General features: G+C 37.3%; 1 protein-coding gene across 1 annotated transcript; it reads left to right on the top strand.

The window, feature by feature from the left end:
* Nucleotides 1-52,193: 52,193 nt before the first annotated feature.
* Nucleotides 52,194-55,573, top strand: LOC145107408 (mannan endo-1,4-beta-mannosidase 2-like). Its single transcript, XM_079044278.1, has 5 exons — nt 52,194-53,153; nt 53,980-54,177; nt 54,410-54,532; nt 54,615-54,826; nt 54,999-55,573. The coding sequence occupies exons 1-5, from the start codon at nt 52,782-52,784 to the stop codon at nt 55,393-55,395; spliced, it is 1,302 nt and encodes a 433-aa protein (XP_078900404.1). The 5' UTR covers nt 52,194-52,781; the 3' UTR covers nt 55,396-55,573.
* The last annotated feature ends 16,516 nt before the right edge of the window (nt 55,574-72,089 follow it).

The following is a 72,089-nucleotide window of genomic DNA, read 5'->3' as shown; positions in this document are numbered from 1 at the left end:
ACCTTCAAAACCATGCTAAAAGAAGCCCTTCAATACTTCTTTACAAGTAATCGATTGTAATTCACGGGAAACCACACAAGCTGTTGATCATCTCTCTTGATGATTAGCGAAGCAATCTTTGCCCGGGATTTATCTGCTTTTATGTCGAAATTATATTTTCGACATCACAGATTCAAATTTTTCTTATTTTGCTTCTTATCTTTTTCCTTGGAACACTGCACTCACGAAATCCTTGAGGTTCTGAGTAATACCAACTCATGCTGAAGATTTCGCTAGTCTGGCACATGACTTCGCTTTCAAACCCAAAAGCGAAAGAGCCCAACCTCCATTCCGAAGGTTTTGGTCCTTATCTACTGGGTACTCACGAAGAGACTTTTGATGTGACGATTTGATAACTGTGCGCGTTTCTATGAAACTGTGCTAATCACTTTACCTGACATGGCGACTTTTACGGCTAATGGTGCGATTTTCAAGGGCAACGTGTCATTTAATTGATGGCAACTGTTTGAGATTCAAATTAGGGATACATATAAAAAGGGTGATTGGGTATTCATTCCAACTTTACGCTTTCCAAACATACTCAAAGACAATTTGTGCTCTCTTTTTCTCTGTTCTTCAAGCTTTCAAGCAAACCCTAGCAATGGCTGCTCATCAATCTAACACCACTGAAAACGTATCTTCTCAGCCCATCATGAAGATCCAAGGTACGAATTATCAAGTTGATGGTGATATTTCTGTTTATCCAGAGGAACTCAAGATGTTGATTGTTACTCTGAAACACTCAGTTTTTTCAACTGCTATGTTCAGTTCCTTTTGAAGTTCCGATTTATTGGCTCTCACTTGCTGGTTCCACTGCAACATACAGCAAGACAATGCAGACAGTTACATTCAATCTGGTGAATGACAAGAAATTTTGTTTGTCCAAGAAGCTTTTTCCTCAGATTCTCGATATCCCTAATTCTCCACCTTTCTATAAGGTCACTAATGAACAGGTGATTCACATGTTCAATGAGATGGGCTATCAACCCACTCTTACCAAGATTAGTGAGTTCAAGAAATCAACCCTTCCTTGTATCTGGAATTTTCTCTTTGCCATTTATCTTCGATGTCTGATTGGTCAGAGTGTCGGTTTAGATAAAGGAAGACTAGAGGTGTATGCTATGGTTGTTGGCATATATTATGACCTATCGGTGGATTATGCAACTCAGATGTGGAATGAGTTCTTGAAGAGCATTGCGAATACCAATGTTGTAGATGGGGTTTCTTGTGTTAGGTATTGGAGTTTGATTCTTCGATATGCATATAAGAAGGAAGGTATTCAGGTGTTTGTTGATGAATCAAAGGCTGAGTTTGTAAAGTATCACTACCCAAAGGCTATTGAAGATAATGTGGATGAGTTTCCATTAGTTGCTCGAATTCCGGATGCAATGCTCAAAAAGGTTGATCCGTCGAATCCTGTGTAAATGGCATATTTGCAGAACGTTAGTCCCTCTATCAAGACTGGAGTTTTACTACCACATTCTGATGAAGGTTCTTCAAAGAAATCACAAAATCCCAAGAAAGTTGTTGAAACTAGTCCTTCGAAACTTATTCAAGAGAAGAAAATGACTAAGCACCAAAGCAAATGTATGGAGAGGGAGTCAAAGTTTTGAAGAAATTGGAAAAGCCTATTGAGACTGAAACTATTGAGCCTTCAAAGGAGTTAGTTCCTTCGAAATCTGGTGTGTTAAAGAGCCTTAAAAAGAAAGCTCATCGGTCAAGAAATTCTCATGAAAGGTCATCCAGCTTTTCACCTTCAATGGTTCGAAAGCCTCAAGTAACTCGGAAAGGTGTTATCTTTCGTGAAACACCTGTACCTGGTTCTCCATCCTCTAGGAAGCGAAGAGCTGAGAATGTTGCTAAACACATTTCAAAGAAACAAAAGAAGATAAATTTGATACTTCAGGAAGACGCCATGGAAGACGAAGCAGTTCTTGAATCACCGATGGGTAAAGTTTCATCTAAGAAGAAATCTCTGTCAAATCGAATTTCGAGGAGATAGGAATTTCAAGTAGCCCTTTGAAAACTTCAACAGTGGACACATCTATTCTTCTTGGTGACTCAACCAAAATATCGACTCCTGAGCAGACTTTGGCCATACCACCCGAGGTTTCGTTAACCAAGTCATCTAATGAGGAGGTTCGAACCTCAGGCATCCCTACACACGTATCTGATACGGATGTAAATGTTGACATGGGTGAATAAGTTTCGAACAAAGAAATCCCATTTTCTACTACTCAAGGTATTTTCAAAACCTCTACCATATCTACCACTACTTCTCTACCACCACCATATTGCACAACTGTTTCTACATCCACTCATTCACCAACTTTTGATCAAGTCATGCAACAATCAATAACTTCTCTCTTTCTGTCTCAATCAACTGAACCACCCAAAACGATAAATGATGATGAAAGTGATGATGGAGGTTTTGGAGGTTCATTCGCTGACCTAGAATTTGATCATGAAGAAGAAGAAATCCCAGATCATATGCTTATGTCGGGTAAAAAATTCAAAATTCTCAACAGAAAGCTCAATTATTTATTGCAGTCACAAGCAGATGCAGGAGGTAAACACTTTGTATCTGGCATTGAAGTCGATTTCATGCTCAAAACTCAGGAGCTTCGACTTCAACACAAGCTGGATGTAATGGATAAAAACAATGAGCTCCGAGTCAAAGCTCAATCTGAGACTTTCAATGGTGAAATCAAGGAGCTGAAAATGGTTGCGAAGGAACGACATGTTCTCTTCGTTCAGGATGTCAAGACTGTAAGAGAAGATGTGAATCGAAAGCTTGAGGAATTGAATTGACATGGCAAAAGAGATTAATGAGTTGAGTACCAATTATTCTTCTCTACTTTCGAAAGTGGATATTGTTGCAGGGGCCGTAACAAAAGTGGTGGAGTGGCATCAATCTATTATTCCCAAGTTTGACGACAAAGCAATTGGTGATATTAAAAGTTTTAGGAAGCTTGATGTCATGCTTAGTGAATTGAAAGAGTTGGTTTTGAAGTCTGGGTCTTCATCTCTCTTAACTCCTGAGTTTTTAACTCAGAAGTTTCGTTTATTTGAAACTACCATTCAAAAGGAGTTGGCTCGTTATCTCAAATGATTAATCTTTTACCAACGAATGCCCCGCCTGTTGTCACAGGGGTGCAAGGGGGAGAAAGGAAGAATTTTGGTAAAGGAGAAGGCGCTTTTGGGAATAGTAAGGATGTAACACCTGTTCCAGGTATTACTTAATTTATTTAAGATCTAGGGTTTTGGTGTGTGGACTCGGCGAGTTGGGAGTCCAACTCGTCGAGTAGAGGGCAATTCAAGGACGCGGGATCTACACCCTACTCGACGAGCTGGAAGGCCGACTCGACAAGTAGGCGTTATGTGACATCCCCAAATTTCTGGGCCAGAAAAGACCGATTTTGTTTATGCTTTATATAAAAATTAGAGTACCCTTTTAATAAAAATGTTGCGGAATTTATTCCCAGAAAAAAAAATGATAAATATATTATCAAACCATTTCCGAAGAAATGTATTTTATTCATTTAAACCATTGGGATGTCATCGTCAATACAGAAACATAAGCATAAACAAAACTTACATTCATTTACACTAGTGATCTACATCTCTTTTAATCTCTCGGGGTAAAGTAGCTTCGTATCGATACCTGTAATAAAAACAAACTGAGTGGGTCAGGCTTGGGAGCCTGGTGAGCATATAGGGTTTTCAAACCACAATAAATAAATTTATTATGCTTAAACATCAAACAATCAACCTAATTACCCAACCCCATTATCTTTATTATTTATTAAGGACTTACCCTAAGAATCATCTATCACTCCTTCCTAAGGATTCATCTTAAGGAATAGGCACGAAGTCACATCGTCGCCAAATTTTATACAACATGTGCTAAGTCCATAGCTCTCATTTATCGACAGTATTATTCACGGGAATCCACCTGCAATACATGTCAATGGGTTTTTAGAGTACAACTGATGAACATATAGTTCACAACACCTACAGGTTGCAAGCATGCTAGTGTTCCACGGACCGTCTAGAATAGTCCATGGTTGTCATTCATACTCTGTTGAATGACGGGGGCCAACGTTTGGGTAAGTGCTTCTCTCATATTTTAACACTCACCCTCATATCATGATCTATATCACCGATCATCTCATTTATCCAACTCGTCTTTCATCACATACCAACTATTTCATCTACCCATGTTTTACCCAACATTTTTATAGATATAAAATACATATACAGTTTAAATTATTTAAAAAACTGTATAAATCATTCATTCAACATCCATCTCAAATAAACAAACAATATATATTCACATAGCACGTATTTTATATAAAATACTTCATATCTATGTATAAGATGAAAGTGACTATACACTCACATCATAAGACGACGATTGGACAGCACCTCGTCTCTTAAAACAATCTTTCCGATAAAACCAGGATGTTTTCCCAAAAACCGGGCCCTACGAGGGTTGAGCTTCAAACCGAAAAGATAAATTTCTCGGGGCTCTTCGGGCACTTCGGGACGTGTTTCGGTTGTTGGGAATGATCACGGGGCTTCGGGGGAAGTTGAAATTTAAGAAATATTGATTTTGGGGTGAAAATGGGCAATTTTCTAAAATATATCCGAGAGGGTTCGCACCCTCCCTTTTATAGGCGAAGCTCGGATCCGGAGGGAAGAAGGAAGAAGCCACGCGTCGGATGCGAGACCGAGACAGGTGGCAGATGCGAGGCGAGGCAGGTGGTGGACATGCGTCGGTCTCGGACTGGACCGCGCCTTCGGGTGTGAGGGGTTGCGACACGCGTCTGACTCCGGTTGGACCTCCGCTTCGGATGACTCATCAGACCTGACACGATTCGGACATGGGGTAGCTCGCATGCGAGGCGACGTGGCCGAACCTGAGCCATGCAAATTTTCTCGGATTTCGCATTTTTTCTCGATTTTTGTGTCCCAAACTTCTAAAATCCATAACTTTCGCATACTAGCTCCGTTTTTGACGTTCTTTATATGCACGCGTAGGAGGAAATATACTCTACAACTTTCGTTTAGACTTTGTCGGCTAATTTTGAATTTATTTTGAATATTATTATTTTTAACTGACCGGGACAGGAAAATTCGTTAAAAATTCATAACTTCTTCATTCGACGTCCGTTTTCGTCTGTCTTTTTACCGTTGTACTACCATTGACGAGACCTTCGATTCTCGTTTAGGTTGTGTCGGCTAAAAATCACTCGATCTTTATTTCGAGTTTTTAGCTGTCTACTGTTATTCCGAAACTTAGAAAAATCATAACTTCCTCATACGAAGTCAGATTTGGACGTTCTTTTTATGAAAATTCTCGGTTTAACAAATACTATGACTTTAATTTAGATCACAAAGGCTAAAAAGTAGTTTATCAAAAACTCACTTTTTTTACGTCATTCAGCGCCGTGCCGGTTTTTTCGCGGAACTTCGACAGGTCATAACTTCTTCGTTATAACTCGGAATTCGGTATTCTTTATATCTTCGGAATCCTTATTTCAACCACGACAACCTTCTTCATAGATATCGGCTTTATCTAAAATTTATTTTTGACGCTTATTTTTACCCTTAATTCATTAAATTATAATAATTAAGCATAAAACACATAATAATCAAATAATACATCTTATTATTTCAAAACAAGTTACAAAGGTTGACCTAGACTATTACATCATCATTAGTGTGTAGCCTAGAAACACGGGCGTTACAATTCTCTCCCACTTAGGATGATTCCGTCCCCGGAATCACACATCAACAAACAATTGTGGATAGCGACTCATCATGTCACTCTCCGTTTCCCAGGTGAGATTTGGCTCATTCGTATGTTTCCATCGCACAAGCTCTAAATCAACAATCTTGCGTCGCAACTTCTTAGTCTTACGGTCAAAGATTGCCTCTGGTTCTTCAATTAACCTCTTGCTTTCATCCAACCTTAATTCAGAAATTGGAATTATGTCGGAAACATCTCCCGTGAACTTCATCAAATAACACACATGGAAAGTGTTATGAATACCATCTAGTTCTTTTGGTAGTTCTAGCTTGTAAGCTTGGTTCCCAATCCTCTGAATAACTTTAAACGGTCCAATAAACCTTAGACTCAACTTTCCCCTTTTACCAAATCTTATAAGTCCCTTCCACGACGAGATTTTAACTAAAACCGAATCTCCAACTTCGAATGTTTTCGGTTGTCTTTTCTTGTCAGCATAGCTCTTTTGACGATCTTGAGCTGCTAACATCCTTTCCCTAATCACTTTCAACTTTTCAGCTGTCTGATGGACTATTTCAGGTCCCATAAACTGCTTTTCCCCAGCTTCCAGCCAACATGACGGCGTTCGACACTTTTCTCCATACAAAGCTTGGTAAGGTGCCATATTGATGCTTGAGTGGAAACTATTATTATAGGAAAATTCTACCAGAGGTAAATGTTCATCCCAGTTGCCTTGGAATTTCGGGGTACTTGCTCGTAGCATATCCTCCAACATTTGAATTATTCGTTCGCTCTGACCATCGGTTTGCGGATGGTAAGCTGTACTAGACACAATTTTGTACCCAATTCCTCTTGTAGACTTCTCCAAAACCTAGACGTGAAACGACTATCGCGATCTGACACAATCGTCAGGGGAACACCATGTGTTTTCACTATCTCTTTCATGTAAACCTTTGCAAGCTTTTCCATAAGCCACTTCTCATTGGCTGCTATGAAATGTGCACTTTTTGTGAATCGATCAACGACCACCCAAATCATGTCGTGACCATTCTTTGTTCTGGGCAGTTTAGTCACAAAACCCATGGTGATGTCTTCCCATTTACCGATGGGTATAGGTAAAGGTTCTAAAATTCCATACGGTTTCTGATGTTGTGCCTTAACTCTCACACATGTCACACATTCGGCCACATACTTTGCAACATCGAGCTTCATCGTCGGCCACCTATAGTAGGGTTTCAAATCCCTATACATTTTTTTGTGCTTCCGGGATGAATCGAGTACATGGTCTTGTGAACTTCTTCCACTAGAAGATCTCTTATTCCTTTGGGTTAGAACACAAACCAACCCAGCTCCAGATGCTTCACTACAGACTACGAAGTCTTCAACTTCGTTTTCGGAAACACTAACAAGACATGGCTTGTATAATGACTTCATACGTTATCTCTTCATCCTAGGTAATAGTCGTAACTATTATGTTTCCTTCGAATGAGTATCTAATTTTGGAATTCTTATATGAAGGAGGTTTTCAATCTTGCACCCGCTCCCCATCCCATGTTTCAAGTCACAATCTCGATCTTTATTGGAGACTCTTCTTTCTTTTTAACAAACTTAAGATAAGTTTTTTCCTTCGATTACCATAGTAGACTGATGGGTCATGTTCTAATGACCTCTCATCATATTATGTACTGCTTAGACTCAAGTCCTTTAGAGTCGAGTTTCTGAACATAATATATCTTCCTTCATTTTCCAATGTGATTACATTCTAACATGTAGTACTTCTAGCTACAAGCCTCTTACTTTAATAATGATTGGGATACTTTAATCTTCCCATTTGAGTGAGATACTACATCGAACTTGGTTCTCTGAACCACATGACTAACTCATCTTGGTCGGACTTGATTCGATATAACCTCTTGGGTCAGAATAACAATCATTTTTCTCAGTCATTACCGAAACGATGGTAACGACAGACTAGCACAAAACGGAATCAATTACTAGCTCCTTGGTAACCTCGTGACTTTCCCTGATCCAAGTACGAGTCCTGTGCTTCCGGTAGTATAGGCCTCTACTACCATTCACACCTACTCATACTCGTCCCAAGTATTGTCTCGTAGTTCTCCAAGTCACTATATAAGGATTTCTCATAGTCATTCAATACATCAGATAACAAAATTGGGGTTTATATTATTTCTTGAAACGATTACATAGAGGTTCAAGTTTACCCTATACTATGCCTCTAATAGGCTACACCACATGTTACTATTTACATTGCTACTTCATAACTTGTCTTCGGGTATCAAGTCTTTACTTCTAATTCCTAGCATTGTTATTTGCTTCGTTGAGGACCATGTGGATTGCCCTTGGCCTTGGTAGTGAATCTGGCCTTGCTGCCTCGCTTTTTTTGGGCAGTCTCTGGCAATATGTCCTTCTTTCCTACATCCATAACACACCCTCTTGGGAAACGTACACTCATCGGCGTAATGCCTAGTCTCTCCACACTTAAAGCAATTCACCTTCCTGCCATAAATTCCAGAGTGTTTATTTTTTCACTTCCCGCACCATTTTCCTTTACCTCCTCTTTTGCCAGACTTTGAGAACATGTTGCTCTTGTTGGACCTTGAAGACCCCTCAAATTTCCTCTTCTTGCCAACTTCAACCTTGTTGGTGGTCCTGTCATTGATCATTTCTTCAATAGACTTAGCAACCCAGATAGTTGCCTCAAGAGCAGATTCCTGACGTACTGGCACAGTAAGTTCGTCCTTACTTTGTTGAAGTAAATGTTTTGTCTCTTCCATCTGTTGATCCAACATCGTCCTCACCATTGCCTGTACCCCTGCCATAGTGATTGGCTCGGGCTGCGGGTTATCGTTTCCAAATCCACTTTGTGTGCTTGCCATTTCGATCTATACACCAAATTAGGCGAATTTAGATCTCTATTACGATAGACATTTAAATTCTCCTTATCACTCCGAAACGTTTACATGCTAGTTCTAATATCGTAGTCATACGTTTAGAATCCTGAACACATAAGGTTTCCAGATCTAGTAGGCAACAGACCATAGATCCGAACAAATAATGACATATATGGCAAACATATAGCATTTAGCACATAAAAGCATTTTAGGCATCTTTCCTAAAATATACTAGTACTCGTGTCCAAAATATGGTAGACACTCATCTCACGATCATCACTTAGCATTCTAAGTTTAAGTCTAGAAATCCTACAAATTCCTAGTTCGCTTAAACTAATGCTCTGATACCAACTGTGACATCCCCAAATTTCTCGGCCAGAAAAGACCGATTTTGTTTATGCTTTATATAAAAATCAGAGTAGCCTTTTAATAAAAATGTTGCGGAATTTGTTCCCAGAAAAAAAAATGATAAATATATTATCAAACCATTTCCGAAGAAATGTATTTTATTCATTTAAACCATTGAGATGTCATCGTCAATACAGAAACATAAGCATAAACATAACTTACATTCATTTACACTAGTGATCTACATCTCTTCTAATCTCTCGGTGTAAAGTAGCTTTGTATCGATACCTGTAATAAAAACAAACTGAATGGGTCAGGCTTGGGAGCCTAGTGAGCATATAGGGTTTTCAAACCACAATAAATAAATTTATTATGCTTAAACATCAAACAATCAACCTAATTACCCAACCCCATTATCTTTATTATTTATTAAGGACTTACCCTAAGAATCATCTATCACTCATTCCTAAGGATTCATCTTAAGGAATAGGCACGAAGTCACATCGTCGCCAAATTTTATACAACAGGCACTAAGTCCATAGCCGTCAAGGTTTATACAACATGTGCTAAGTCCATAGCTCTCATTTATCGACAGTATTATTCATGATAATCCACCTACAGGTTGCAAGCATGCTAGCGTTCCACGGACCGTCTAGAATAGTCCATGGTTGTCATTCATACTCTGTTGAATGACGGGGGCCAATGTTTGGGTAAGTGCTTCTCTCATATTTTAACACTCTACCTCATATCATGATCTGTATCACCGATCATCTCATTTATCCAACTCATATTTCATCACATATCAACTATTTCATCTACCCATGTTTTACCCAACATTTTTATAGATATAAAATACATATACAGTTTAAATTATTTAAAAAACTGTATAAATCATTCATTCAACATCCATCTCAAATAAACAAACAATATATATTCACATAGCACGTATTTTATATAAAATACTTCATATCTATGTATAAGATGAAAGTGACTATACACTCACATGATAAGACGACGATTGGACAACACCTCGTCTCTTAAAACAATCTTTCCGATAAAACCAGGATGTTTTCCCAAAAACCGGGCCCTGCGAGGGTTGAGCTTCAAACCGAAAAGATAAATTTCTCGGGGCTCTTCGGGCACTTCGGGACGTGATTTGGTTGTTGGGAATGATCACGGGGCTTCAGGGGAAGTTGAAATTTAAGAAATATTGATTTTGGGGTGAAAATGGGCAATTTTCTAAAATATATCCGGGAGGGTTCGCACCCTCCCTTTTATAGGCGAAGCTCGGATCCGGAGGGAAGAAGGAATAAGCCACGCGTCGGATGCGAGACCAAGACAGGTGGCAGATGCGAGGCGAGGCAGGTGGCGGACACGCATCGGTCTCGAACTGGACCGCGCCTTCGGATGCGAGGGGTTGCGACACGCGTCTGAATCCGGTTGGACCTCTGCTTCAGATGATTCATCAGACCTGACACGAGTCGGACACGGGGCAGCTCGCATGTGAGGCGACGTGGCCGAACCTGAGCCATGCGAATTTTCTCGGATTTCGCATTTTTTCTCGATTATTGTGTCCCAAACTTCTAAAATTCATAACTTTCGCATACTGGCTCCGTTTTTGACGTTCTTTATATGCACGCGTAGGCGGGAATATACTCTACAACTTCCGTTTAGACTTCGTCGGCTAATTTTGAATTTATTTTGAATATTATTATTTTTAACAGACCGGGACAGGAAAATCCGTTAAAAATTCATAACTTCTTCATTCGACGTCCGTTTTCCTCTATCTTTTTACCGTTGTACTACCATTGACGAGGCCTTAGATTCTCGTTTAGATTGTGTCAGCTAAAAATCACTCGATCTTTATTTCGAGTTTTTAGTTGTCTGCTGCTATTCCGAAACTTAAAAAAATCATAACTTCCTCATACGAAGTCAGATTTGGACGTTGTTTTTATGAAAATTCTCAGTTTAACAAATACTACGACTTTCATTTAGATCACCAAGGCTAAAAAGTAGTTTATCAAAAAATCACTTTTTTTACGTCATTCAGCGTCGTGCTGGTTTTGTCGCGGAACTTCGACAGGTCATAACTTCTTCGTTATAACTCGGATTTCGGTATTCTTTATATCTTCGGAATCCTTATTTCAACCACTACAACTTTCTTCATAGATATCGGCTTTATCTAAAATTTATTTTCGACGCTTATTTTTACCCTTAATTCATTAAATTATAATAATTAAGCATAAAACACATAATAATCAAATAATACATCTTATTATTTCAAAACAAGTTACAAAGGTTGACCTAGAATATTACATCATCATTAGTGTCTAGCCTAGAAACACAGGCGTTACACGTTGTAAAGATAAAACCCTAATTTTAGGGTTTGCACCCTATATAATCTCCTTAAGAGTGTTGAGGTTGACCTTCCATCATCCTCCAAACCCTAAGAACGTCTGTGCTAACCCTAATCCCCATTCTCTTTCATTTTGTGAGCTAGAGTGAATTTGAAGCTTAAGAAGAAGGAGATAGTGAGAAGATCCAGCAAACCAAGCCCTCACTCTTGAGCTTGACCATCTTGTGGACTGTTGTAAGTCTTCAAGACTCGATTTTTATCAAAGAATATGGCTAGATCTTGAGTTTACTCTTCATTTCCTATTCTTCTTTTTGATTGCATGCATGGGATTCATAAAGTTTGCAACTTTATGAATCTCCGGGGCAAAATGGTCCCAAGGTGGGCTAGATATGGCCTTTGGTCGAGCAATGACACCATGCAAGGGTTTTGAGGGCATATTTCCCTCTTTTTGGCCATTAGACCTAGAGACATGCATTGGACATGCATGTCCATAAAGCCTCCATCTTTGGAACGTTTTGAGGACTAGCAACTCTTCTTGAAAGGAGGGATTTCAGATCCCTAGAGTTTTGGACCATATGGAAAAGATTTGGAGCTTTCCAACCTTTGATAAGGGCCTTAGAGCATTTAGAACGGTTCTAGAAGGTAAAGTTGGAAACTTTATCCTTCTAGACACCTTAGGGCTTCAGATCTAAGCTCAGGAGTCCCTACATTCGGTGTATCATCACAACAAGCAAATAGGAAGAGGGACTAGGCGAGTTGCCCTAGGAACTCGACGAGTCGGATTGGGTTTCCCCGCCTTCTGGATATCAAGTGAACTCGGCGAGTTGATGAAACAACTCGGCGAGTTGGCTAGGGTTTGATCAGGTCTTCTTGACTCGGTAGGAACTCGACGAGTTGCTAGATGCACTCGACGAGTTGAGGTCAACATGGACTGTTGACTTCGACTTTGACCAAGGTTGACCAGGGTTGACTTTGAGGGTAATTCTGGATTATGACAAGTCTATCTTATGATGATTTTAGGCAGTTGAGTTGGAGCAACACGTGGGACATATCTGATTCTAGTTTGTCAGTTCAGCATTCGAGAGAGGTGAGTCTTCTCACCATACCAATGGGTCTAAGGCACCAATGCCCGCCCATTTTATGATATGTTGTACACTAGCTGTAGTAGAGATATGTGGTATGATAGTTAGTTGTACGCTAAGTTGTATGCTAGTGATTTTGTGATACTTACATGAAAGACCATGGGGGGAGGCCATGACACTTGGATGTAAGACCATGTGGGGGAGCCCATGGTTGTCCGGCAGGGAAAGACCATAGGGGAGCCCATGACACTTAGGTGTAAGACCATGTGGGGGAGCCCGTGGCATCCATATGCAGGGATATGTGGTAGAAATAGCTTTTATAGTGTATGTTATATGGTAGAGATAGCTTTATGGCTAACATGATATGTGGTATATGGTAGAGATAGCTTTATGGCTAATATGGTATGTTATGTGGTAGAGATAGCTTTTATAGCTAATATGATATGTGTTATGTGGTTTGTGTGTGGGGTATGCTCTGGGGGACTCACTAAGCATTAGCTTACAGTTTGTGGATTTGTTTTCAGGTACATCTGAGCCCAAGGGCAAGGGCAAGGCTTGATGGCGCGGCGTGCACTCTCTCACCGACATTTTATGAGACACTCTAATGTTTTTAAATAAAGTTGTAATGATTGTGGATTTGAAAACAATTGTTTTGGGATTTCATGGTTTTATGGAAAGGTGTTTGATTAATCAAAAATGAAAATTTTCTTTTGAAAATTTGGGTCGTTACAAAGGAAGAAGCGAAGGTTGTTGAAAAAGTCTTAACAACTCAAATTTCAACACCAATAATTTCGAAGGCTGATTCTGTGATAGCAACTAAAACAACTACAAGGCCGATTGTTAAAGGCATTGTAATTGGGTCTACAGGTGAAGGTAGTTCTTCAAAACCCAAGAAAACTGAAACAGATAAAGGGAAAGGAAAAGAGGTTGCTGTAGAAAAATTGAAGGAAGAAAGAAAAGCTGAAATCGAAGCAGAAACGGAAAAGCAGCGTCAAATTCAAAGTATCTTGAGGCTTCGTCAAGATGATCCTCCTACTTTGAACAAATGTGATCCAAAGAAGCTATACAGTTATGAGAATATAGAAGTAAGAGTGGCTTATAATGAAATGAATGAGTTTCAAAAGAAACCGAGAAAGAGTTATGCCATAGAGAATTCTGACATGAATAAGCTTGATTTTCCAATCAATGAGATGATGTTTCTTACAGCTCAGTATAAAACTGTTGACAAGTTTAAGAATAAAGATGATTTTATTCATATGAAGCTGAGATTCCATGCTGTGTTGGGAAAGGAACTGGATGAGGTTTGGTCACTAGTTAAGATTGTTCGGGTGTTGAGCATAACCAAGGATGTGCTATTCGAGAATATGCTGCAGAATTTTCGATACCATGTTGTGAGGGAAAATAATGTTACTTTCGACTTCTGAATTACTGATTTTCCTTTGATGAATTTGAATGACCTTATTCAAGTTGCGAACATTCTCAAAGGCATCGATGCTTCGAAACTTCAAGGAACTAGTAAAGATGTGTTACATTTGGGGTTAGGTCATATCAAACTTTTCATAGACAATTACTATGATTGTCAAGCATTGACAGATGTTGAATTAGCTTGTCAGCGGGAAAGAAATTACTGTTCCTCAGTCTGTGTTGAAGAGTCAAGCTGATTTAAAGAATTATGTAGATGGGGAGATATGTTTGAAGCCATTGGGGATCATTTTCATTGGGAAAAGCAAAAAGGGAAAGTCAATGAAGTTTTTATTTCAGTCATGTGATGTTGAAAGATACACAACTGCTCAATATACAGACTTAATTGTACGTATGAATAGTTGTAAGAAGAATAATGACAGGGATAAAGCAGAACTGAAGAAAGTAATGAATTGGTATGCGAAGATAAGAATAACATTTCATATGACTGCTCAAGTTTTGATAACCTGATTTCGACACTACTTACAAAGGGGGAGATTGTAAGTGTCGAATTGTGTTGTAAGGTGTCGAAGGTTATCTTATATTCAATAGTGATGTAATGTTATTACAAATGCATAGTTATTTCGAAGCTGTAATGTTTTAACCCTTTTGTATTTTTTGTGTGCTTTCTATTTTTCCAATAAATAGGGAAGGATACATAAGATAGATAGAACTTTTGCTACTCTTCTGTCTGAATACTCTTTGTATCTTGAAAGCATAATAGAGTTGAAACCAGATTATATATACTCTGCGTGTTATTAATTCATTTCGTTTCTGATCTCGTTTCATTACTTGATTAAATAGCTTCTACACAAATCGCGAAGTTTGGAAATTGTTTCGCTATAGTAAGACTTAAAGGAGAGGGCACTCATACTTCGCTTCAAATCTAAAGGTTTAGATTGAAGGGTTTAATAGATCTTAGTCTTGGATATATATGAATATAATGTTGAAATGATTCAACATATGAAATTTGATATATAGAAATATTATAGCAAGAGATATATAGTCTTTATGTAAGACATAATGAATCGAGTCTCATATGCTTCAGATAGAGGGAAAAGGACTAGAACTTTGTGTGACTAGAGTTAAATGACTGTCAAGAACATTCTGAGGTTATACCAAAGGATTGGTTGCTTGTAGACAGCTGGTAGTATAGTATTTGTTGGAAGGACCATAGTGACATGTTTTAGATTGAGATGGTTCTTGATCATAACTGATGGTCATATGGGAATATGAAAATATTTCCATAGTAAGAGTTGATTATTAAAATCTACATGTGAGTTGGAAACTTTAATGCAAGGAAGGTGTTCAAGGAGTGTATCTTGAATCTGAGACTTCTTCTCATGGAGTTGATTTGTAACAAAGTTCCAATGGAGCATTATGTAATACCCTTGGCTAAGTCTCTGTGACTTTGAAGCTTCGACATCATAGAAGGACAATGCATGTAAAGTTAGAATTCCGATACATTTAAGATAATAACAAGAATTTGGAATTGTCAAATGAGGATCATTGGAATAGTGTCCAGTCGATCTGTTTCGCAAAGGAAGGACCATAAAGAGACATAGTATGCATGTTTATAACATGGCATGACTGATGTTTAAATTAGTGGTTAGTTGATTACTCGAAACATTATACAATGAATAAAGTCTAATTAATATAGTGATTAAATAATAAGAGTTTTATTTATATTCAATAGTTTTGAGACCATAGTTAATTAGATTATTATTGTGTTTCACTTTGCATGTTTTACTTCCTGAATAATTAGATTATTCGAAATTCCACATTCGCTCGTACTTTGGAAGTAAGTAGCGAATTAAGACTGTCATGAATTGAATTGTAGATTGTCTATGGAGATTAGACATAGAAATAGTTTTGCTGCAATGTTCATGAGTACTTAGAAAATGAGGATTTTGAGTATTCGATAAACCCACGCTCAGAGAATTACTTCATGAATTTTATCATGAGTAATTTTAAGACGATAATATCTTATATTTTTGAAATAGAGATATATGAGTTGTTCTTTACAAGTCAGTTATGCATTGATAATATGTAAATACATCAGTAACTTGATGTTGTAAAACGTATTGTTGTGCATGATTTGATGAGTAAATAGTACAAGCATATAAGTCAAAGTTTATTCGTTCCTTTTACCCTAACGGAAAAATGATATCTTTTTGGGCCCCTCGGTGATTTGATGTCGAAATCTGAAGTGTTTGGCCAAGCCTCAACTGAATTGATGTGTTCAATTGGTAGTGTGAATTCAGTCGTCATAAATCAGAAATAGGGAAACATAACTTGGACAATGAGATTGATTATAATCCATGTCTCATGTCCTTACGATATCGTGTATAACAAAGGAATATTTGATCACTTATCTTAGGACACGTAACTGACTGGGTCAAAGTTCGACAGTAGCTTTTGGAAGCGACAATTTTCAAATCAGTTTTGAAGTTGTACTGGAAATTATAGTTTTAGACTTATCCAAGTGGGAGACTATTGGATTAGGTGTCTAAGCCCATAACTATAATTGGTATATACTTGAATTGATAATAGCACAATCCTTTTGGGTTGCCCTCACACTTGGCAATTGAATAGGATAGCTTTTAGAGAGAGAGACTGGTTTATTAATTTATTACTTGGTTAATAAATTAATTAGAAATCAAATAAATAATTTGTTAATATATTATGAGAATAATATATTAGTTGGAAAAAGTATTATTTAATTAATAATTAATCGGAAATTAATTAGAACTAATTTTGGTATTAATTGGATTAATTAAAAAGTAGGAGGACTAAAGGTGACAATGTTCAATAGTTGAGCATTGACGAATTCTAGAACTTTCCATAAGGGGGACGAATTCTAGAATCCCTTCTAGGGTTTCCTTGGGCTTTAAGGGTGCCTTGGATGCCTTAGGGAGGAAGAAAATGGATTAGAGTTATCTTGGAGATGTCTGCCTTATCCAACACCTTCCTGTCACCTATATAAACCCCCCTTGGGGTTAAATTTCGTCCATGCCTTCATTCCTAAGAGGAATTCTGAAAATTTTCACCTCTCTCTCTCTCTCTCTCTCTCTCTCTCTCTCTCTCTCTCTCTCTCGCTTCAAGATCCTTGGTTGCTAGGGTTTGGGTGTGAACCATTAGAGGCGCGACACTTGTGGCGCTTACTTCCACGAGTCTTTCAAGAAGTATTTCAAGATTGTTTTCTATAACAATCTCCAAGGTATGTTTTCTTTCTTTGTTACTAGATTTCGAAAATATGCTAGGTATCCTAGGGTTTCTTATTTGTTGTTCAAAGTTGTATGTTCAATTAGAGAAAAAAGAGATCTATTAGGGTTGCATGCACATTTAAGGGTTTAAGTTTATTGTTTTGCATAGAACCCATCAGAAACTTCCTACACTTGCCACACTCTCTACTCTTCCCCTCAGTTGTTCCTAAACTAGAGTCGACGGACTTGAACCGCTTGGCCGTCAGATAATACTGCTCTGAAGTTGTCCTCTCCTCTTTCCTCTAGGTCTCCAACTCAATTTCCTTCCTCCTAGCACTTGACTGAAACTTGGTCAAGGTCTGATACGGCGGAGTCGAAACAAACTCCCAAATCTCCTTCATGAGCATACTCAAGTATCACGACATCTGCACATGCTCTGAAGCGGCATACTCTGGGCAGAAAAGAGCTCTCTCCATAAAAATCATAGTGATCTTCGTCAGCAACTCAGACGTCTGCTTGAGCGTCAGTCATTCTCGCTCCACACGAGGAGCATGCTCTTCTCGGAACATATCTAGAAACTGATCCCAAATCACTGCGACTTTCTCTGCATGTGAAAAGCACTGGGTCACAAACTATCACCAATCCTCCGCACCCCAACGAAGAAGATATAACAAAAATTTCACATTCTGGTCCTTGGGACACGAAGACATGTAGAAACATCCCTCCACGTTAGATATACGTCTCAAAGCGATAATCGGGCCCATGTGTCCTCTGAACTTTGGAGGCTTCGTATAAATGAACTCTCGGGACTGCATCACCCGGTCTTTCTGAAATCCTGTAACGACGATGATTGTTGTGGTTGCGCCAGCAGCTGAATGCGTGATGGCGACATAGCGCCTATCAAACTCCTCGATCAACATGGTCTTAACCGACCCAAACAACTCTGGAATCGCCTCCGTGATCGCCACGACCACTTCGGTAGCAATGATCCCGTGGATCACCTCATCACTCATACCCGCCCTCACAGTGCCACCAACACATGATCCTGATCCTCCGATAGCCACCATACTGAAAACTATACAATGGAAAGTTCAAATATCAAATACAGTGCTCAACACACCAAGCCTCCACCTATTATTTCCTTAGTAGCCTTGAGGTTCCTCCTTAATCTCATATGGATCCTATACTTTCAGTAGTACGGGCCCTTACTACCATCCACAACTATCCGTAGTCGATTCAGAATTCATCCCAAAGTCCTAAGTCACTGCACTAGACCACTTCTAGGTGTACTGGCATTCAACTACTACTTAAGAGCAACAACTAACTTCATAGGCACTCCTCCTAGGATTGTCCTCGCTCCCGCACCACTACATGCTTTGTGGATGCTTGTTATAAATAATACAGGGTCAGATAAAATATTGAATGATTGACTCTACCCTAAATCCACAACCAAACAAGGAATAGGAAATAAGGTTAAGTCATTCATTCTAAGGCTATTTAATCTCGACCATATACAACTATACAACATACACTTAGCAATCACACAATCAAACAATATATATAAAGCAATTTCCTATACCATAAGGCATCACCAAAATCAAGCATTGCTATCCAACAGTTCCAAAAAGAACCTTACCCTATCCACTAGCATGCTTTTCTAATCATTCACATATAAGCAAGTTTAAATTTAGCATATATAACAAGTACGGGTATTTTGGGAATCATTCTCCTGTTCGGGCTCTGGATGACTGTACACACCATATTTTCCTATATAACCAAGGTTAAGTCAAAGGTCCACATTCCTAATTCCAATCCAACAATAAAACAAGAACATGATAAGAGACCGAGCCTATGTCCTTAACCCAACCCTTTTATTATAAATTTATTTTCTAAAAACATTTTGTGAAAATTCTCATATCCTAGTTTGAGTTTGGGTTCACACAAGTGTTCCTCTAAATCCCTCAAACCAGGGCTCTGATACCAACTTGTAACTTCCCATTTTCTTAACAAAAAATTTCCATTTTTATCAAGGTAAAACTTCACAATTATAAATAAATTTTAAGAAAACCATTTATTTGAAATTACATTTGTTGAAAATCAGAGTAATATAATAAACATAGAATCCTCAATGCTGTTAATGACTGTGTATAGTCATGCCTTCGCCTTCCCACGGTCACCGATAGAACCTGAAAACATAAACAACTACGTAACCACAAAGCTTTGTGAGTTCCCCCAAAATACCGCACACAAGGTCCACAATCATCGGACTGGATTACCCAGGGTATGTTGGCCTACCACCTCAACCCAACCGTTCTTCCTGATCCTCCATGCCTACAACTTATAGTTGGCCCACACCTAGTCTTGTGGCCTACAATACACAACAGGACCACCTCAACCTCACCCTCCGCAATATGTCGACATATAAACAAACAATAAATCAAGTGGGCACATAAGCACAAACATCTTTCAATCTACCTGTCGAATAGTTCACTACCGTCTACTAGGCCTTTCACAGCACACTACTCTGCTAATGGCAACCTCTAAGGAATGCACATCCATACGTAACCAGAGGTGAGATAGACACCCGAATAGATGATCCTACTCTAGAGCCACAACTAAACAAGGAACAGGAAAGAAAGCCTAGATCAAGAGTCCTCAAGTTATCCTACTTGACTACATACAACCCCTAAGGAATCCCTCTAGACGATAACCAGCCTACTGGTATGCTAACCAACATATCACTACTCAAATATCTTAATACACAAGGATATACATATACATATCTAGCAGATCACTATAGCGCAACAACACCCTATACATAAGGATACATAACCAAGTCTGAAGGTTTGTATCGATCGGATACACTTCAAGTATAAAGAACAAAAGTAAACTAATCTAAGAAAAAAAGAACAAAAAGTAAATAGTACATGGAGTTCTTTAATTTTTCTTTCACCAAGAAAGGGTTTTGTCTTCACCAAGAAGACGGGTTGTCACAAAGACGATTATGACACCAAGTCGTGTTAACATTGAAACCCTAATGTTCAATATATACTAATCTATGCAGGTATATCCCTTGATTAAAGGGATTGTACCTTATCTATACTAAGAACCGATCCTCGTCACAAGGATATCGGATCAGCTATCTATGTTATATATATATATATATATATATATATATATATATATATATATATATATATACAAAAGATAACATATAATAACTATATTAAGCGCTGATGTTGATAGGCTTTATAAGTTGGTGCTTGTGGAGATATAGACACCGACGATGACAAATAGCGTGTAGAGTGTTTGACTCATCAGACCATAAGGTGTGACCTTAAAATATCCCTTTCTTTTTCAAATTCATCAAAAGAACCATTATAAAACTTGTCAGCTTCTTTCAAGATCTCAGGCTTGATCCATCTGAATTTATCAATTATAAGTTCATCCAGTCTTCTACTAAGCTCCATACATATCAACACATGATATCCTCTTTCCAATTCAAAGTGACTAAGTCCTTCCAAGAGAAGATGAAACAAATGTTCATTGGGAGAAGAAGGATGATCATCAGTGCGTTGAAAGCGCATGTGATTTTTTTACTGTCAAGATAAAATATCCCATGCTCTAGTTATGGAATGAACATGTATTGGATTGGTTCAACACCTGCTAGCAATTTACTATTGATGTACCGAGTGCCATAAGGAAGAAGAAACTTGTTATTTTTGGACTGTCTGGGAGCACCTGATCTTCCTGAAGAGGTGGGTCTAGATGTACCTGCTGATGGCACAAGATTTAGCTTCTTGACTTTGTTGAGCAGCTGCTGAATTGCCAACTTCACTTCCTAAGCATGAATACCCTTGTGTTTGTCAATGATTTCTTGAATTTGCATCCACTCACTATAGCCAAATTCGACTAGCTCACGAGCAAATACAACTTCAGTGTATTCATATTTATTTTTCTCCCTGACCAGATGAAGCTTTAGTGACTCATTCCTTGGTTTGGTGCATCTTACTTTGATAATAGGATCAGGCTTTGTTCTGCGAGTAAGAACATATCCAAACGTCTTCCTATCTATCTGGTTATTTAGGTCTGAAACCTTGTGTTGTTTCTCCACACTTTTATTGAAGAGTTTAATTTTCTTGACTTGATTACTAGTACTTTCATCAGTGGAGGCAAGGGCTTGAGCAAGTTTGGCAGATAGACGTTCTCCTTTTCTAGCTTCCTTCTTCTATCGAATAGCAGCATTATTTTCCATCATGATCTCCCTTATTTCACCAACAGTTAACCTCCATATTGTAGCTAACTCATTCAGATAAAAAATGGGTTTTGATTTTCTTAATTTTCTTAGAATGAGTGGGTGCTGAAGGGTCACCAACAACAGAACTTCCAACTTCAGTGTCATGAGCTCCCCCTGAGGAGGAAGCCTTCCTCTTTCGAGGATTGAGCTGATCATTATCAGAATCATTGTCACCAGTAGTTCCTTGAGAAAACTCCCCCTCAAAGTAAGAATCATGATAGGCAACATTTAGTGAAACAGCAAGCAAAACAGCTTGTGGCATGAAACCAAGATCAAGAAACCCTTCATAGTCGTTGGTCTCTAACTGATCACCAGTTTTTGGATTAGGTTGATCAGTTTTTGTATCATTATCTAGAATATCAGCAACAACAATTTCTTTTTGAAGGTTAACCTTTCTAGTTTCATACATCTCGGGCTAAGATGGAGTTGGTGCAATTACCACCATTTGCATTTTCTGATCAGGAAACCCTTGATTATTCTCCCCCTTTTTGGAAGCATCAGATTAGGGAGGAGAACCAGAAGGTGATGAAGGAGTGTGAGAAGGAGGATAAGATGAAGGAGGATAAGATGAAGGAGGAGGTGGTGGAGGAAAATTTGTTGATGGAGATGGAGATGGAGGAGGGTTATCAACTGGTGAGTTTGGTGGGGTGTCATCGACAACCATATCATCAACATCCTCATCACCCAGGTTCATAAGTCGCTTCATCATAGCCACATCCATTTTAACGTTAGTCAAAATTTTATCCATTGATTGAGTTAACTGCACAAATAGACAAAGTTGAGAAAGCACAATAATTTGAAAGTTAGAGCTGGATTCTTCCTTATTATCCTAATGAAAAGAAGCAGTCTTGATAGGAGTTGTCATAGGAGGAACATTCTCAGCTTGAGGAGAAGGAGATGCTGACTTATCTTGGATCATTGGTTCAACAGTTATCACAAAAGGAGGGTTTGATCCTTGTTGTACAACAACATCTGCAGAGGGATTGGATGAAGATGTAGATGAAAATAAAATGTGCTTGTTCATCCTTGGAGGAGAGTTCATTCCCTGAGAAAAGTATTCTCCCTTATTAGTGGTTGATTCTTCTTCATCTTTATCAGTGTCTTCTTCTTCATCATCCCCTTCTTTACTACCAGCACCTTCTTCGTAATCATCCTTAACATTCTCTTTATCAGCATCTTCATCAGTGTGTTCTTTACCATCATCCTCATCATCTTCTTCAGAATCTGAGGATTCAATTACATAGGGTTTCTCAATCCATCTTTGCATCCGAATAGTAATATCACCTTCAGATGGAGCGACATTAATAATCTTGGAGGAAAGAGCAGGAATTGGAATAATGATCCCATGACTTTCAACATAGCCTTCCTTACGAGATAAGATCATTCCAAGCCAACATGGATAAGGAACATACACTGGCTTCTTGTTCCCAGAGATGCAGTCAATCACTTGATCAAGAAAAAGTTGAGCAAAATCCAGTCTTTTGTTGTACACGATAGAAAATAATATCCTTTGCTCAAAAAGATTCAGTTGATCCAAAATCCCAGTCTTGTGTCCAAGACAGTTCCCAATTATACATGTCAAATATGTAACACTAGTCAAAATTAGGTCAATAACAATCACATGTGATTATACCAATCATGTAATGTGATTTTGTCAAAATAAGTAATGTAGTAAACTCACTATGTATTTCATGATAATTCTAATATAAATATGAACTTTCATACATACTTTATAGTATAAATCAAAGTATATGTCCATACGATTCCAAAAATATAGAGAACGTCTGAATCTGACTTCGCGTGAAGAAGTTATGATAAACCGAACACTATAAATTTCTATAATAAGAGGAATTAAAAATAGACTTATAATTAGCTATTGGAGTCTAAAAGAGAGTTGTAGTACTCGTGAATACCTACGCGTGGATATAAAGAACGTCAAAAACGGAGTTCGTATGCGAAAGTTACGACCTTCCGAAGATTCAGCTGTCAGAAACCCTAATTTGACTGAACTCACGACGCGAGCACAGAAACTCACAACGTGAGGAGTAATTTTGCCACATTTAGGATCTAGAACGTGCGTGACGAGGCTACGAAGTGATAAGATCCAAACTCACGACGTGAACATTGACATTTCACGACGTGAGGAGTCATATGGCCACCTTCGGAAGCTAGAAGACGGATGGCAAGTCTACGAAGAGATAAGCTCGAAACTCACGACGTGAACAATGAGTTTCTCACGCCGTGAGGGTCCAAAATCCTTCCTATAAATAGCAGGGCTGACCTTGACACTTCCTTACACCATTTCCCTTTCTCCTCTCTCCTTTGCTGAAGCCCTCTTGCATCCCGAGCCCCGACGTCCTCGTACGCTGACCGTTTCTGCTTAGATTACATAAAATCACGCTATTAAGGTGAGTTTCACGGCCCCACTTTCTAATATTTTGGGGGAAAACGCATGCTAAATATTATATATATATTACTACTATGTCTATATGATAGTATATAGTTATAATAGTCGGGGTATAGTTGTTCTGAATATAATATTTTTAATATATACAACTATTATCAACTTATCAGCATGTTATTATACTAATGTAGATCTTGAGTTATACTTAGTATTCTATATATATGCTGTGTGCGATATAGTTCTGAAGTTATATTCGGAAGTTCTATATGTTAATTTATAAAGTATGTTGCTATTATTGGTTTTATGTCAAGATAAAACTTGGTATGTTGTATGTTGTTATTATTAGTTTTATGACAAAATAAAACTTGGTATGTTATATGTTGTTGTTGTTATTGGTTTTATGTCAAGATAAAACCTGGTTTTACTTCAAGTTATAGCTGTTATACTGCCTAAATGTTATGAAGTTAGGAATACTGTTTAAAAGCATAGTCTAGTAACTTAGGGTTTTAGACATGAAAATGCTTTTGTTGTTAGGACTATAAAACGCCATCAAAGTCTACATGAGCTACCTCATTCATCAACTAAGATTTGGGATCTTAGTGGAAGTCCTCTGACCTGTAACCGTTAATCCCGTGTGAGCGAGGAAGTCGTGTATGAATAAGATACGGGTTGACGACCCCACTCGTGGTTGTTAATTACAACCCAAGACAAGCGAGTGACGATCCGTTCCTTTTATTTGTTATTGTTCCAGTGTCGATGAAGCGCTCGGTATTGTTTCTCATGGTAAATCATGAGTGTATTGTTTCTCATAGTAAATCATGAGTGTATTGTTTCTCATGGTAAATCATGAGTGTGTTTTGTCAGAGGTTTTGTTGTCAAGCAGCGGTTATAGACTCATGGTAGCAACTTGTTAGAAACATTATACTTTGTCGTATACAAGTATTAATGTTAAGTATAAGTTTCCCCCTACTTATACCCTATGTACTACTTGTATATTAAGTAGATAATTATACCTAACACACATACTCGTATACAATTGAAATAAGATTTATATGTAGCAACTTTCGTTTGTATGGAATTACAAAAATTTATATTTATAATATATGAGACTTATAGGTATATACTTATTTGGTAAGTAAACCATTATACCTAGGATATATATACTAAACGTTGGAGAGTCAAAATGATACTTTCAAAACTATACTTTTGAACTTGGAAAATGTATTATTTTTATATGGAGTCAAAACCTGTGGACTCACCAACTTTATATTGACGTATTTTTAAATTGCGTGTGTTTTCAGGAAGTTGATAACTATGATACGAGAAATGACGTTACATCGCCCGGTGTTTCCGCCGACGGACGGGGTGTGACAAAATACTTCCATCCTGCATTAAAACACTGACAAAGAGTGTTCTTGTATGGATCACGAGTGAGGCCCTTAAAATAATTATGAACAGACTTGTAACTTTCTTCTGATGGAGTTTAAGAGTAATTTTCAAATCGAAGAAGACGAAGAGCAGTTCGAAAGGATTCCACACCAATGGTAACCCTATATTGACATCTATAATGGTTCCAGTAATGTTTTGAGCATCATAATCAACGAAGGATGAATAGTAGAACTCATATACTTGTTTAGGGTATAATGGGTTTGGGAAAACACAGAAGACATACCGAAGAGGACAACTCTTGACATAGTTAACAAAGTCTTCGATTCCTGAGTTTGCGATCTGCTTTGGGATTTCATCAAAGAACGCCACATTGTTCGCTTGAATGATGAGAGAGACAGGGGCATGAGGACCTTTAACGACATTACCGTTGGGGGAAAGCTTTGAGAGAGATGATGGTTGAGATTTTTTTTCCAAGAGAGAGAGAGAGAGAGAGAGCCAAGTGCTTGAATAACTTGTAAAAGTGACCTAGAATGGAGAATTCCCAATTTATACCAAAAACGTTTCTTCCTTTTTACGTAATCATGATTAAAACTATATGCACTGTAAAAATCTCTATCCCAAGATAATGATATTCGCCATCCAAAAAGTTACCGTTGAAATAAGGAAGTTACATCAGTGAGACATGTCATCAGCAGCAATGAAAATCAGCGTAATCGACCGATGAGTGTATTGATGATGGTCACCTAGTAAGTTTGTGATGCCTCCTGATAGTGTGGGCTTAAACTACCATTCACGGACATAGTATTGCATGATTTCATCAACGTGTGGTTTCATACGCTGACTCATTAATCACTTTTATTAGAAGAAAAAGGGCAAGAGTGATATTTTGCGTGCAGTACATTCTGGTATGAAATGTACCCATCGGCAAAGAATGTCGAATTTTTATCAGTGTATGGCTAATACAGTGAATCAGTAACTTCTTAATAAAAGAATTATTGGGAAAGAGTGGGTAGGTCTGTGTAATACATCACGAACAATGATGTACCCATTGGCACAGATTTTTCGAATCCTCGTCAGCATTTGGTATCATACGCAGAATCATGAAATTCTAAAGAAGAAAATATGGAGAGAGTGGATTGTTTCAATTATGCTGAGGTGAAATCAACCTAATCATTAACACATATAACCCATCAACAAGAAATGGTTTAATTCTTACATCATAGAGTTTTAGTTGCACTCTAGAATCAAAGGTTCCCCGTTAACTCATAATGGTACCATGCAATACCTTAGACTAGGAGGTCATGGAAATGAATAAACCTTTGTAATTTAAGGACCAGACAAGTATCTCATACGTTGATGACTATGCAATGAGTGCTATCCATTGGGTAATGCTCAATGTTTCAGCAGAACATGATACTTGATGAATATGGCAAACATGCTTCTAGGGACAAGGTCAAGTAAGATAGTTAACTAAGAATAAACATCCAAGCCTTTTAATAAATTATTTATTTGGACCAGGAAATCTCACTTAGAAAGCTTAGACAATGCTAGACAGTCAACGTGAGGGGTTGACTCAATGTTCTCAGCAAATGGTCTCATTGATGAGAAACTTAGAGAGATTTAGTAACATACATCAGCATGCTTCAAGGGACGATGATTTGTCAAAAGTTACATACTAGGCTTAGAATTGCCTCCATCGGATCCCTTTAAAGAATAGTACAAAATAATAAATAATATAAGAATACAAACAAACGAGTTAGTCAAACAAGGAAATATTCTAAATAGCGAAATATGTGCAACTTTTTCAGAAAGGAGATAAAGACTCGGTCCATCAAATCTTTTGAATTGAATGGTCATAAAGTGTGACAACCCGAAATTTCTATTTTGTACAACCAGTCAATTCAATCAAAGTTAGGCTCATTTCCGCTATCTTTTAGCAATGTTTAGAGCATGTTTAAGTGTTCTAAGCCTAGTACAATCAAGGTTTGGGTTTAGGGATGAGTTAGCCTAAGTCATAGTATTGCATTTCGGGCCAAACACTCCTTCAAGAGGAGTGTACGGCCGTACACATGGGTGTACGGCCGTACACCCCCTCATGGTCGTACACTCCCCCTATATAAGTGATACTTAGCTATCAATCAACACTTTTCACACCTCCAAGCCAAGAAATCGGGTTCTCTCTCTCTAGCTTCATCAACTTTCTCACCTAAATCCCCAAAGATGTAAGTGTTTCCTACCTTAGTTTGTTGTTGCATTGCTTTAACAAGTGATGAATCCATGTTTTCATTCCATGTATTTCATCTTTGGTTAGATCTTCATCTTTCACCAAGAACACACACTAGTTCTTGGTGGCCATAAACCTTCATCAAGCTTTCAAAATCGTGAGTAACTGCTTCCTATGCTTATTATCTACTAGAAACACTTGTTATTCATCTGAAAATTGACCACCTTCACAAGAACATGAAGGTGTACGGCCGTAGACCCTTGTACGGCCGTACACACCTCATGGGACCGTACACCCTTGATGATGATCATAAATGGCCTTAAACCCTCCTTAAAGTTAAACATGGGACCTAGGACACTTCCTTGATGCTAGTTAGGACCTTCAAAACACCTCATTTGCACACTTCTTCATGAGTGTACGGCCCTACACACCTCATGGGCCGTACACCCATGGCCGCACACACACTAATGTGGCCGTGAACCTCCCTCATTCAATCACATATGATTTTAACACTTAGTTTCAAGTGTTTCCAAGTCCCTAGGGTGTTTTCCTATCATATCTAGTTATGATATACCCTAATTTGATACAAATATATGTCTTTATATGCTCAATAGGATCCGTACATACTTGAGTCTTCACTCGACACTTAGCTTCCTACAACCAATCTTACGTACGCATCACTCGCAGCACGTGAGTTCATACCCCTACATTTTTCCGAGTTTTTAATGTTTTCAAGGGGGGAATACAAGCCAAACATAAATAATTTTATGAAACTTATACAAAAAGGATTTCAATAAACTTAAAAAGGATGCAATCGATACAAATATACAATTTCTATACTTTTATAAAATATTTAGATATTTTATCCCTTTTGTAACATGTTGAGCATAAAGGATGTTTTCAACTTATAAACATAATCATATAGTTTTCAGATTAATACATAAATCAAGGTTATACATACATACACACAAACTATAGTAGGTATAGTTTGGGAATTCACACAAGGTTATACATACAAACACACAAACTATAATAGATACATACAAACTATAGTAGGTATAGTTTGGGAATTCATACAAGGTTATACATACATACACACAAACTATAGTAGGTATAGTTTGGGGATTCATACAAGGTTATACATACATACACACAAACTATAGTAGGTATAGTTTGGGGATTCATACAAGGTTATACATACATACACACAAACTATAGTAGGTATAGTTTGGGAATTTAATACATGGTTTATACCTATACATAAACACATCTTTTTATAAACCTCTCCATTATTTATAAAAGGTTTTTCTCGTATAATTACTTGTAATGTCGTTAATCTAGTTTGAGAGACACGTCTTTGGGTACAATTACATGTACTAGTGGAAGACTACCCTTATGATCCAGAGTCTCCTCGAAGGAGAGCGTTGAGTTTGTGTATAGATCTATACGGGACTGACTATCCCGCACCTTGCTGCTAGCTACAGTAGGAACGACAGGTCTACAGGTGACAAAGTCATAAAGGATACTGGTGCCCGATTCGCGCCATATCAAGTTTAGTATGGTCATAAAACTCGTAAGTAGATAATAACGATATACTTATGTAGTAATACAAATTACATGAACAATGATTATTTAGTATAAGTATGGAAAATACATAGTTTCTTTATGAGAAATAAAACTACTATACGTACTGATAATAACCAGGGTTTTCATACAGAACATATTATACAAAAGTTTGTGTGCAAGAATACACACATACTACGGTTGATAGTAACTAGACATACAAACTAACGTTTCCTCTATACTACAACAGAATACAGTAAAAACTTTCATAATTAATTCTATAATTCCTTAGTTTAGGCATCAGGGTTACGCATGAATCATATTCGATACACTGAGGAATGTGTGGTTTCCGCCTCATTTCCTGTTCCTTGTTTGGTTGTGGACTTAGGGCAGATCCACATAGTCAATTGTCTGTTCAATGTTGGTTTATACGTGGCTAGCATGAACCAAGTGGTTATAGATGAAACTGATAATATCTCACTCTTACTAAAGAAAATATTGGATTTTCTTGGAAACATACAAACATTTTCGCTGATTCATAAACATGTTTTTATTACAAAAAGATACTTATGAACTCACCAGCTTTTATGCTGATACTCTCTTTCAAAACCGCTTGTATTCTCAGGAAATCAGTAGAAAGGTACCTCGACAGACTTTTGAGCAAGACGGAGCGTATGGAATCTTGTATTTCTTTTGTTACTTTTGGATGTATAAAAATATGTAGCAAACTGATGTAAACACTTAGTATATATATTCAACGTAATGGTTATGTTTACTTTGATTACTATGATGCAATTGTTGTGATACTATACATGAAGTCATCCGCCCCCGAACGTTTCCGCCGTTCCGGTTTGGGATGTGACAGATTGGTATCAAAGCTATTGTTTATAGTGAACTAAGTATACCGAACCTTACATGGTATACAACTATAAACACTAAGGGGCTGAAGTGCTCTGAACTAAAAGTATACTTTTAAAATATAAGTATTTTATAAGAAGTATACAAGTATACATACGTACCATAAACAGTAACATAAGTAGAACAAAACAAAAGTATTTGGATGTTGGACACTGCGGTTAAACCTGTGTAGTTATGTAATCATGTATGGGATCAATATAGCCTAATCAACAATATTTATTTGAGACATGACCAACATGTGTCTGGGAGTGACCGTGATGTTGCAGCAAGCCTAAAACTTACCAAACTTTATATACATCAAGAGATCAATAGAACAGAACATACAACATTAAAATACTATAGGAGTATTTTAGTTACTATAGGATAACAACAAAGTATCGAGCATACACTTATAATACAATAGAAGTATTATTAGATTCAACGTCTATTAACTATCTCTTTACCCCCATTCTCGCGTAGATATCATGGTTGGATTCAATCTCCCTGGTGACCCGTACTTTCCCAACCAAGGAAATAATGGATGGCTCGAGGCAGAGCCAGAAGAAAATCATGAAATTCGGTTGGACGATGACTTCGCAGAACAATTCCCTGAAGAGGCTGACTCAGAACCTGAAGTCGAGAACCTACCTCAAGTGGCCCCAATACCAAATCCTAATCATCGACTTGAATTCCAAGGTCCAACGCCTATGTGGGTTGGGAGTTTGAACAGATGGAGCCACGAGCAAGGCCAACCCCTCCCATACAACGCAGACCACAACTTCTACAATCTGAACGAGGGAGGACCCGCATACAGGGCCCTTCCAATCCTGGTTCGCCGAGTGGCTCGCAATGTTGAGCTAGGTGTGGCAACCATTCAGCGAACTGTGGAACTTGAAGCGGATTCAAGCGCCAGTATGGATCGCATTCATCGCCTTGAAATTACTCATGGGAGAGCTATAAGAGACAATGAAGATTGCAGCAAGAGCTAGCTGCAACCCGAGCTGAAGTCATAGAGCTCCGAGCACGCCAGTCAGTATACGAGAGACGCCTGCTTGGTGTGGAGCGTCAGCTGGCCGAATTAAGGGTTCATCTGAGGGGTGCCCGTCGCCGATAGGAAATACTCTACTCATCCTTTATTTTGGTTTAAGGAATAGCATTCATAACTATGCTCTAAGTGGCACTTTTTTCCGTAAACATTCATGTCTTGCAAGTACTGTTTCACTAGTTCTTTATGTTGTCGAATTTTCCCTCTGTTGGTATAATGTAGACCTACTCCTAGGTCAAACTTTCCGAACTCTGTGTAATCTCAATGCCAACTATAATGACAGCAATCTTATTTTAGTTAAATATTATCATTATCGAAAGTATATTCTAGATCAGTAGCATGCGAACTAAGTAACTCAATCAAAGTCATACCACTATTTCATCGTTGAAATTTATACCTGCAGAATGCCACGTCACAAACATCTCGTCAGAAATTCATTTAAGAATAGCCAATTCAAATCCAAAAGTTTATTTCATATAGACTTCCTTATTGGATGGTTATCAGGACACTATAGGAGTCGGATTTTAATACTCTCGGAAAACAGTATAACTTAGCTTAATTAACGCTCGAGCAATACCCACTTCCATAGAATACACCTCAGGAATATTATCAGAACCATTCAGGGTAGCCCTCCAAGGCGTGAAATTTATAAGTATATAAATTCGTGAAATACAACTACCCATGACCATCGTTACTCATAAAATCGCTTCTCGTCATGCAACAGAACCATGTCTTCACAAGGAGGTAACCAACCAACTGGTGAGACACCATTTCTGCAGATGGACTTCGCTACATTTCAGACCACAGTCACAGCCTCCGTAAACGTCGTCCTGGCACAATTCAATGCCAACAACCAAAGTGAGAATGGAAACAGTTTCAACACTTCAAACCATAGCAACACACCAGGAAACCGACAAGGGCCTAGCCAGGATGATACTCCAACTCACAAACCTAAGAATAATAAACGAAAATTCTGGAACAAAAAGGAGCGCAAGTTATCTCAAAAACTTGCCAATAGACAACAACCTGTGGCAACTTCTATAGCCATGACCTCTGCCACTCCGATACCAACGCCAGTACGACAATATGCTGGAAATATAACAATTTTCGGGAAGTGCAACTTCCACCACGTAGGAAGATGCCGCAAATTGCGATGTAAGAACTGCAACAGACAAGGACACACCACTCATTTCTGCAGAGCATCGACACGATCAATCACCCAAGTTCTTAGCATGGAAGTGAGTCAGGTTTGTTATAGTTGTGGCGAACCTGGACATTTACTAAAGATGTTAACATCAATATTCTGTCTTGATAACTTAAATACTTTTGTAGTACTATAGAAACATAGCAGAGACGTTGGTCGAAACATTGAGAACTTTACAGGGAAAGGAGAAAGTTACATGTTTATATAATTATATAGGGTACAACCATCAACAACACTAGTATTTACGAACTCGTTTCCCTTCATGTATCAGAAACATGTCTTCACATAGAAATGATCAACCAACCGACGAAACCCTGATCCTACACATAGATTCCGCTACGTTCCAAGCCGCTGTAACGGCTGCAGTGGTAGCTATCATGGCGCAATTCAACACTAACAACACAAACGAAAATGTCGACACTTCGAACCGTAATAACAATCAAGGAAACCAACAACTGCCAGTCGACAAGGGCACCCAAGACAACAAGTCGGTGAGCAAGAAACGAAAGTTACGGAACAAAAGGAAGGGTCAGTCTTCACAAGGATCCTCTAAAAAGCGACAGGAAGCGACAGTTCGTGTTGTTACTACTACTCTAGTAAAACGATATGCTGGAAACCTCCCAAAATGCAATGAGTGTAATTTCCACCACAATGGAAATTGCCGTGACATGCAGTGCCGGAACTGCAACAGACAAGGGCACACTGTCAAATTTTGTAAATTCCCACCTCAGCCAATCACCCAAGTTCCCGATGCTGGAACAACCCAGGAATGTTATAAGTGCGGCGAATTTGGACATTTCAAAAGAGATTACCCAAAGACAAGAAATGACAAAGGAACTCACTTCTGTAGAACTCCAGCCCAACACATCACTTCAACCATTGACGCTAGTACGAGTGAAATATGTCATGCATGTGGTGAAATAGGGCATCTCAAGAGAGACTGTCCGACCGAGAGAACTGACAGAGAGAAGGGGAAGAATAGTAGCAACAACACAGAAGGAGATATCGGGGAACCGCTCTGAGATTGCTGGTACGCTCTCTGGCAATAATATATATATATATATATATATATATATATATATATATATATATATATATATATTATCTAGAAATTTTCAAAACTTAATGCCAAATTAGACCAAATCATACTATGAGGTTTCATCACCATTTCTAGAAGCACTCTCACGACAAGTACTCGCTTCTAGCAGTACAACGAACTCGCAGTAATAATAACAAAGATAAAGCGAAATGTACTAAAGTCATATGTACAGAATTCACCGTCATTCTAGCCATCACTTTATTCTAAATCGGTTTAACCCCTATACTATACGAAGTCCCGATGTCGTCAGTCGACCTGAGTCGAACTAATCCTCACTGTATTAATTTCATATTCTACGGGAAGATCCTTCTCTGTGACCGAACGTCTAAGGAACCCCTATCAAACGGTACCAACAAAAACCTCCAAATCATTTCTTGCTTCAAAAACCCCAAAGTAGCCACGTGAGGAGCACCAAATTTTCTATAACTTTGCTCAAAGTACTGCCAACAGAGTTTCCAGGAATACCACTCGCACAGAAAGTCAAATTCACTAACGAAGACCCCAAAAATTTATGCGATTTATCTAATACTATTAAATGTATACATAAGAGTAGTACGTAATTAAGATTCTACAGGCTTAGAATTGATGATTCAACTTTGACTCCTTTTCCTTGTCTGGATGTGGACTTAGAGATGAATCATTTATTCGAATGTCTTTTCAATCTTAACTATATACGATTTGTATACACGGAACTGTATTAGATGAAACAGGCATAATCCATGTAATGGTTTTCATAACTAAAGTACCCAAGACAGCGGGTGGTTATGATACCATCTGGGGTGATTGTCGATAGATTGACCAAATCCGCACACTTTCTGCCAATAAAAGAAACCGACAAGATTAAGAAGCTAACAAGAACTTACCTCAAAGAGATTTTTAGACTGCACAGTGTGCCAATATCTATTATCTCAGATCGAGATAGTAGATTCACCCCTCGTTTCTGGCAGTCCTTACAAAAATCTCTGGGGATTAGGCTGGACATAAGTACAGCTTACCATCCACAAACGGACGGACAAAGTGAGAGAACGAATCAAACTCTAGAAGATGAGTTGCGAGCCAGCGTGATAGACTTTGGGAAGGCATGGGATACTCATTTAACCCTTGTCGAGTTCTCTTACAATAATAGTTATCACACTAGCATAAAGGCTGCTCCATTTGAAGCCCTCTATAACCACAAGTACAGATCACCTCTGTGTTGGGCAGAAGTGGGTGGTACGCAACTAGCTAGAGGTCAAGCTCCAGACAGTACTCTCACAGGTCTGTAATTCATTCGAGAAACTAAAGAGAAGATCGTACAAATCCGGGAACGACTTAAAGCTTCCAGAGATAGACAAAAAAAGTTACGCTGACAAAAAGAGAAAACCCTTAGAATTCCGAGTTGGTGATCGCGTTCTATTGAAGGTCTCACCCTGGAAGAGATTAATACATTTTGGAAAACGTGTAAAATTAAATCCAAGGTATATCGGACCATTCGAGATCCTTGCCAGGATTGGCCCGGTAGCATACAAACTTCGATTACCGCAGGAACTCAATAACGTACATCCTACCTTTCATGTCTCAAACTTAATGAAGTGCTTGTCCGATGAGACCCTCGTCATCCCTCTGGACGAAATTAAAATCAACGAGAGTCTCCACTTCGTAGAAGAACCAGTAGAAATCATGGATAGAGAAATTAAAAGAACAAAACAAAGTCGCATACCTATTGTGAAGGTCCGTTGGAATGCCAAGCGAGGACCTGAATACACCTGGGAGCGCGAAGATCAGATGAAAAAAAAATACCTGCATCTCTTCCCTAGTCCATAAATGCCTATCTTAGAATTAATTTTGGGACGAAATTCCCTCTAACGGGGGGATGATGTGACAACCCGATATTTCAAGTCAATATAATGACCTAAAGTCAAGTATGGTAATCTATTTTTGATATAATAAATATAGCATCAAAAATGAAATGTTCAAAAGTCTCAATTGGGTTGCATAAAATGATAGATATCGTGTCAAGGTTTTCAGAAATATAAAGAACACTCAAATCCGAGTTATAACGAAGAAGTTATGACAAATCAAAGATCCGCGTCAAAATTGGTAAAACACCGTTAAGTGTAAAAAGCGAAATCTCAATAAAATACTTTTTGGCATGAGGTATCTAAATGAAAGTCGTAGATCTCATTAAACCGTAAACATACATAAAAAAAGAACGTCCAAATCTGACTTCGTATGAGGAAGTTATGATTTTTCTAAGTCTCAGCTTAGCAGTATGCAGCCCGAAGTTCGAATATGAGATCGAGGGATTTCTATCCGAAACAATCTAAACGAAAATCGAAGATCTCGTCGATAGTAGTTCAATGGTAAAAAGACAGACGAAAACGGACGTCGGATGAAGAAGTTATGAGTTTATAACGGAGTTTTCCTGTCCCGGCCTACTAAAAATAATATAATAAAAATTAGAGTAAAATTTAGCCGACGGAGTCTAAACGAGAGTTGTAGAGCATAATCTCACCTACGCGTCAATATAAAGAACGTTGAAAATGGAGTTCGTATGCGAAAGTTATGAATTTCTGAAGTTCGGGGCACGAAACCCCAAAACTGTCAGAGACCACGACGTGAAAACAGTGTTCACGACGTGAAATGTCTTCTGACGCCTCTTGGAGTTTGCCAGACCCAACTTGCGATGACACATGTAGTGACGATCAAGCCCACGACGTGAAAATCGAGAAATCAGCCCTATAAATAGATTTGAAGGGGCAGCCGGCTAAGGTTGCTAATTCACCCTTCTCTCACCCATATTACCTCGATTTACATGCAAAGAAGTACCCCCGAAACCCCGTTACCATCCCCGATACCCGAAGCGAGTCCCGATGCTCCGAAGATCCCGAGAAGAAAGGAGTTTCGAGCCGAAATCCTGCCCGCGAGAAGCCCCAGTATCATCCCGAGACCCGAAGCGAGTCCCGAAGCCCCAAAGATCCCGAGAAACAGAGTTCCCGAGCCGAAACTCTGCCCGCATGAAGCCCGGTTTTTCACCAGAAACCCGCGGTTACGTCCAGAAAGATCATTACTAGAAATGAAACACTGTCCGATTCACCACTTATCAAGTGAGTTCATACCCCCACATTTTTCATACTTTTTACAGTTTTAAAGGGGGGAATACAAGTCTAACATAAAGATTTTGTGTTACAAAATATTTCATATAGCGTTAAAATGACATCAAGTCATCACAAATATTTTAAGGTGTTTAAATTCTTTAAAAGGTTATACCAACTTATGCTTTTCCCTAAAAATTATATTTGTATAATTGTATATGTACAAAAAAATATATAGGTTATTTCATTCAGTTTCAATACTCTTTGTAACTTGCTGAGCAAGGGGTTGCATTCATGAACAGTTAGTATCAATACAAAAAATACATATAAATTATAATAGGTATAATTTATGATTCAAGAATACTAATACACGAGTCAAGTAGACGCTAGTACATTGTTTTACAATAACAAGGGTTGGATTTAAAACCATACAAGTGTGAACAGTTTACAAATACATTTCACGAATACTAAACAAGAAACTTACTAACAATCATTTATTTCAGAATGATTGAGTTTTCATCGTTATTATACACGTAACATCTATATACTTTTCTAGGAGTTGATATGTTCATGTTGTTAGTACATTTAAACAACATAGTTAAAGTCCTGATATTATAACCAGAATCTACATCATAGGGATCGAAACAAATGTGTATAGATCTATATGGGATTGACAATCCCGCACCTAAACTGCTAGCTACATTTAGACCGGCAAGTCTGAGGTGACAATTGTTATCAACATTTCCAACGCCTCCAAAGCGTCGTATCAGGCCATCTAGTCATAGTATGGTTATAATAAACTCATGAAAAAGATATTAAACAATACGGTTAGTGTATAATTAACTAAACTTGAGTACATTTCAAAATACTAACTTTACAAAGATACAATTTACAATATTACATTACAGTTTACCATAACAGCTGGTGGAACCAGGTACAATTACCTTTACATGTTTTACAAAGGAATTCAAATACAGAATACTGGTTTACAAACGGAATGGTTTTATGGGCTTAAAACTGCTTTTCACATACAAAAGAAAATATAGGATTTTCTGGAACAGTTTTACATATTCAATGAACAGAAAACAAGCTTTTGAACATAAATACTTATGCACTCACTCAACTTTATGTTGATACTCCTTTTCAAATTACTTGTATTCTCAGGGAATCGGTAGACAGGTACTCCCCAAGCTTCTGAGAAGACGGAGCCGTTTTGAGTCATGTCTTCTATATTTTGTATCAACTATTTTAGCGTCAATATACTATGATTGAACACATGTATAAACTTTTACTTATTAATGCAATGGTTGTTTGTACTTTGATTTCTATAAATGCATGTGTTGTGATACTACAAATGAAGTCATCCACCCCCGGACGTTTCCGCCGTCTAGTTTGGGGGTGTGACAGATTAGATGGCCTCTTAAGAATCTTAACAGGCATAAAGGTGGTTTCTAGTAGCTGGACTAACAGTTCGAGACACTTTCTTTCAGACTTCTCAATGAATCTGGAATCTTGCCTAGACATAATTTCTTTCTTAAGGGAATTCTTAGCTTCGGTATTTGGGTGAATAATGACTTTCTAATTCAGCCAAGGTTTCTTCCGAGAGTCAGATGATGACTTGGAAGTTTTTTCAGACGATCGATTGTTGAACCTAGGCTTAACTGGCACTGGAGATGATTTCAAAATCACATCAGAGTTACAGATACAAGAGTCATATGAATCGTCACAAATAATTTATTCATCTACGTCACTATCAAATGAAGCCTAAACGGAGTTGGATTTGTCAGAGTCATGTCCAGTTGTCTCGGGAATTATTTCCTCAACAACATAAGTGTTTGGAGGTCCGGAGTTCGGAATCTAAACTCCAGTACATTTGGTGTCAGGGAATGAATCTGAAGATTGATTCAGGTCCAGGGATATCAGAGGCGGAAGAAGCGTGGAATCAGGACATTTAACAATGATAGGCTGGAACTCCAGAATCAGATATTGGAACTGGTCTGAAGTCTCAAGAAGGGGCGACAATGGTGAGACAGGGGTATCCGAATGAGTATCGTTCGAAATGTCTCCCATAAACTTTAGATTTTGAAGTTCCTTCAAGAGACGAGCAACAGGTTTCGGAAACTCGCTTCCGAGGCCTGGTGCTTTGGACCATGGGTGACGAAAATTATGTGTCATCCGTTCGTTTGCTTCAAGAATATCAGTAGAGTTATGCAAAGCATAAATTTTGGCATTAAGACGTTTGTTATCAAAAACTAAGATATTCCTTTCACAAAAAGTGATTTCACATTTGCCTTTTAAAATGATACATTCATCTTTAGACATTACAAGCTCTCTTTCTAGTGATTCTATCTTAAGCTTGCGATCTTCAAAGCGTAATCTAAGACGAGTTGGTTTACTATCGAGCTTCTCACTAACTTGTATGGAAGACTCAAAAGCTCCATGAATAACTGTCATATCTGATTGGATCTGACTTAGATAGGGTTCACAAACAGATAAATCAAAATTATTGTCAGTGATCATGTATTTTACATGCTGGGTGATGCTTCTGTCGGGTGGATCGTTTGTTGCCATGTAGCAAAAGTTTGGCTCAGCATCGTCATTGTCTTCTTCTGAACCTGAAGACCAGTAACCTTCATCACACTTGATCGATTGTCTTGCCATAAGACACATATTCCTTCCAGATCTCACTTCATCCTCATCTCCAGAAGACCAGTACCCATCAACATTTCTTGATACTGTGGTAACAAATGCTTTTTCACTTTCTGCCAGCTCTTGGGCTCTGCGAACATAGTATGCAAAATCTTTTACCTTCTGTTTTTTAGAGGTTTCAGCCAAACAATCTTTTGCAAAGTGGTTACCGAGACCACATTTATGACAAACTATATTGGGTTTGACAAATTTCAGAATTTTTTAGGATTCTGAGGAGTGATTTGGGATGTTGGGTCGGTATGCAGGTGTGTTTTCTGAAGGTTTAGGAAATGGTTGAGGATTACTTTGATGAGGGGCTTGAAATTAAGGTTTATGACTCGATTGGCATTATATGGAAGACCATGATGTAGCTCCTAGAAATGGAGTTTGGGTTAGGCCCGTTTACTCCTTGGGTAGGGCCCGTTATGTATGTTTGGGTGGGGTCTGTTATGTGAGTTGGACTGGGCCCGTGAACTCTTGGGTTGATCCCGTTATGTATGTTTGGGCGGGGCTCATTATATGAGTTGGGTTGTAACGCCCGCAAATTCAGGCTACACATAATAAGTAATAATTATTAAAATTAAAATCCGAGGATAGGATAATCTATAGGCGTACGTGCTGCAGACTATATAATATAAGTTTTGTATTTGGAAAAATATGAAAAATCAATCGAAGCATCCGTAAACCATAAAATAAGTGCGCCAAAACATATATATATATATATATATATATATATATATATATATATATATATATATATAAAGTATACGTCGACGTGATTCCAAAAATATAAACTTCGTAGAAATCCGAGTTCATATGAAAGAGATATAAATTTTATAAGATATAAAAATCAACCGCGTAATTAAAAATTATTAATGTCAAAAGTTATAGAGAGAATAGTTGACTTTTGGGTAAAGTCACCAAAATGAAAATCGTATTACTCTTTAAGATATGAATTTTGGTAAAAAGAACACCAAAATCGTAGTCCGTACGAGAGAGTTATGATTTTTGCAAAATCATTAAATCATATAAAAATTAGGGCTAAAAATAAAGTTAGAATTAGCCATTGGAGCCTAAAGGAAAGTTGTAGTACTCATTGAGAGCTACGCATGAAAAAAAATGTCAAAAACAGAGTCTGTATGAAGAAGTTATGCTTTCTCCTACAACTTCCCAAAATCGGCTATAAATAGGAGGCTTCATGCTTTCTCCCACAACTTCCCAAACTCTCTCTCTCTCTCTCTCTTTCTCTATCTCTCTCTCTCTCTCTCTCTCTCTCTCTCTCTCTCTCTCTATTTCTTTCAGTTCTAGCCCATTTTCCCTTAGTTTTAGCATTCGGCGAAGCCCTGCGATCCCTGAAGATGTAGTAGCTAGCGAGTAAAAGTTTTGTCAGTGCAATTTCCTAACTTTTGTCAGGAAGAACCTCTGTAAATTAAGCTACACTCTAGTCTTTTCAGTGTAACTTATATTTATAGTCATAAGTCGTTATTATGAACCAATAAATAAGATTTATCAGTAATTCTATGTCATTACAATGATTGATCTACTTACGGGAGATGTGTCTAGAATGGTCACGTTGGCTTGGTTGTTGAATTTCAGAAAAGCTATTATGCCGAAATGATCTTACCTCCCAACTACCCTGCCTTGCTGATCCTTACTTGATAGATCGTGATCTAGCCATTGGTATTAATGAGGATCTAGACTGTTATTAGTCTCCGAGATCATTAGACTAAAACTCTGTACTAATATTACTTAGGTCAAGTCAAGGAATATCTAAGGCGTTAGGCGAAACTCTGCTCAAATCATCAATCACCCACCTAAGTCAAGTGAGTGCATAGTCCATTTCATGAACATGATTTAACATAAGAATTAATTAAAATATTAAATATTTGTTAGAATTCGTATGTAAATTATGTGCTTATTCCATGAATTATATGTTAGGATATATAACATGCTATGTGCAAGCTAGATATGGTTCTATTTTATGTTAGGATAAACCGATAATATTATATAATAATATTCAAGGTAAAAAAATTGTTGAAAAGATAAATGATTAATAATACCTAATGCTCTTTAGGGAATATAAATACACTAGAGATAGGTTAGTGTCACCCAAGAATAGAGTTGGTATTAAAAGTTGGTTTCAGACATTGTAATCTAGTCTAGGGATAAACTTAGACTTATAGAAGATACCTAGTTCAATTAATTTGATATTAGGTAGTCTCATTAGGAGAATGTGTGTAACCTAGGAATAAAGAGTAAAGTTCTGTTCCATGACACTATCAGGTGTCGATGTATGGTAGCTCCGTACGGGATGACCAGAAATGGTGGGTCCCGATCAGGCAACTGTTAGTGGTACATCTAGTCACCCCATAGAGTAGGTGACAACACTTGATCATTCTAGGCGATCTTGTGAATTGCGTTGTTAGTGTAGGCTCATAACGTATATACGTAGATGAAAGGTAATATCATATTCATGAAATTACTCTGAAGGCTTGGGTGCCTTAAGACTTACACCGGCCAAGGGAGCCCCTAATTATGTAGTCAAACTCTTACCTTAAATGGTTCGTTAGGGGAGATAGTTCTCCCTGATAATCTTGGATTAGGATCTGTGAGGATCAGTAGGAATAGATATGTAGGAATGTAAGCCTATATGGATGTAGAATAGTAAACAGTTGGTTTTGCAGGTCTGATAATTAATGAATATTATCATATCAATATCGTAGGATTGAAATCCCTATGTATCTCACCAGGTTTCCCCAACCTGAACCACTCAATTTATATGTATCATAGGTATCAAGACTTCAGCTACTAGAACTTGATTAGGATGCTGATTGATTAAGAGACATTCTGCAATAGTATTCAGAAACATCAGGTATTTACATTGTAACTTATGTATCTTTATTGATTATGACATCCTTAGGGCTTTAATATTTTGGAAACAAACATTTGTAATCAAAATGATCTTTTGTACTGGGATTTTCCGCAAATATAAATAAATGATTTTTAAAGCGTAAAAAAAGTTTTAATTGGTTCTGAAAATTAGAGGATGTCACATGGTTGGGCCCGTGAACTCTTGGGTTGGGCTCGTTATGTATGATATATATATATATATATATATATATATATATATATATATATATATATATATATATATATATATATATGGATATGATTTTTGGTTGTTGGACGCTAGAGTTGAGGATTGTATGTGGATGCTTTGTATGTATGGTGGAATATGTGGTATACTGGGGAACTTACTAAGCTTTATGCTTACAGTTATGGATTAAACATTTTGCATGTCTTTCGTGATTGATAGAACCTTGCATATGTTTATTTTCAAACATTGAACTTTTTGGGGATATTTCACTTGATTTATAAAACTAAATTCTTATAACCCATACGACGGATATTTCACTTGCTAACCATAAAAGCTTTTCACTTGTATATATGAATCCTGGGTTTTCCATTTCATCATCGTATCCATTTTTCTAGTTCAACCTTAATATTGCTTCGATTAACCACTTGACTTAAGAACATCACTTCTTGGATCCATAAATAACACTTGGAGAACTTTGCATTCGATTTCACCATTCTTAACACTTCTAACACAACCTACAAATGTCATTCATGTTCCTCCTCCATGCTCTTATAGGATCATGTTATCATTTATACACACGATCATGAACCAAACAAGAAGGTTTATATACCCAATTCATATAATCCATAAATACGAATGAGGCATTGGTCAATCCGAGAAGACACGAGAAACTCATAATGACCATATATGGTTTAAAGTGTTGTCTTCTTTGCAACTTGTTTCCACACTTTGAGTCGATGATAAAATTATGTATGATTCATGCTTGAACTTGAATATTGTCACTTTGATAAATCTTTAAGGTCCGGTTTCAATGTTGAACTTTGAGACTTAAATACCCCTCAAGTCTTGAGTAAAGTTTGAAACATTCTTCAATACTAATACAAAAGAATGTGCTACAAATATGAAAAATAAAAGTGTTTTATTTGTTTTTAGTTTGTCATAAAACTATTTTAGGTTGGTTTCCTCATAGTTAGGTAATAAATATTTGAACTTTTCTTTTATTATTTATAAATTTTCACTACGAATTATTTATAGTAGAATTATAAAAAAATAATATTTTATTTAACTTTACTATCAATGTAAGAATGCATTTTATTTTATATATATAATAACAATATATTTCTATATATTTATTATATATATATATATATATATATATATATATATATATATATAATAACAATGTATTTTTATATTCCTACGAGAGAGAGACTTTCTTCTAGAAGTATTTTGGTGGCGACGATCATGTGCCCAATTTGCTCTACTTCCGTGGAGACCATTGATCATCTTTTCACAAGATGTTTTGCTTTGATTGATATTTAGACATGTATTACTATTTGGTGGGGGTGACGTCCCCTGATCAGCTTTGTATACATTCCCTTCCCTCTTTGGTCTAATACAGCCACATTAAGGGGAGTCAAACGAAAAAATTTTGATGTTGTTATTCTAACTACGTTTTGGTGCATTTGTAATTTCAGGAATGCTACCATTTTTTGGAACGATTTTGCCAAAAAAAGGCTTTGCTTTTTGATGATGTTGTTGATAAAGTTCTTTTTGAATTTATAATAGATGTAGTAAAACTAAGTTATGTTGGACTACTTGGCCTCATAATCATTCTTCTATTACTATGTAATTGTTTTTCTAGCTTCTTGTTATTCTATATATATATATTAAATCTAAAGGAAGTTAGCAATAGTAACTTTTATGTCTTTAGGTTTTTGCCACAAATGTTTAGTGAATTTGACACTTTTAGTCCTTAAAGTGAAAACTTTTACAATTTTGTGTTTTGATTAAGTTTTTGTGCTTTTAGGGTTTTGACACAAATCTTTAGTAACTTTGACACTTTTCGTCCTTGCAGTGAAAAGTTTTATATTATGGTGTTTTTGCCACAAATCTTTAATGAAATTGACACTTTTCGTCCTTATAGCCAAAACTTTTACATTTTGACATAAAAAACACAAAAAACCTCCTTTAGAATTTTGCCACCATATTTTTTCAACTTTGGCAACTTTCACATTATTGCCACAACATTTTTGGATTTTCTCCACCAGTGTCCCTTCTTTTGGTTGTCGTACACTTTGGACATCTAATTTTAGGGGTTGTCGACTTTCTCTCCTATTTGCGGTGATTTACACTTTCAGCACGTATTTTTTAAAGTTTGCCGATTTTCCCCATATTACCCCAAAAGCGGCGTAGCCGCGAGTTCTTTGCTAGTTTTTATTTAATTCTGTCATTCCATAAAAAAATAACAACGTATTTATATTTCTCTACCAATAATGTAAATGTACTTCAAATTTTTAACTACTAATACTAACATACACATATATTTTCACTTATGATAACATTATATTTAGGGTAAATTACACGGATCGTCCTTATGGTTTGGGGTAACTTGCACGTTTGGTCCCTAACAACTTTTTTTTAACTCGGACAGTCCCTTTGTTTTGGTTTTGTTACATCGTTGATCCCTGAATGACGTAAAAAGACTATTGTGCACTTATGTATTTCTTTTTTAAATTTCTGTTGTTTTTTTTATCGTTTTTAAATCATAAAGAAAAAAATATAAACCCCCACTCCTCACATATCCCCATTCACCGTTCCACCAGATTTATCATCTATCTCTCTCACTCACTCTCTCATTTTAATCGAAGATCCCCCAGGAACGAACTTCTTCTTCCATGAAACCCATCTTCTTTTCACCTTCTTCTTTGATAATGATTTAAATAAAGGAATGCATATGAGTTCCCCTCTACTGAAACGGTCATACGTGATCTCTCTCTCTCTCTCTCTCTCTCCATGTATGTTTGAACCTTCACCGGAAACCAGAACCACCGTCGATAACCTTGCTCAACCAATATCTGATTAAACTGAAATCTCAAAACCAAAATTTGATGAAATACAAATCACAAAAACACAATACAAAATTTGATGAAACATGATGCCATAAAATCTAAAACAAGATGTTCTTCCAATCTGATGAAACTGAAATCAGGTGTTCCAAAATTCAAACTTGGTGCCATAAATTCTAAAAAAAATCGCATAGAAACGTCATTTTGGGGTTGATTACTTAGGGTCGCCTTTGTATTATCATCAGTTCCAAACTACAATCATCCTAAAGCTAATTAAATACACAAAACAAGATGTTCTTCCAATTTTTTTTCACAATCAACCAGTAAACATAAATATTTTTTTGCATCTGGTTTTATTGGTAGATAAGAGGAAAAAACGAGATGAGGGGAGGGAAACTGGAGAAACCCAATGTCAGCGACACTTCATGGATTTTTATATTAAATTCGTCTTCGATGCAGTAACCGATGTCGATGATGCTCTGACAATGAACCCTAGTTGCCTCTCGTTCCAACCATGAACCCTAATCGGAATCCATCAGTGGAGATCCGACAAGGTAGTGATGGCAGAGAGGTTTTCAAACGAGAATCTCGAGCGGAGATGAGAGAACAGAAGATGAGAGGGAAGAAAGCTCACATGGTCGCCGCTTGATTGGGGTCTCTCGTCGGAGGGGTGGTCATCGGAAAAGTGGGTGAGACATAAAATGAGAACCGAGTGAAAGGAGAACCAGTGAATGGGGATACATGAGGAGTGGGAGGTTTATATATATTTTTTCCTTTTGATTTAAAAACAATAAAAAAATAATATAAAATTAAAAAGGAAATACATAAGGTCATAATAGTCTTTTTATGTAATTCAAGGACCAATGACACAATAAAAACAAAACAAAGGGATTTTCCGAGTTAAAAAAATTGTTAGGGACCAAAAGTGCAAGTTACCCCAAACCATAGAGACAATCCGTGTATTTACCCTTATATTTATATTCTTCAATGTAATATATGAAATGCATTTTATTCGTTAAAAAAATAACTATTGATAAAGAAATACTAACATCCTAGTACAGTAGTACGACATATTATAAGAGTAATGTTACTATGTATATAAATAAATAAATATAAGTGTATTGCTATAAAATACATAATGTTATTATCGAATAGATAATATGAGTACATTGTTATTATGATAAATTATAAATAATTTGCTATTATTATGCATATAACCTAATATACATTTCTTATATTAATAAAACAGCAAACAGTTTCTATCTACACCAATGTTTTAAAAACCGGTTGGACCGGGAACCGGGAGAGTGGACGGTTCAACTATCACCGGTTTTATGTCGATTTCTAAATCGGATTGAACCGGCCGGTTTTTAGAAAAACCCGGTTGAACCGGTCAAAATAAATCCGTTGAACCGATTAAATCGAATAAAACACATGAAAAAGAACCATTTGCATAATAAACTTTAGTAATTTTTTTCCAAATATATTTAGTTTTCTCTAAATAAAAACATATGGTAAATGTTATAAAGTTTTTGATGTGTTTGTATTCATCTAAAACTGTATTTTATTTCGGTATCATAATTTATTTTCTTTTTTATGTATATGGATTGATGTAAAACTTATGGTTATGTTTTATCTTTACTATATTATTAAACATATTGCCTCTTTCTTGAAAATTAAGAGGTACAATACCTATTACCACATGTACAATAATATTAAGCTTATAATCACAATCACATGTATAGGTATACATGGTATTACTTATCGTATAGGTATACACGGTGTTACCAAATCGAAGATGTTACCCTAATCTGCTCTAAACACAACACTACACACAACAGCCGCCATCGGAACGAAATCGAAACCCTCTTCTTTCCGTCTCTCTCTTGGCGTCGTTGCTGAATGTATCAGCGCCTCCACCATCGCGACCTGACCTCGAATGGTACGCCACAGGATCTTCGAAGGAGCACGGAAGTGAATGGGACCATGAGACGGCTTGGTGTTCATATGCTTACGGAGATAATGAAGGTACTTCATTTTCTGAAGAACAAGACTACCGGAGAGGCAGATCTCTTCAGTGCGCACGACGGTAACCCGCTGGCCATTGAGAAGATCCTTTTCCAAGATAGACGACAATCGACCAAATCACACTTTTTGCCCTAGGAACCATTAAGGTATGCAAAAATCGATCGCATTTTTTATAATTTCTTGTTGATCTTCTATAAAATTGAAACTGATGTTGTTGGATATGCGACTTATAATGAATAATCTTGAGGGGTTTCTTTGTTCAGGATAATAAAATATATTCCAATCCAAGTGGTGTTATTATGGGGGATCATTTCGTCTTTTTGGGGGATCAAACTGGTTTTCAACTGATTGATTTGGAGGATGCATCTGATTTTACTGAGCTTGTTTCAAAGCGTGATGGCCCTGTCACTTTCCTACAGTTGCTGCATATTCCTGCAAACCCTGATGACAATGAGAAGTTCCTACCATTACATCCGTTGCTAATAGTGGTTGCAAGTGATGAAGCCACCAGGCCCACCATGGGTCAAAACCGAAGCTATTTGAGTCTAGCTGGCAAGGATGGTTTAGTTGTGTCTCATCGGTTTCATTGGTTCCCTAGTTAATTCTTTATTGTTTATAATTTCACAATCTATATATATTTTCTATATAATTTTACTTGACTGGAGTGTTGTAGGTTTGTGGAAAGGTGGAGACTAGATGCTCATTCTTGGATAAACAGGGGATCCACTGTGTAGGATTCTGGATATGCGAATGTAGTTGTGGGGCTTCAGTTACTTCCTTGGATCATTTGATGTTCCTTTTTTATCCTTCTTTTCTCCTGATGTTTCAATACACCTGTGATTAAATACACATGGGATCTCATTGTTTATTTATTTAATTGGAAGGTATGACAAGGGCTGGAATCTTTCAAGTAAATTATGCCCTTGTAAAGGTACTGTTTTAAATTTTCATTGGCATAGTTTCAGATCATTTATACTTACTCTGAAAGCTACTCTACACAAACTGCAAAAATAAAGGGCCTTTGTCCATATCAACAAACAAATTAAGTAGTTGGAATGAGTTTTATGAATGGAGAGGCATCCCTTTAGATTCTCCTGTTGATCTGCTTCTTTACTGGGTAATGTAGTTCCATTGTGTACTATATATATTCTCATGTTGATCTACTTCTGTGAAACAGTTGATCCCTGAAACTACTGATGAACTGTGCATACACTACCTAGGTTTTTTCATCACTTTTAGAACCTGATTTAGCTTATTATGTTAAAATAGTGTCCTTTTGTGGATTCTTGATTCTGATTAATGGGTTGGCTTTGTGAAGGGCCAGAAAGGGAAGTTTATCAACTCTGGTGCCAGTGCTTCAAATTACTTTAAGGTAACTTTTATGTGTTTCACAATTCAAATTTTAGAAGTTGTTTCTGACATTTGTTTTTATTTGTTTGCATCTGTTTGTGCTTCAAATTACTTTAAGGTTTGTGCTTCAAATTATCTGCCCTCACACCACTTCTCTGGCGATGAACCCTCACCCTTGATCTGTCGAAAAAACCACCACACAGACGATCCCTTCTTTTCTTTTATTCAGAATCTTAAAGATTTGTGTTTGGATCAAGAGTTAATTCAATATGATGGCTCAATATGGAGCTCTATTAATTTTCAGATCTGGTAAGTTAGTTTTTTTTCCTGCTATTAATTAGAGGAGAGTTACTCAAGTTTTGAGTGCATTGGGTTTTACTGACATGGACGAATGTTGCAGGCTTCTTGACAATAACAACTTATCTGACTATCTTCCTCCCGAGCTCAGTAACCCCCATACTTGATTATACTATATTCTTTATTTCAATACTATAGTGCTTTTATAAATAATTTTGTTTTTGTCAAATCTTAAAATTAAGGGGTTAAATGCTCTTTGTTTAACAGTAAATTTAACAACAATCACTTTGAAGGAAGTACACCATCCTCTTATGGAAATATGTTAGGAAGGGCCAACTTGTAAGGGTAGCTTAAGTTTTAATAAACTTTAGTAATAATAAATTTCAACACATAACATTCTAATCCAATATTATTTTGGGTGATGCAGTAGTTTAAGGAACTGGACCTTAGAAGGACCAATCCTTAATCTTGATATGCTTTTACACAGTTTATTCTTGATATACTTTGTGTCTTCGTGTTTGGAGTTTGGATTCTTATACTTTTATATGATAAGCTATGCAATGATCTGTCAATATATTAGATTACTGGTACAATTCCTCCCAACTTTTCAAGCCTTCCTAACCTTCAAAGATTGTAAGAATTATTTAACCTGTTAAAATATACATGTATATAATGGTTGTAAATTTTCAATTCAACCAAAAAACTTATAGTGTAAGACCTCAAACATGAAGACCCCTCTCCCATTTTGTCTCTCTTATGCTCTAATTCTTTCTCTGAGCTCATATGCCTTCTTTGGTATCTTCCAGGGATGTGAAAAGTAACAAGATTTCAGGCATTTCAGACAACATTAACTTCTCTCCAGATGTCACCCTCAGGTTCGTTAATTTTATTTCTAATTGTATATTCACACCAGATTTCCAGTTGGTTATAAAAACTAGTTTTCCAAGAACATGTGAGCTTTAAAAATAATAAAAATTTGTGTAACAGGCAGGCTTGTATCTGTTTATGTTTTTTTTCAGTATGTTTAACAGATCTCAACGTTTGGCTACCAATACATGAAGCAATTTTTACAAAACAACATATTTTGGTATAATAAGAAAAAGAAATCATTTTAGTTGGCTTTTGTATGAAGTTCACTTTTTTATTTTTAAATTTACCAAATTCTTTCAATATAATTAAAAACGTGTTTTATTTTTTTAATTAATATATAGTAAAATTACAATAAAGATATATTAAATAATCTATGATTTTAGCTGTTAATTTTTATCTTAATTTTTAGTATTATTTATTTAATTGAAGTTATAATTATAATTGACTTATTTTTGGCATGATTTTGCATATACTTTGATATGATATTAATTGCATTATTTTTTGCATGTGAACCGAAGAAAAGAAGAAGAATGTGCGATCGGAACAAAAGAAAAGAAGGGCACCACTGTTTTCCTTATCTTCCTACTACAATTTATTTTCTACCAGGTAAGAACTACTTGCTATGATGTTTAATTAGATATATGTATGCTATTAATTCTCAAGTAATAAACTTTGTTTCGGCTTGATGTTACATTTGATATAACTTGAAGTGTGTATGTATACTATTTTCTTTTTATTTCTTTCATCTGAAGTAACAAACTTCTTCTATATACATTTGTGATAGTATGTATTTGTGTCTTTGACTATTTGTACATGTGTATGTTTTGTGTATTTGAGTTAGGGTGTGTTTGTGACAATTATGATTTTTTTTTTCACTTTTTCTTTTATGTCTCTCTTCATAATGCTAAAATATCACATTATTTGTTAAATTAAGAACAAGGTTCATTGCTGTTGACCGGAGTATTGATTATATATGTATGTGATTATAAAACAAAAATAGTTAAAAACTGTTCTAATGTTACAATTTTTTGAAAAAACAAATAATTTTGCAAATTAGCTGTCAACATTTACCATTTCTGTTGCAGCTAAACTGTATGAAATTTGGTAAACCATATAAAGAACTTCACCAATTTTATGTTTATTTTGTTTGAAATCGATTACAATGGTCAACTGTTTCGCCAAAACATTCAAATTATGTATTACTTTTTTGGACTATTGCTGTTTTACTGCTTCTTTCTGTTTGTTTGTTTGCTGCTTCTTTATGTTTGTTTGAATAAATTTGGTTTGTAAAAATTAGCATAATTTCTTATAATTAACCATTTATGTAAAGTCATTAAAATACAAACCGTTCATATAAAATTATCCATTTTTTTCTGTGAGATTTAACAAACATTGTTCAAGGCTTTAGTGGAACCTAGACAATCTTCACTTTTTCCTAAAGCAATTGATGTAAGAGTAAATTATTTATTCACTTTCAGTTAAAAAAAATTATTTTCTTTAATTCATTTTAAAATTTGAACAGGACTACATGGGCTAAGCTAAGAGACAACTCAACTACTGGTGTAGTGTTTTTTGTTGTATGTCGTGGAAAGGTAATTTATAATTTTATATAGTATTTGACTATTTTCTCCTTATGACATTTATTAAAAAGTTTAAATTTTTATATAAATAGGTAAGTGAAGGATTAGATTTTGCTGATCAAGCTGGAAGAGCTGTAATTATGACTGGAATTCCATTTGCAATGAGGAAAGATCCAAAAATCCGTTTAAAACGTGAGTTTTTAGACCAACATGTACTCTCCCAAAAAGGATCCAAGGTAATTAATTTTGGTCAACAAAGTCAAACTCACTTAATTTTTTTTTTTTATAGGATTATATGTAGATTGCCTTTTTTAGGTTCTCACAGGAGAAGAGTGGTATAGTCAACAAGCATCACAGGCGGTCAACCAACCGAATGTTTGTACTTACACTGTTTTGGTGTAGTTTATATATTGGACATTATAAATGTACAAAACTACATGATTACAGATTTTTGTTATTTATATATTGTAAAATCAAGTATGAACTATTAGATGAAATTCCAAATATATACTCAGCTTCTGTCGTATTGTATGACTATGCATCTATCAAGTAACTATCCATTGAAATGAACTATTCGATACAAAATAGTCTACCAAAAGGCCACAATGAATAGCTCATGTCTAAAGGAAACTAATCATCACATTACTATCTTCCGAAAGAAACTCTTTGCCGCCCGACGCTTAGCGCGGGTAAACGGCTACTTTTAATACATTTGGATTGATCTACAACTTATTTTTTATGTGTATTTTTAATGTTTGAACTTGTAAACATCAAATTCATGATTTATATATGTATGTATGTGTAATAAAATAGTAAAATTGATGAAAATTATAGAAACCGGTTAACCCAACGGTCGAACTGGTTAAACCCGTAGAACCGGAAACCGGTCACCACACCGGTTCAATTAAAAAACCGGTTTTTAAAACATTATCTACACTAATTTGCTATTGTTTTTAATTAGTTGTCCATAACAAAATAAGAAAGTTAAATCAAAATGTTGCAAAACCAAAAACATTGTTCATTTGTTGTTAAATATTAAGACACACAAATTGTCTTACAAAAAGCCAAAAAAGTTGCTGGATAAACAAGACTTCAGATCTGATCACTTCTTAAAACCGATGTCAAAAAGACCACCACCACACACCACCATCCCCTCCTTCCACCTTTAATTAAAATTTTCTCACTGATTCTTTTTCTTTCGACAAAATCTGCAGTCGATACATGTTAGATTGTTAGGTGTGTTTTTCCTCTGTTATTTGCCTTTTTTTCATACCCTACGTCCATTTCCATCGTTTAAAGTCTTGTTCTGGACAACACTCCATTAAATTTCACCTACTCTCTCTCTCTCTCTCTCTCTCTCTCTCTCACACACACACAGAATAGACGCGTAATGCACTCTCAACAGTGTGTTCTTGTGATGCATCTCATTTGATTTAGGTTCTATTGGACTTCAGTTTCTCTTTCTCGTTAAGTTTTGAGTAGAATCTTGAAAACGGGATCTGGGTGTGCTAAAATACCTTGTTTTACATCTGGGGTTCCAAAGATTTTGGGGAAAAGCTCAAAAACCTGAAGATCCAATTAAAAATCTGTTCTGGGTCATCTGCGTGGATTATTTGATTTCAGAAAGATCAAATCTTTTTCAAGAAAATCCCTTCTAAATCTTGGTATTTATGGTTAAATCAATAATGGGTAGCAATAATTTGCTTTATCCAATACTTGGATTTGCATCTTGTCTTGTTTTTCTTTACCTGTCTTTTGGGGATTTCTTATCTGTAAATTACAAAACTGACCCCAAATTGAGTTTTGTGGAGAGGAATGGGACTAATTTCATCGTCGATGGTAAACTTTTTTACATCAATGGTTGGAATTCGTATTGGTTTATGGATCATGCTGTTCATGATTATAGCCGTCCAAGAATCAGAGAAATGCTTCAAGCTGCAGCTAAAATGGGGTTGACAGTGTGTAGAACTTGGGCTTTTAACGATGGCGACTATAATGCCCTTCAGATTGCCCCTGGACAATTTGATGAGAGGGTATTCAAGGTAAAACCTTGTTCTTTTGTACATAAATTCTCATATACGTTTCATTCATAATGTCGTATTCAAGGTAAAAACTTGTTCTCTTGTGTATAATTTTTGATTTTTTCTTGGGAGCTTGTATTTTTCATTTATAGTGTCTTATTCAAGGTGTTGTTTTGGATATAATTTTGTATTTTTCATTCATAGTGTCGTATTCAAGGTAAAAACTTGTTGTTTTGTGTATAAATATTTATGTTTTTATTTGGATGTTTTTTTTTTTTTTTTTTTTTCATTCATTCATAGTGGCATTCTTGATACGATTTGATTATAAAGATTAAATTTATGGCGTAGGTGGTAACGTGTGCAATTTGTCCATGCTTTCTTTGTCTATGTGGTTTATATTTTCTTATACTTACTTGGTCCCTTTTGGGTTTCTCGTTTCTGATTGGTTGATACAATTCAAATTTGATGCTAAAGATTCATGCTTTGTATTCTTAATCCAAATAACTGATTTTCTGAGCTATATTATTGTGGTTTTAGTTGCAAACTAACTGTCCTACTTTCTAAAAATACCATTAAAAATATGACACAGATTGTTGGAAATTTGTGTAAATGTAAAAGGGAAAAGAAGAACAGTTTACTTGATACTTTTGTTCAAAATTGCTTAACCATATTTATGCAACCAAGTGATTTTTATACAAAATATGAAAAACACCGTTTCATTTTAGGACCAAAAGATGCACTACTTCCCCTACTTTTATTGGATTATTTTGTATATAAATTTTCCGTTATAGATGTTTTTTTTAAATGTTTATCACTTAATCGATTGGAAAAATGGGGATTATTGCAGGCATTGGATTATGTGATTGCAGAATCAAGACAAGTTGGAATACGGCTTTTGTTTAGCCTGGTTAATAACCTCCAAGCATATGGTGGCAAGACTCAGTATGTGAAATGGGCATGGGATGAAGGTGTTGGTTTGAGTGCCTCTAATGATTCCTTCTTCTTTGATCCATCAATTCGCCTTTATTTTAAGAATTATGTCAAGGTAATAATACCCTACTTACTACTAAAATCCTTTATACTATGAAAATTCTACCTAATTATATTTATAGCATTGTGGTTTCTTATTAGGACATTATACTTGGACAAATCTACCCAATTATAGCAGTGAAAATTGCTGTAGTGTGGGTAGATGTTTCAGTATGCAATGCTATAATAGGAAAAATATAAATTAAAAGTAATTGTTTCATAAATCAAATTGTTTTATTTTATTGCAGACCATCTTGACAAGGAAGAACTCCATCACAGGAGTTGTGTACAGGGATGATCCCACCATCTTTGGGTGGGAGTTAATTAATGAGCCTCGTTGCATCACTGATGCTTCTGGTGACACCCTACAAGTAATTTAATTTACTTTGCTATTTCTTGCATATAATAATTCTAACTGTAATTACATTCCAAATGTGTGGAAAATAAATGCAGGACTGGATAGAAGAAATGTCATCATTTATAAAATCAATCGATAGAAAACATATGTTGACTATTGGGCTTGAAGGGTTTTATGGCCCAAAAAGTCCAAAGAAAGATTCAGTCAATCCAGAATTTTGGGCTGCTGATCTTGGAGCTGATTTTGTTCGCAATTCTGCACCCTCCACCATTGACTTTGCCTCTGTTCATATATATCCTGACCATTGGTAACTTTTCATCATCTTAATTATATTTATTTCCTGAATTTCCGTATCTATTGCAATAAATAACAACTTATTTTTACCATGTTGTTCATTTGGCACTGGACTTTGAAATCATAAGTAAAACCATTATAGAAAAGGTTAAATTGAACTAGTTATGTTATTTTTGTTTCCATAGGTTTAAAAAGAAGAGTCTTGAAGGAAAACTAAAATTTGTTGCCAAATGGATGCGTTCCCACATTGAAGATGGGGACCAAGTGTTGAAGAAACCCGTGATGTTTACAGAATTTGGTTTATCAGATTTAAACAAAGGCTTTAACCCTTCACAAAGAGACCAATTCTACAAAACCGTATATGATGTCATTTATGAATCTGCAAAGAAAAAGGGGGCAGGTGGAGGATCTTTTGCATGGCAATACTTTGTGGAAGGAATGGAGGATTATAATGATGATTTTGGAATAGTGCCATGGAAGAGAGCTTCAACTTATGAGATTATAACAAAACATACGTGCGAGTTAGCAAAAGTTCATGGGAGGATTGAGTCCCAAAACTTGAAACAACTTTGTAATCATTAGTGATGAAAAGGGGGTTGATTATTTATTGTCTTCTTTGTCTAAATAATTTGATTTGTTTTGTGGGGATTTGAGGTTTTTGGTTGATTATAGGGGATGATGATGGTGTTTGGTTTTTTGTGTAAGCCATGTTGTTCCCATGTTTTATATATAGTTAGTTTTATGAAATGCAAATTGTGAACGTTATGTGATTCATCTCCTAGGTTGAAATACTATATTTAAGTTGTAAAGGGTTTTTTTGCATGATATGGGTTCAAACCTGTTTTTGTAAGTTGGTGAATTTTGTAATATATAATAACAAAAAATATGTTATCCATTTAGATTTACAATGAACTATTAGATGTCATGTTGACATTGTTGTGTAGTAAGATTAGTAATGGAATCACTTGTATTATCCTCCTTGGTATTGTTGATTGGAACAAAAGTTTGATCAGAAACAACATTAGCATGTGAATTTCCTTGATTAGAACGATAACCCGGTGGAAAACCATGAAGTTTGTAACATTTGTCAACAGTGTGACCAGATCTTTTGCAATGAGAACAAACTGGAGATGAAGTTTGTAACATTTGTCAACAGTGTGATCAGATCTTTTGCAATGAGAACAAACTGGAGATGATCGATTCTTTGAAAATGATTTAAACCTTTGATTTGAATTTGATTTACTTTGAACATTGAAAGCAATGGGAGAATTATTGATAGAAGGAGTACTTATCTCTCTTTGACGTTCTTCCTGGATCAATAAAGAAAAAATACGATTAACAGTGGGAATTGGATCCATTAGGAGAATTTGTCCCCTAATTTGAGCATACTTCTCATGTAATCCCATCAAGAACATCATGGTGTGTTCGATGTCCTTTGCTCCTCCACAAGTACACAAACCACAGATGCAGTGAACTTCAAAATTAGACAATTTTTCCCATAGAACCTTCAATTTAATGAAATAAGTGCTTACTGAATCATCTCCTTGAGTGAGATTCATCAGATCACGCTTAATTTGAAAGATACGTGGACCATTGCTCTGCTGAAAACGTTCCTTGAGTTCCTTCCAGATTGCAGAAGCAGTAGTCAGATATATGACAGAAGCAGAAATCTCTTTTGATACTGAATTCAAGATCCAGGAAATAACAATGTTGTTATTTCGATTCCAAGCTTTTAAACGATTAACTTCAGTTAACAAAGGTCGTGGTAGATCTCCAGTAACAAAATCAAGTTTGTTCTTCACGGACAAAGCAATTGTCATCGATTGTGACCAAGAGGCATAACTGTCCCCTGTGAGAACTTGATTAACAAGCAATGTACCAGGGTTATCAGAATGATGAATGTAATACGGATCATCAGATGATCCAACATCATTTTGTGAAGAACTAGGTGTAGAAACTGAAGGAATTGAATCAGACATGATCAAATCTCAAAATCACAAGAAAAGAGATGAAAAACAGAGTATGAATCACGAAGAGAAAAATTGAAGAATCAGTGATTAAGAATCACTGATACGATGAATGCGGAAGCACAGAAGAAAAAGTGCTTTGATACCATATTATCAGAGTAAGAACAAGAGAAAAGAACCAAGATGTTCATGTGTATTGAATTCTACTCAATGAATACAGAGAACAATATTTATATACAAAAAAGACTTAACTAACTACTAACTCATCATCTAACAGCTAACTAATGCTAGTTAAGTTAATTAACTGTGATTAAACTAACTTCTAACTGCCAGGAGTAACCAATTCTAACAGACCCACCATAACAAACTTTAACGAACAAAAAGTCAACATGACATCTAATATGAACGGAAACTAGAAAGATACTATATTGTCACAACTAGAAATTTTGATGCTTTGTAACAACAACAATGATAACATTTGTGAACCAAAATGAGAAAACATGTATAATGCTTATTCAATAACAACAAAACTTCCATCAAACACCTTATACAAGCACTGCAAATAGTCAACTAAGAATTGGAAAACCTAGAAATCCCGGGTTAAGTCCATTATGGACTAGGATTTCCTTATTGGGCCTAATGGACCAATAAGCTTCCAATTTGACTATTTTGGGCTTAGAACTCCTATGTGGACTCTAATTGGACCCACTTCCACTTATTTTAACATTTTGGGCCATATTGGGCCTAGAATGAAATAAAAACCCTAATGGGCCTCATTGGGCCATAACTAACCTAATTAACTCTAATGGACTATGAAGCCCATTATTTTGACAAATTGGGCCGTAAACCATCATGGGAGCCCAATGGGCCGAAAAATCACCTAATTGGGCCATAAAATGGACTTAAGCACAAAAAGGCCCAATTTCTTTTTCTTCTTCTCCTCTTCTCGACCCAACTACATAAATGAGGGGGGGAAAGAGTTGACTTTCCACTTGCCACCTCCTTATTATATTTTGGTTCTCCATGCAATAACTCATATTTCCAAGCAACCATCTTATCATCACTCTCTCTTCTCCTTCTCTCTTTTTCTTCATTCGGCCGAGAACCACAAAGGGAAAGACATACACACACACATTTCACTCAAACACTCTCAAAGAAACACTCCTTCTTCTTCATCAAAATTTCGAGAGTTAGAAGCATTCCAAGGAGGTTATTCCACAAAAATCATCATCTTAGGTAAGTTCATGCTTGGATCCATGATCTAGATTCTTTGTATTATCAAAAATCTCTCCTTAACTCATTTAAACTCATGATCACCATCTTAGAAACCTCTAAGTTCGAGATCTTCCAAGAAGGCTTGCTAGGACCAAATTTTCTTCATTTCTTCCTCCTAAATCGAAAACAACAAACAAAGGTGAGTTCATACCCCTCTCTTTTCGGTTTTTATATGTTTTATGGGGGAGAATACAAGAAAATGTGTAGATCTATGTGTATGTGTATGTTATGTATGATTTTATGCATGTATGTGTGATTTTATGTGTTTTTGTGATGAATATGTAATCAAAAGGGAAGAAATCTCGAGATCTATGCCATAAGAAGGAAAACAAACATGATCTAAGTTATATTACACTAAACAAGTCATGAATATTAACTTCTAAGATTTTGATAAACATATTGCAACATAAAAACCCATTTTTGGGCTTAAATTGTCAAATAAACAAAAGTTGGGTTAAAAATTGTCATTTACGGTTTTCTTAAGGGTCAAAAGAGTCAAAACAGTAACAACAAATGTTTTTATGAATATTATGCTCTTCAAGGGACTTGAAATGTAAATATTAGCTTAATGGACCAATTTTTGGGCTTTTCGGCCCATTAAGCCCAAAGTTGCGAAAAATATGACTTTTAAAGGGCTGAAATGGTAAATTCTTCAAAACAGGGGATAAAGAGTTAAACAAAACTATTTCAAGGGTTAAAAATGCTTGTCTTTTCCAAAAAGGATAAAAAATGTAAAGTTTTTGGATTTTGGGCCAAAATTGTAAAAATTGCAAAAGTTTGGGCTTTAACCGAAAAACACTTTTCTGGAAGGGCTGAAACTACCAAAGAATAAGTTTGAGCTAAAAATATCATTTGAACAAGTCTATGACTCAAAAGTGTCAAGAAAAGAGTTTAAGGGCAAAAATGTCTCTTTTTATATAAAGGACTAAAATTGTCATTTTTATTAAAGAAGGGCTGAAAAGGTCAAACCAATATTCTTAAGTCAATTATTTTATTTCTAGAATATTGAGTCAAAAATACTAAACTACGACTTACAAAAAATTGAAAGATGAATACACGTATAAATCCAAATATCGTTATAAACAAATCGACCGGTCTCGAGTCGATACAAAAATAACAATCGTTCAATCAAACCTTCCAACAATTATGCAATACCCAAAACAACTAAATATTCAAAACTCTGGGCTTGAAAGTTCCAATCATGCTTGTTGGGCCTTTGTGATCCATCCACATGATTTTTGGGCCCAAGAGATAATAATAATAAATGTTATTGGGCCTTCGATGACCCAATTTCATATTAAAGGGACCCTCAATGGCTTTTAAGTGCTATTGGGCCTTAGTGGCCCACTAGCACTGCTATTAAGGTCCAAGTAATCAAATGCGAAATGGACCAACGTGTCCTTCGTATACCCAACAGCCTAAAATAACTCACGAAAGTAGCAGGACTTTGTTTTCCTCTTCTCCTCGTTTGTTAGGCTTATGCGTAATCAAAGTAAACAAATTCAGGTCGTTAATCAATAGTAATCAATGTTATTTGGGTTAAGTGAGTAATAACGGGCGATACCTCCAAGGGTCGTTCGTAGTCTGTAGTTATAATCAAAGTCTCCTGGAAGGAGAGCGAGAGTTTGTGTATAGATCTATACGGGGGTGACTCCCCCACACCTCAGCTGTTCGCTACAGTTAGACTCGGCCAGTCTAGGGTGACAAAATCTTAAGATCAATCCCGACACACGATAGGTAGCCAAGACAGACGAACTAGTCATTATTATGCATGGTTATAACGACTCACAAAAATTAATTAATCCAATACCATCCGAATAATCAAGGAAGAGTAATCAAAATCATTCATTGTGGCAGTATAACAATTTGAGAAGTAACTGTATTTTATGTATTCGGAAAACATCGGGTTTTTCGAGGAAATCAACATCACTCGCTTGTATCCTTCTATAACTATAATACAAAACTCCCTTTTTATACACGTTTTGAAATCATTCATGCATCAACTTATGGATCTCCACACTTTGATAAACAACTGTCTTTTCAGAAAATATCGGATTTTCTCGGTTTTACAAACTACACAAATCATTTTTATCACAACCCTGCTTATGAACTCACCAACATTTCATATGTTGACGTTTTTCAAAATAACTTGTATTCTCAGGTAACAGGTAAGCTGCAGGGTAATATCAAGTACGTTAGGATGTTATGTTTTAAAAACTCTCGAACAATTTATGTTATGAATGTGTAATGTTTAAAACAATGTACTGGATGTGAACAATATCAGTTGTAATGTATTGATGCATGGTGATGTTTATGTTATGATTCATGTATATTCATTGTGATGATATTCAATTTAAGTCACGCGAGCCCTCGGACGTTTCCGCCGTCTGGTTTCGGGGGTGTGACAGGTTGGTATCAGAGCTCTGTTTATAGTGAACTGGCATATCTAATCCCACATTGATATGCAACTATAAACCAAAGAGGGACTAAAACCACTCTGAACAAAACAAAACAAAACGCAACGATAAAAACATCTTTACTTGTGCGATATAGGAAAAAGAACATAATACCAAATCAAGTAAGAAAATACTGACATCTTGGTTAAGTCGGGATTGTTTTTAGTTGTATTAAGGGGTGGATGTAGCCTGATCAACTACATTTTCTCCGAAGTACAACTATTACATACTCCGAGAAAACCTCGATGGACGGTAAACCTAAAAACGTACCCCTTTGTTACCAAGAAAAGAACATCAACTCAATTTACATAATAATTAAAACATCTTAGGAATAATAGTACATTTATATACTCTCGCAGACTGTATGGCCGGCTTCCATCACCCCGGAGATCCGTATTTTCCTAATCAGGGAAATAACGGATGGCTGGAGGAGGAACCTGAAGAAGACCCTGAGGAATGGTCTGAAGAGGAACCTGAGGCGGAAGTCGAGGGCGGACCTGCCGAGCCCGTGGAGGTCCTAGAAAAGGAAGTCGAAGAGGACTTCGAGGAGGAACCTAGCGATGATGGTGATTCGGACGCGGAGTCCGAAGTCATCAACCCCCCTTACCCGACTAGGGTGCCCGCCCACCGGATGGGTCCGACTGGCCCTACACCCCCTGGGGTATCGATCTTTGGAGATGGAGCAGACAGCAGGGACAACGACCTCCATTTGGCATGTCACGCGAGTTCTACGACTTGAGGGAGGGAGGACCAGCTGATCGCGCGCTTCCGGTCATGGTGAGACGACTGCGGAACACCGGCGACCTGGCTCAGAGCACCGTTGACCAGATGCGCTAGATGCGGACTAGAGTCGAGCGTGCAGAACAGGAGATGCGAGAGGTCATCCGAGAGTTCCACATGAGGCAGGTGAGGTGGGAGACTCGCCTCCGTGACGCGGAACAATAAGTGGCTCGCCTTCAGGGAGCGTCAACTTCTTCAGCACCACCCTCTGGCACATCCCGCCATGACTAGGACTAGTCATACCTATCCTTAGTATTATGATTATATGATCTATGCTATGTACCATCGACTCTATGTTTAAGTGATTACACTACTCATAGAGCCGTTACGCTGCCGAACTTGCACCACTTATGTATGCTCTTTCGAGCAAATTTTCATGTATCAAAATGTGGATAATAGTAATGGAAAATTTTATGTGTTCTATTATGATGTTGTTATCAGTTATGTGTTAGGTATCCATGATTGTATGATAACATGCGAAACTACTTAAGTTCATGCAATACACCTAGTTTATAGGACCACAATCTCACAAAAATCATAGGCACTCAACATTTTTCCGTTCCATGACAGAAAGATGCCCCAACGACCAACCCGTGGAAACCATGGATCAACCCCACCTGAAGTCAACTCAGCTGCATTCCAAGCAGCTGTATCTGCTGCGGTTACTGCAGCCATGACGCAAATCCACCAAGGGAACAATGGTGGAGTCAATGGACAAGGGGCTGGGAGTTCGAACAACGGAGCAAATCAAGGACCTACCAAGACATGCTCTTACAAGGACTTCACCAACGCCAAGCCACGAACCTTTAATGGCACGGGTGGAATGATAACTCTAAAGAGATGGATGGAAAAAGTGGAATCGGTATTTGAGATATGTGAATGCCCCGAGGAGGTGAAAGTGAAGTTCGCCGCATGCACATTCGTTGACCAAGCTCTTACTTGGTGGAATGGACATGTAGAGGCCATGACTCTCCCCGTAGCCAACGCTATGCCGCGGACAGAGTTGAAAGAAATGTTGATGGCTGAGTACTGCCCGCGAGGCGAAATTCAGAAAATGGAGCAAGAGCTATGGAATCTCACCGTCCGAAATTCCGACATAGTTGCATACATATCAAGGTTTAGCGAGTTGTCACTGTTGAGCCCTGGCATGATTACTTCAGAGGGAAAGAAAATTGAACGATTCATCTGGGGATTAACCTCCCCAATTCAAGGAAATGTAATAGCTGCAAATCCTGAAACTTTCGACAGTGCCAAGATATTGGCTAAGAAACTGTACGACCACAACAGCAAGAAGGGCGAGAAGCCAGTGGAAACTGAAGGCAAGAAGGAGAGTGACAACAAGAAAGGAAAGAACAACAAAAGAAAAGGACGACAAGGCTCAGAGTCGTCAAAGAAGCAACAGACAGTGACAGTCAATGCTGCAACCACCCAAGTTCCCTCCACACCACATGCTCCAGCCTCAGTTAATCCAAGTGCCCCTAAGCAGTATTCTGGGAATCTCCCAAAATGCAACAAGTGCAGTCTTCATCATAATGGCGAATGCAGAGAGATGCATTGTACCAGTTGCAATCGGAAGGGTCACACGACATGGTATTGCAGGACCTATCCTCCCCAGAACCAACAACAAGGAAACAACAACAACCGCAACAACAACAACAACAACAACAACAACACCAACAATAGCGGCAATAACACAGGATCAAGCCCCACCTGCTATGGATGTGGAAAGACTGGGCATATCCGTCGAAACTGCCCCAACATCAACAACCCTGGGAACGGAGGAACAGGAAGAGTGCTAGCTATGGGTCAGGGAGAAGCGGTGCAGGATCCCGCTGTTGTTACCGGTACTTTTCTCCTAAACCACACTTATGCATGCATCCTATTTGATACCGGGGCAGAACAAAGTTTTGTGAGTAATAAATTCAAACATTTGTTAAAACAACAACCCCAGAAGCTTAATGAAACCTTTACGGTGGAAATGGCCAATGGGAAAATAGAATCCACTGGGGAAATCTACAATGGATGTACCCTGACCTTAAATCATCACGTCTTTCAAATAAACTTAATGCCTGTTTCCATTAGGAGTTTTGATGTGATTATCGGCATGGATTGGTTAAGCCCCCACCATGCTGAAATTATGTGTCACGAGAAGGCCGTTCGCCTTCGCCTCCCGAATCACGAAACCCTGATTATATACGGAGACAAACCCAGCATGAACCTTCGTCTTATCTCGTGCATTAAGGCACAGAAGTATCTACGAAAGAAGGACTTGGCGTTTCTAGCTCATATAGTGGATAAGTCCAAAGAAGAGATCAATATTCGAAACATCCTTGTGGCTTGCGATTTCCCGGATGTCTTTCCGGAGGATCTTCCAGGAATACCCCCAGAAAGACAAATCGAGTTCCGAATTGATCTAGTGCCAGGAGCTACTCCCATCGCCAAATCGCCCTACAGATTGGCTCCCGTGGAGATGCAAGAGTTGTCCAGTCAACTCAGCGAGCTTTTGGACAAAGGATTCATCCGACCCAGCTTCTCACCTTGGGGAGCTCCGGTTCTCTTTGTTAAGAAGAAAGACGGTACCTTTAGGATGTGTATTGACTATAGGGAACTTAACAAGCTCACTATGAAAAACCGCTATCCACTTCCACGAATCGACGATCTATTCGACCAGCTCCAAGGAGCAAGTCACTTCTCTAAGATAGATCTGTGATCTGGATACCACCAACTCAAAGTCTGGGAAGAGGATATTCCCAAAACCGCTTTCCGAACTCGTTATGGACATTATGAATTTGTCGTAATGTCCTTCGGTCTAACGAATGCCCCTGCCACATTCATGGACCTAATGAATCGAATCTGCCGACCATTACTCGACAACTTTGTCATCGTTTTCATTGACGATATCCTCGTCTATTCCCGAAGCGAAGAAGAACACGGCCGACATCTCCGACAAATCCTGGAAACCCTGCTAACCGAAAGGTTATACGCAAAACTCTCTAAGTGTGAGTTTTGGCTCCGTAGTGTGAACTTTTTGGGTCATGTTGTTAGTCAGGAAGGGATACATGTGGATCCTTCTAAAGTCAAAGCTATCAAAGGATGGGCGATCCCAACGACACCCACCGAAATTCGTCAATTCTTAGGTTTATTCAGAACTTCTCCAAGACAGCCAAGCCACTTACCTTACTTACACAAAAGGGCGTGCCTTTTGAATGGACGGATAAACAAGAAGCTGCATTCCGAACTCTGAAGCAAGCACTCTGCAGTGCACTGGTACTATCACTGCCGGAAGGAACAGAAGACTTTGTAGTTTACTGTGATGCGTCGAATCAAGGTTTAGGCTGTGTACTCATGCAGCGTGGAAAGGTGATAGCTTATGCGTCCCGACAACTGAAGACACATGAGGTGAATTATACCACCCATGACCTGGAATTAGGAGCTGTGGTCTTCGCCCTGAAGATTTAGAGGCACTACCTTTATGGTACCAAGTGCACCATTTTCACCGACCACAAGAGTCTCCAGCACGTCTTAGATCAAAAAGAGTTAAACATGAGGCAACGAAGATGGGTTGAATTGCTGAACGATTACGAGTGCGAAATCAAGTACCACCCAGGTAAAGCTAACGTAGTAGCTGATGCCTTGAGTCGGAAGGATTACTCGAATCGTCATTTGAAGACTCTCTCCATAACTATCCAATCCCACCTGACCTCGCAAATCAGAGCAGCCCAATCGGATGCCATGAAGGCAGAAGACAGAACGAGCGAAGCGCTACGTGGAATGGAAGGGAATTTCAAAGTGAAGGAGGACGGAACATATTACTTCATGAACCGCATTTGGGTCCCTAAACTTGGGGGATTCAGAGAAGTAGTCATGAATGAAGCTCACAAGACGCGATACTCCATTCATCCGGGTTCAGATAAAATGTACTTGGATATCAACCAACATTATTGGTGGCCTAACATGAAGGCAGAAATTGCCACTTACGTTAGCAAATGCCTCACATGTGCTAAAGTAAAGGTGGAATATCAGAAGCCCTCGGGATTACTACAACAACCGGTAATTCCCGAGTGGAAATGGGAAAGGATTACTATGGACTTTGTGACCAAACTACCCAAGTCGACTGATGGTTTGGATACCATATGGGTAATAGTCGATAGATTGACAAAATCCGCTCATTTCCTGCCAATAAAAGAATCATACAAGATGGAACGTCTGACAAGGATCTATATCAAGGAAATTGTGAGACTCCATGGAGTGCCAATATCTATCATCTCAGATAGAGATAGTAGGTTTACTTCACGCTTTTTGCAATCCCTTCAGAAAGCTATGGGAACACAACTTGACCTGAACACTGCCTACCACCCACAAACGGATGGTCAAAGCGAACGAACCATTCAAACCCTTGAAGACATGCTTCTCGCGTGTGTGATAGACTTTGGAAAGTCGTGGGATACCCACTTGCCTTTGATCGAATTCTCATACAACAACAGTTATCACTCGAGCATCAAAGTCGCTCCTTTCGAGGCATTGTATGGGCGTAAATGTAGATCACCGTTGTGTTAGGCAGAGGTAGGGGACACTCAGTTAGCAAAAGGACAAACATCAGACAATGCACTAATGGGACCAGAAATCATACGTGAGACGACCGAGAAGATAATTCAAATTAGAGCCCGACTGCAATCATCACGAGACAGACAAAAGAGCTACGCCGATAAGCGGCGAAAGCCCTTGGAATTCAGAGTCGGGGATAGGGTGTTATTGAAGGTCTCTCCCTGGAAAGGGGTGATCCGTTTTGGGAAATGGGAAAAACTAAACCCTCGATACATTGGACCCTTCGAGATTCTTGCCCGAATAGGTCCAGCGGCTTATAGACTGCAGCTACCCGTTGAGCTCAGCAGTGTACACCCCGTATTCCATGTTTCCAATTTGAAAAAGTGTTTATCCGACGAAACTCTCGTCATTCCACTTGAAGAGATTGAAATCAACGAGAATCTCCTGTTCATCGAGGAACCAGTCGAAATCATGGACAGGGAGGTGAAGCGTACTAAGCAAAGTCGCATTCTGATTGTGAAAGTTCGATGGAACGCAAGACGCGGACCAGAATTCACATGGGAACGTGAAGACCAAATGAAGCAGAAGTACCCTCACCTATTCTCGCATTCTCAAATCTAGCTTTCAAAAGAATTTCGGGACGAAATTCCCTCTAACGGGGGGATGATGTCACAACTAGAAATTTTGATGCTTTGTAACAACAACAATGATAACATTTGTGAACCAAAATGAGAAAACATGTATAATGCTTATTCAATAACAACAAAACTTCCATCAAACACCTTATACAAGCACTGCAAATAGTCAACTAAGAATTGGAAAACATAGAAATCCCGGGTTAAGTCCATTATGGACTAGGATTTCCTTATTGGGCCTAATGGACCAATAAGTTTTCCAATTTGACTATTTTGGGCTTAGAACTCCTATGTGGACTCTAATTGGACCCACTTACACTTATTTTAACATTTTGGGCCATATTGGGCCTAGAATGAAATAAAATACCCTAATGGGCCTCATTGGGCCATAACTAACCTAATTAACTCTAATGGACTATGAAGCCCATTATTTTGACAAATTGGGCCGTAAACCATCATGGGAGCCCAATGGGCCGAAAAATCACCTAATTGGGCCATAAAATGGACTTAAGCACAAAAAGGCCCAATTTCTTTTTCTTCTTCTCCTCTTCTCGGCCCAACTACATAAATGAGGGGGGGAAAGAGTTGACTTTCCACTTGCCACCTCCTTATTATATTTTGGTTCTCCATGCAATAACTCATATTTCCAAGCAACCATCTTATCATCACTCTCTCTTCTCCTTCTCTCTTTTTCTTCATTCGGCCGAGAACCACAAAGGGAAAGACACACACACACACATTTCACTCAAACACTCTCAAAGAAACACTCCTTCTTCTTCATCAAATTTTCGAGAGTTAGAAGCATTCCAAGGAGGTTATTCCACAAAAATCATCATCTTAGGTAAGTTCATGCTTGGATCCATGATCTAGATTCTTTGTATTATCAAAAATCTCTCCTTAACTCATTTAAACTCATGATCACCATCTTAGAAACCTCTAAGTTCGAGATCTTCCAAGAAGGCTTGCTAGGACCAAATTTTCTTCATTTCTTCCTCCTAAATCGAAAACAACAAACAAAGGTGAGTTCATACCCCTCTCTTTTCGGTTTTTATATGTTTTATGGGGGATAATACAAGAAAATGTGTAGATCTATGTGTATGTGTATGCTATGTATGATTTTATGCATGTATGTGTGATTTTATGTGTTTTTGTGATGAATATGTAAGCAAAAGGGAAGAAATCTCGAGATCTATGCCATAAGAAGGAAAACAAACATGATCTAAGTTATATTACACTAAACAAGTCATGAATATTAACTTCTAAGATTTTGATAAACATATTGCAACATAAAAACCCATTTTTGGGCTTAAATTGTCAAATAAACAAAAGTTGGGTTAAAAATTGTCATTTACGGTTTTCTTAAGGGTCAAAAGAGTCAAAACAGTTACAACAAATGTTTTTATGAATATTATGCTCTTCAAGGGACTTGAAATGTAAATATTAGCTTAATGGACCAATTTTTGGGCTTTTCGGCCCATTAAGCCCAAAGTTGCGAAAAATATGACTTTTAAAGGGCTGAAATGGTAAATTCTTCAAAACAGCGGATAAAGAGTTAAACAAAACTATTTCAAGGGTTAAAAATGCTTGTCTTTTCCAAAAAGGATCAAAAATGTAAAGTTTTTGGATTTTGGGCCAAAATTGTAAAAATTGCAAAAGTTTGGTCTTTAACCGAAAAACACTTTTCTGGAAGGGCTGAAACTGCCAAAGAATAAGTTTGAGCTAAAAATATCATTTGAACAAGTCTATGACTCAAAAGTGTCAAGAAAAGAGTTTAAGGGCAAAAATGTCTCTTTTTATATAAAGGACTACAATTGTCATTTTTATTAAAGAAGGGCTGAAAAGGTCAAACCAATATTCTTAAGTCAATTATTTTATTTCTAGAATATTGAGTCAAAAATACTAAACTACGACTTACAAAAATTGAAAGATGGATACACGTATAAATCCAAATATCGTTATAAACAAATCGACCGGTCTCGAGTCGATACAAAAATAACAATCGTTCAATCAAACCTTCCAACAATTATGCAATACCTAAAACAAGTAAACATTCAGAACTTTGGGCTTGAAAGTTCCAATCATGCTTGTTGGGCCTTTGTGATCCATCCACATGATTTTTGGGCCCAAGAGATAATAATAATAAATGTTATTGGGCCTTCGATGACCCAATTTCATATTAAAGGGACCCTCAATGGCTTTTGCGTAATCAAAGTAAACAAATTCAGGTCGTTAATCAATAGTAATCAATGTTATTTGGGTTAAGTGAGTAATAACGGGCGATACCTCCAAGGGTCGTTCGTAGTCTGTAGTTATAATCAAAGTCTCCTGGAAGGAGAGCGAGAGTTTGTGAATAGATCTATACGGGGGTGACTCCCCCACACCTCAACTGTTCAATACCTTTGGGTAGCAAGGGTATACAAACATGTTCATACATACAAACAACATTACTAGTAAACTATAATAGGTATAGTTTAGGAAGTTACAAATCTATTACTAGACCAATGAAACATACAATGAGTCAGTTCATACATGTGTCATAACTTATAGTGATGAGAAACAAACATAACTTATAGTGATGAGAAACAAACATAACTTATAGTGATGAGAAACAAACATAATACATAGTGAAGAGAAACAAACAATACCATACAGAGAGAACATACATACAGGCTAGACAGAGGAAGAACACACAAACAGCTAGCACATACATTACATATACATTATTACAGTTATGTGAGCCACGTAACGGACCGTTTTGTATCCAGAATCTCCTTAATTGGGGAGCGTATGAGTTTGTGTATAGATCTATACTGGATTGACTATCCTACACCTTGTTGCTCGCTACAGTGGGACTTGCAAGTCTATGGGTGCCAAACGTCATTTCTTACGACGTCTTACATCGTCGTTTTACTAGAGTCGATAGCAGGATACAAGCCGATCACATGGTACCTTAAATAACAATTGATTTAAGGTAGTTAGTACAGCATTAGTTACTTAATTCAACACTACAGTACTATTTCATTTTCCCATTACATTCACTTTGTGAACATTCACACAATGAACAGTAATGTAAAAACTATATTTTTGGTTAATGATAGTCAGATTTGGGAAAATACATACTCTTACAAGAGACACACACACAGACACTAGATGCCTTGGTAGAAGGCTACTTTTAGTAGGAAACATAGGGTTTTCTAGGAGAATTCAAACCTTTACAAACTTATACAAACATCTTACAAACATCTTACAAATGCTTTCATACAAATACAGACACTAATATACTTATGATCTCACCAGCTTTAAAGCTGATAAACTCTTTCAAAATAACTTGTATTCTCAGGTCACCAGTAGACAGGTACCGGTGCCAGGTTTTGAGAAGATGGAGCTCGTTCAAGACTCATCTTTTATTTTGATACATATTTTTGGTGTCTATTTAACTTGACAGAACACACTTGTATGAAATTATATTATTAATGCAATGGATGATGTTGTTGCTTGTTTACTACTTTGCATTGTTGTGATACTGTACATGACGTCCTCCACCCCCGAACGATTCTGCCGTTCCGGTTTTGGGGTGTGACATATTGGTATCAGAGCATTGTTTATAGTGAATCGAGTGTATCAACCCATAAAAGATATACGAACTATAAACACAGCGGGATTAAAATACTCTGATAAAGAGTTTATACTTTTAAATAATAAAATATTTAACCAAGTATACATACCTGCATTCATACTAAAATCAGTGTCACTAGGACAGAACAAAAGTATTACGATTGTTGGGCAGCACAAGTAGACTTAGAGACATATGGTCAACCCTGGGAAGATGTAGCCTGATCAACTACATTATCCTAGGAGTGATTAGCATGTGCCTAAGTGTGGTTGTAAGGTTGCAACGAGTCTAAAAACTTACCAACACTACTACAATGAGAACAGTAGAACAGAACATAAACTTAAAATACTATAGGAGTATTTTGTGTTACTATTAATTACTTATCTGAGAACTAAAGGTCTTTATTAGTATATCAATAGTTGCTGAGTGGATACGCTAAGGTTATATGTATCTGGGATATCATAGACTTAGAATCTGTGATCTTTGCTTTACTTCATGTTCCTTGTTTGGTTGTGGGCTTAGAGTTAGGGTCACTTATTCGAAGGTCTATCATGTCTTGGTTACATATGACTTGTATGCACTACGCAAATGTTGAAGTAACTGATAAAGATCATCTTATAATTATCTAATTAGTGCGTCTATTTAGTTATTTCTTTATCCCTTTTCTCGCGTAGATATCATGGCCGGATTCCATATCCCCGGAGACCCGTACTACCCCAACAACGGCAATGTAGGATGGCTGGGAGAGGAGCTAGAAGATGATCACCCAATCCCATTGGATGATCACGAAGCTGAAGGCTTTTCTGATGATTCTGACTCAGAGCCGGAAGTCAACAACCAACCCCCAGCTGCTCAAGACCTAAACCCAAACCATCGTCCAACATTTCAACGACCCACACCTCTGTGGGCCACAAACTTGAATAGATGGAGTCAAGAACAGGGTCAAACCATTCCCTACAATGGAGACATAAGCTTCTACAACCTCACTGAGGGAGGTTCAGCTGACAGGGTCCTACCCATCATGGTTCGTAGGATTGCTCAGAACACCGAGCAAGGTCGAGCGACTATCGACCGAGTCGTGGAGATTGACGCCAACTCTGGCGTTAACACAGTCCGCATTCGCCAACTAGAGTCTGCTCATGAAAGGACTCAGGTCCGCAATGCAGTTATGTAGAGGGAACTTGCTGAAACCCAAGCTGAAGTCAAGGAACTTCGAGCTCAGCAAGCAAGATTTGATAGGCGCGTGAGGGACATAGAACGTCTTCTGTCGGAGTCAAGAACTCACTCTAGTAGTTCTCGTCGCTGTTAGAGTCTCATCGACTTCTCTTTTGGATATAACCTAGTTAGTGTAAAAACTCTAGACTAATTTCCTATCTTTGTAAATCTTAGACCCGTTAGGTCTTGATTAGGTAGTTGTCTGTCAAAATTTTCCCATCTTGGTTGATGTAAGGCCTACTTCTAGGTCATTTTTCCCAAACTTGTTACATCTGTAATACCAGTATTATTGACAGATACCTAATCTTATGGAAATCAATATCCAATTGCTATCATCTGCTAGCACTAGATCATCCTTCAATCGTGTTATTCAATTGTGTTGTTGGGCTATGGAGAGTTAGTCCATGAGTCATTCTCATCAATTTTCCTATTAAATTCTTATCAATGTCTTCATCTTTCTAAACTTATAGTTAAAAGACGCCTCCACGTTGATCGACAAGACGCGATCCTCCAATCACTGCAACACCACCTGCTCCTCAATTCGATACGACAGCTCTAAATGATGTTGTAGCTGCGGCTGTGGCTACAGCCATGGCACAATATCATTCTTCTGGTTCCATTGGAGGAGGAACCCCCGTTCAATCTAATCATGGTGAAATCCCTGTGCGCTTGAGAGAGTGCTCCTACAAGGACTTCTCCAACTGCAAGCCAATGTCCTTTAAAGGGACTGGCGGAGTCATTGCCCTCTCGCAATGGTACGAAAAGACGGAGTCGATCTTCGAGATTTGCT

The sequence above is a fragment of the Lactuca virosa genome, chromosome 4, assembly GCF_052849685.1.
Source record: "Lactuca virosa cultivar CGN04683 chromosome 4, Lactuca_virosa_CGN04683_v6, whole genome shotgun sequence".
Taxonomy (NCBI): domain Eukaryota; kingdom Viridiplantae; phylum Streptophyta; class Magnoliopsida; order Asterales; family Asteraceae; genus Lactuca; species Lactuca virosa.
This window is presented reverse-complemented; position numbering and strand designations above follow the sequence as displayed.

What these genes read in the sequence shown, in the direction of transcription:
- LOC145107408 (XM_079044278.1), top strand. Translation starts at nt 52,782, where the DNA reads ATGGTTAAATCAATAATGGGTAGCAATAATTTGCTTTATCCAATACTT. An exon ending in TTGATGAGAGGGTATTCAAG is followed by an intron (nt 53,154 to 53,979) that starts GTAAAACCTTGT and finishes GGATTATTGCAG; the next exon opens with GCATTGGATTATGTGATTGC. An exon ending in CATATATATCCTGACCATTG is followed by an intron (nt 54,827 to 54,998) that starts GTAACTTTTCAT and finishes TTGTTTCCATAG; the next exon opens with GTTTAAAAAGAAGAGTCTTG.